Consider the following 72,089-nt stretch of genomic DNA (forward strand, 5'->3'; position numbering starts at 1 on the left):
CACTTACAATCAATTTAAAATCTCCAATGAATCTAATCCCATGTATTTGGACATATCTTTGAACTGGAGGGAGGGATATTTTCATGGGCTATATGAAATATGTGTCACTACAAAGTTTGACACATTTGGTAGAGAATTCAATTCACGTTAACCTCCTAAGACCCAAACTCTTCCACGGAATGCATTTTTAATTTCTCTTTGATATTTGGGCTGATTGGGACCTGATGAATGTAAAAACAAAGAATTACTAAAAAAAAATTTTTATCTAATTTTTGTGTCTGAGAAAAATGAGTGCCACTTATGAGGATATTCATTTAAAATTTCGATAGAACAGTAGCAGTATAATGTCCTCGTAAGTCGATATCAGGCCCTTGTAGAACAAAATTGAGTATTTTGATCTAAATAACCCAAAATGTGACGCCTGGTCTGAAAACATATTACATCTCAGAGGAAGTTCAATTCTTTATTTCAGGCTACTTCAACATTGGGTTCTCACAGTTCAGTCTGGGTCACTGAAGAGAAGCAATTTAGCTTTTTGCACAGTCCGTACTGACTTTTGGGTACCTGCATTCTTCCATACCTGACTTCCCGTTTCAAATAAAGGAGTCATACTGGATTCTTTGCGATACAGAATAGTGCAGAGCTTTTAACAAACTTACTCTCACACTTATCCTGTAAATCTGACTAAGGTTTAAAGTTGTATATCTCAACTTATGTCCATAACTACAAATGAGAGTAATTGAACTTTGAGCTTAGGTTAATGTTTGTAAAGTTTTTGTTGCTGTAATCAGTGTTAGCTAGATCAAAAGACATCATATGTATATTTTAATTACCTGACTTTGTATTTAGTAATGAGTCTACTGTTTGAAATGCACATGCTTTACAAAAAAAGAATACCACACTATAAATGTACTTTGTCTTGCAGTGAAGATATTTGGAATATTTGGTATTTAATTTCATCGGTAACCTGTCTGATAGGAAAATAAGGTAGTAACACAAAGTTGATGATGTCCTCTTAATTTGCTTCAGTTTGTAGATAGGCAGGTGAGTTGTGTCTGAGCCAGACTTAATGAAAATCTGACTCTATTACTTAAACTGCAGGTAACTATAGCAACAGTACCTCTACTTAAAATGAAACCATATGGTGTATAGGTTAAATTCGTAGCTGATCATTTGAATGTATCTTCTACATTTGCCCTTGTTAAACGGACACAGTAAGAGCTACAAACCACTCTGTGCTCTTATTCAGAACATGATCTCTTCACAGAAGCATTTCTTTAGTGGAAAAGTATTTGTGATAATGGAATACAAATGTTCTACATCTTTTTAAAAACGTCACATAATATCCCCTATTGCTATGCATGCTTTTCCTCATTCTACTATTAGTTATTTTTCAAATCTTTTGCTTTAAGCCTATGTTTGATGATGATTTTACGTTGTCTTCACGTTGATCCTTTACTTGCTTATTCACATTTGGTTAATTTATATAAATCTTTTTAAGCCTTCATCACTAAAGAGTGTGTCATATAAAATATAACAAATAAGTAAGAGTAATATGCAAGAAAACAACTACCACTAAGTTATCCATTAACTACTGTGAGGAGGCTATTCACTTCACTAAAGACAACAGCCATTAAGCCACAAAGAAGCATATTACATGTTAACAGATGTGTTCTTGTGAAGATTATCCTTTTTTGTATGTTTGACAGTGTGGGTGGAAGAGGGGTTGTGTTGAAGCTTCAAATAAAGCTAACAAATGACAAAACAAGCACAGGCAATCATGGTTCAGGCCCCTGATACAGTGCTGCACAGACATGTCCTCCAGCTACAGCCTTATGATGCATCTCCCTGGCTGTTTTCTGTTAACTCGGCTCTTTCAAGGCTATCCATTCTACCGTGCTCACTGATGTCACTGCAAAGTCTTCTGAGTGAGCCACCCCCGCCCCCACCTACCTTTACAATCTGTCAGCTGTGTACTGCAGGTATACTGTGTTCTTTGTGTTTGTATGTGTGAAGCTAGGGAAGAAGAGCTGTCTAATATGCATTCTAAAAAAAATCCACTTTTTGTTGTTGTTGGTATTTTTCACCTAAAAAAGACAATGCCTTCCATTGTCTCGCGTTCATGATTTTGTCTTGATTGCATGTGAGAAGTACATTGCAAATGCTGACCAACCACTATCCCTTTCACGGTGATTCCTTTTTATTGCCCATTCACTAACCTCTGGCAATGAAGACTGCACTATGGCAAGATGGTGTGTATCCTAGCCTATTCAGTGGCTGTCAGGTCACTTTATCATTGTGATACTACGGTCAGGAGTAGTCTGGTGGACACTAAAAGCTTTCGTTCTGACCATCAAGCCAAACTCTCAGATAAAAAGGCAGAGATTTTATAGACAAAAAAGAAAGCTATACCATACCAAATAGGGTACGGAGTAAGGATTTTTTACCCATATTATCGTCATCCATCACTGACAGCCTTTTTTCCTGCATTCAGCTTTAATCTAAACATTCACTGTTGTAACTAGTAGGATGTCTGTGTCCATGTATTTTTATATTTAGTCAATCAGCATAGACAGCACAAGGTTAAAGTTGTTCAGCAACTGAACTCCCTCTTGGCTGAAGTAGTGTTTTAATTAAGAGAAAAACATAATAGCTCACGAGACAATACCCCTGCAGATCTCAGATTACTGCACCGGAAAACTCATCCATAATCTTTTATTTCTTTTATGTCTCACGCAGGTCACATGGTGCCATAATCTCAGAGACACTTAAGGGAAAGTAAACAACTCTCTTGAGATGAAGAGGAAGTGGTTAAAAACTGTCAAAACCACGTATAATCCCATTATTTTCTTCAGTGTATTTTTTCTTCTGGATTGTTCCCTTCTGTTTTGGACATGTGTGTATTTGTGTCTGGTTCAGTTGTTAGTTCAATCATTAGTTCTGAAGCATTTCAAGTTTCAAAGAAAAGAGGTTTAAAAATACAGACATAATTAAAAAGAAAGTTTACTGTTTACATAAAGATTTTACATAATAAATCTGTTTATTCCTTACTAAGTCTTAAAATAATACACCCTTAGAAAAACAACCACGCCATTAATTATTTCATAAGTAAGCCAGAATACAAAAGCAGTGTGTGAAAAACTAAATATACCCTCTGACTCAGTAGCTTTTAGAACCACTTTTAGCAGCCATAACCTAAAGTAATCATTTTCTGAGAGTCTGTCTGTCTCTCACATCATTGTGGAGGAATTTTGGCTCATTCTTCTTTACAATCCTACTTCAGTTTTGATTCAGACTGTCAGAGAGAAGTTCTCACCTTTGACTCAGAAAATGGTAAACTCAATGACTGCAATGTGCACATGTCCTGTGGCTGCAAAACTGACATCATCTCTATAAGGAGACATTTGTACTGCTATATTGTTTTTGGTATTTGCCAAACAATGTGTTGAGCATTATGGCAAGACATCTGCACTTTGGTTTCGTCTATCCAAACACTGTTCCATTGTTGTGTGACATCCAGACATCTTGTGGTTGGTTCTAATACAATTTATGAAACCTAAACCACGATGCCACGCCTATTCTAGAAAGAACTGGCTTTCTACTGGTAACTTTTCCAAACAAGAGTGTCTAATTATATTTTGTGAATTTGAGCATTTAACATTGTAACTGAAATGCAGCTCTTTGGCTTTCAGCAGTTTCCCTGAACATTGCATGGTTTGACCTTAGGGTGAATTTGCTGGGATGTCTACTCCAGCAAAGACTGGCAAATATCTGAAATATATTATGAATATCTCCAAAAGTTGATTCTGCTCATCTGGACGTAGCGTTTTCAGTGGGAAAATTGTTTCATCACTCATCCAACTGAGTTCCTCAGCCTCAGCTGACTGCGGGTTTCCCCAATCTTATAAACAGCCCACTGAAGGAACAAAGGGCTGGGGGGTCAGTTCCTTAATCATAGTTATGCAAATTCTCATGACTATTGATCAACAACCACTGATCAAAGCCCACTGATCAATCGCCATGGTACCAGTGGCGTGTCTAGAAAATTTTTGTTGGGGGGGGGGGCAGGTAGGGGCACAGATTTGGAGAAGGGTGGCAGATGTAATTGGCAGATAATGTTAAAAACAATTCTACCAACCGTTAACCATAATTCAATAACCCTGTAAACCTAATAACCGAATGCGCTTTTAACTCTTATTAGAATGAGATTTTAACCACTACGGTGCAAAGTTTTTAGATACTGCGTTGATAAAGTACAAGAGATACAATCAGTCAGTGTTTATTCAGCAGTCAAGGACATTAATATTTGCATAGTACTTTTACTGACATGTAGTGTACATATGTTTTGGGCAAAAACATTTTTGAATATTAAAATATGAACATTTTTAACATACAATTGGCAAATTAGCCAATGCCAATGCAAAACCAATGCCTGTTAAAAAAGAAGATAATCTTCTCACAAACTGGTGTTTGATTTTGAAACAGGAAAAAAGTGGGGAAACAAATGAAAAGACTAACATTTGAATAAAACCTGAAAGCAAGTACAGCCCGTTCTCACTCCTGAGGCGTAACATGTCAACGTTTTGTCATGTCCCGCAGCGTTCCTGAGGAACGTGAAAGGAGACCTTCGGCGTTCTTATGGTACGCGACGGGTTATGGCTGGAATCCAGTGCAATGACGCTCCCGCGGTAATGGACGTTCCAGCCCTGTATTCCAGCCCTAAACCTAACCTTATCCCTAGCCCTAACCATAACCATCTTAACCAGGACTATAATGATGTTAAATAGCGTGTTTCTAAGCGATTTGAAGAAAAAGAGCGAACATGTGTAGATGGAGTCCAGACGGTTCTCATATTTCCTCTTTTTTCCGAGGTCGTCATTTAGGAACGTGGTGGGTAGCCAAAAACGTAATATGTTGACGATTTGTCACCTAGCGTAAAATGTTACGCTTTGGGAGTGAGAACGTGTTGGCAAGTAAATACTTTATATGCTGCCTTATGGTAAACTTTGGTAATATTGATGTATAAAGAACAACACTGGCTGATGATGAAATACAGTCAGCTGGCATGGTGAGATAACTTTTAAAAGCATCAGTATAGGCCTTGAGGCCCTGATGGTAAAAAAAAACTACATTTCCGCGAAAATGACATCACTTCCGGTTTCGGGCAGGTAATGGCGGACATGCAAAAGTTCGCGCTGACTTCTATTCCAACGTAGGAAGTGTTATGAACAGCTGATCGGATCGGCAAAGCGTGTTTCTGGAATATTATGTTTTTGTTGCTGCAAGTGCTTTTTATGCAGTTTTTGCAAAGCTATGTGTGGAAGGAAACTGTGACCTAGGACAAGCTGATGGCATAACATGTAAGTACAATTCCTCCGGTTTCATATGCAAAAAAAATGATTGCATTAGCTTACGTGGTTGCAGAGCTACCGGGATTTAAAAATAGTTACGCAAAACAGAGCGTGCCCGCTCCGATCGGCTCTAAAGGGTTAATGCCCTACCTGGCCCCCCGTTACAAAAAAAAAAAAGTCATCAGCCCACCATGCAAATGTACAATGGCTAGTCCAGCTATGTTAACTTGTTAATCTTTTGCAGAAAAAATGTTTTCTGCGGTTGGTGCTTGGCTCTCCTACCTTTGCTAACATGATGCTCATAGTGCAGAAGCTGGTGCTGCATTCACTTACCCTCGGATATCTGAGCTTCACTGTGAAACCATAATCGTACATTTGATATTTCATTAAATTATATTGTTTTAGCTTCGGGGTGGCACCTGGGGTGGCCAGTCTGGTTGGGCCACCCCGCTGGACACGCCACTGCATGGTACACATCAAAGCTGATGTATACCGTAAACCTTCGCATATGGATCAGTATTTAAGGTTTGACTCGCATCATCCACTGGAGCGTAAACTGGGTGTCATCAGGACGCTACGATACAGAGCGAACACCATCCCCACTGACACAGCGGCCAGGGAGGCAGAAGAACAGCACATCGAGAAGGCCCTGAGTAAATGTGGTTATCCCAGCTGGACTTTTGTCAAAGCTGGGAAGGCGCTAAAAGAAAGCTCCAGCCAATCCAGGAGAGAAGGACAACCGCTGACTAAGCGAAAACCTGTAGCGGTCCCGTATGTGTCAGGAGTATCGGAGCAGCTCAGACGCATTTTTTCTAAACACAGTGTCTCTGTGGCTTTTAAACTCCAAAACACGCTGCGCCAAAACAATTGGTCCACCCCAAGGATCGGGTCCCCTGGCACAAACAGAGTAACATAGTGTACGTACTTAACAGCATACACCGCTGTTAAGTGCCAGGAGGACTGCCAGGATTTATACATCGGAGAAACCAAACAACCTCTGGTGAAGCGGATGGCACAACACAGAAGAGCTACTTCGTCAGGCCAGGACTCAGCAGTCTATTTACGCCTACAGGCCAGTGGACACTCTTTCAATGATGAGGATGTACACATCCTGAACAGGGAGGAACACTGGCTGCAGTCTAAGGAGCTTCAAGGAGTCTTAAAGCAACTTAAAGAAGTCCAGACCCTTTTTTTCCCAAGCTCCTTAGACTACGATGACCTGGATGACTGAGAACCTTCACAGACAGCTGATTACAGGTTTCCCCAACCTTATAAACAGTACATTTGCACAATAACTGAAACCAGCCCACTGAAAGAACAATGGGCTGTGAGGTCGGTTCCTTGATCATTAATATGTAAATTGTCATACGTCTTTCCCATTGAAACCACTACATCCAGATGAATAGAATCAACCTTATTGTAATTATATGACCCTTCACAAACTGATAGTCAGCAAAACCTGAGTCTTGAAGATTTCCTTGGCATTTTGTTAAGACAAACCTATATGCTCCAGACCAGCAAACTGCCCAAACTTTGGATTTTATTGAGGTGATCATACTCGGTAATTATCATGTTTTTGTAGTTCAACTGGGGTTGTATTTACCTAAATTTAACACCAGCTAAGGACCAGATGATTTTTTAAAAGTATGCCCTGATATGCAAAATTCTAGCATTCATAGATAGATGCCTTATTTATTTTTTTTATTTTTTCAAAGACAACAGATATCCAGGATGCACTTAGATTTGTTCTTGTTCCACTATTTGCCTTTTCCAGTGATTTTTCTTCCTTCCACAGATAGAACTGTCACATTATACCTACAGCACTGGGATAAAATGTTAGTTAAGGTCATCTAATGAGTCGCTGGAGTCTCCCAGTGCATTTAAGATGGGAGCTATTGTAGCATTAATGAACAGATGGCAAATTGATTATTATGAAACTTTCGGAGTGCTTTGACCTACACTAAGGAGTCTTTTACTTACTGCATGGCAGGTTGTATTAAATTACCCTTTTCACTACAACGTGTTTTATTTACATAATTAATATTTAAGAAAAGCTGTTCATGTTTAGAAAAAAATGGAATACAGGCAGAACAATAATGATAAAATAATGTGGAACATGAACCTTTTTACATACAAAAAGAAAAAAGATTCACCTCACTGTATGCAGCTCTCATTATGCATTGTCCCAGCAGTTTGGAATTTATGTTCTAACATTGATAAAATTATGAGATTTCAGTTGTATTCCCTGAATGGAAGCAACAACTTGATCAAAGGAAAACACGATGCTAGGGGTGTGTGGCAAGTCCTGAGAGGGTACTGACATAAATTATTTGGCAGACATCTGACAAAGTAGTTTGAGTAAGTTTTAGGTTTGATTGTTGATTTAATTTATGGGTGTCATGGTGGTGCAGTGGTTAACAGTGGCCACCTCACAGCAAGATGGTACTGAGCTTGAATTTGCTGGTTAGCTTTGACCTTTCTGTTTGGAGTTTTCTTGTTTTCCTTGTGACTACATGAGTTTTGTCTCGCGGCACTCAGTTGAAAGCAATGCATTTTAGGTTAACTGATGATTCTAAGTTGGCTGTAGGTAGGTATGAATGTGAATGAATGGCTGTCTGTGTCTTTTTGGTGGCCCTGTGATTTAGTATAAACCTGCACTGAACAGGTTGCTAGTCCGTCCAAGCTATCCCAAGCTATCACTCTGTGATGACCGAAATAGGTTCCAGCAACCTTGCAATCCTAAATCAGATTAAAAAAATGAATGGATTTTATTTATTTACTTTCATGGAAAGTTTAACTTGGCCTCTACTCCCTCTTCACCCACGACTGCAGACCTGCCGATGGTTCTAACACCATCATTAAGTTTGCAGATGACACCACGGTGATTGGCCTCATCAGTGACAACGATGAGGCCGCCTATAGGGAGGAGGTAGATCGTCTGGCTGAGTAGTGCGACACAAACAACCCGCTGCTTAACACTGAGAAGACCAAGGAGCTCATCGTGGACTACAGGAGGAATGCTGACTCACACCAGCGCCTCTTCTTGAGGACATAGAGGGGGCGACACACTGTCTTCAAATCAAATCAAATCAAATCACTTTTTATTGTCACATCACATGTGCAGGCACACTGGCACAGCACATGCGAGTGAAATTCTTGTGTGCGAGCCCCACAAGCAACAGAGATGTGCAAACACAACAACACAAACGAGCAAAATACAAGAATGGCCAACCTGAAACTAATAAATATATGTACAATATATAATAGTGTATGCATTTCTGGATGTGTATACTAAATATTTTCCTACGTGTGTGTGTGTGTGTGTGTGTGTGTGTGTGTGTGTGTGTGTGTGTGTGTGTGTGTGTATACACATTTTTACAAATTAAATAGTAAAAAAATAAAATAAAATAATAATAATAATAATAATAATAATAATAATAATAAAATATATAAAATATACAGAGTTGAATATGTGCAAAACAAGTGGCATTTATATACAGTGTGGAGTGCATAATGTTCTTACAGACTACCTCAACTTTTGTGTGGACACGGTCGCCCCTGCTAAGACGGTACGGTGTTATCCTAATAACAAACCGTGGGTAACACAGGAAGTCAAAGCTGTCCTCAACATGAAGAAGAAGGCTTTCAGGAGCAAAGTGAAGGAGGAGATGAAAGCAGCACAGCGGGAGGTGAAACGCTGCCTGAGGGAAGCAAAGGACACCTACAGGAAGAAGGTGGAGCAGAAGTTGTAGAGGAACAATATGAGGGAGGTCTGGAATGGTGTGAAAACCATCACAGGCCACAACACCAAGAAAAGCACAGTGGGGGGGACTGTGGAGAAGGCAAACGAACTCAACAACTTCTTCAACAGGTTTGACCAGCCCACAACGCCCCCACCCTCACCCTCACCTTCACTACAGAGTCCAATCCCCACTCTCCTACCTCCCTCGCTTCCCCCCCTTCCTGACACCATGACACCCCCCTCCTCCAATCCCTCTCTCAGCAGCAAGACATCTCCCCCCCTCCCCTCCTCCCAAACATCTCCCAGTGTCACAGTGGATCAGGTCAGGAGACAACTGAGGAAGCTTCGCCCCAGAAAGGCAGCAGGCCCAGACAAGGTGTGTCTTAGGATGCTAAAGGCGTGTGCTGCTGAACTTGGGGAGCCGCTACAACGAGTCTTCAACCTCAGTCTGCGACTGGGGAGAGTGCCCGCCCTATGGAAGACATCCTGCATCGCCCCAAAAAGAACCGGCCCAATGAGCTGAATGACTTCCGACCGGTGGCACTGACGTCACATCTTATGAAGACTCTAGAGCGGCTCTTCCTCAACCTCCTCCGACCACAGGTACAACATGCCCAGGACCCACTACAGTTTGCATACAAGGCGGGTGTCGGAGTGGAGGATGCCATCCTGTACCTCCTACACAGAGCCCACTCACACCTGGATGGGGGAAAAGGCACGGTCAGGATCCTGTTTCTTGACTTTTCCAGTGCCTTTAATACCATCCGGCCCTGTATGCTTCAGGAAAAACTGAACAGGATGGAGGTGGACCCCTGCCTGGTCGCTTGGATCTCCGACTACCTCACCGACAGACCACAGTACGTCAGGCTGAAGGACATCACGTCTGACACAGTGGTCAGCAGCACAGGAGCACCACAGGGAACTGTGCTGTCCCCTCTTCTCTTCACCCTGTACACCTCTGACTTCTGCTACAACTCTGAATTATGCCACATTCAGAAGTTTGCAGACGACACAGCCATCATGGGGTGTATCTGGGATGATCAGGAAGAGGAGTACAGAAGTCTGGTGAGGAACTTTGTCGCATGGAGTCACACAAACCACCTGCAACTCAACACCTCAAAGACTAAGGAACTGGTTGTGGACTTCGGGAGGTCTAGAGCAGGTCCACTGCCGGTTCAGATAGAGGGGGAGGAGGTGGAGGTGGTCAACAAGTACAAGTACCTCGGGCTGTGGGTGGACAATAAACTGGACTGGTCATGCAACACAGAGCACCTGTATAAAAAAGCCCAAAGCCGACTGTACTTCCTCAGGAGGCTGAGGTCTTTTAACATCTGCAGGAAGCTCCTGAGGATGTTTTACCAGTCGGTGGTTGCTGGAGTACTTTTCTATGCTGTGGTGTGCTGGGGGAGCAGCACAGCAGAGAAGGACTGATGCAGGCTGGAGAAACTGATCAGGAAGGCTGGCTCTGTGGTCGGCATGAAGCTGGACACTCTGGTGACAGTGGCAGAGAAAAGGACACTAAAGAAACTGATGGACATTATGGACAATGCTGGGCATCCTCTGCACACGGCCATTAACAACCAGAAGAGTCTGTTCAGTGACAGGTTGCTTCTCCCAAAGACAAGAACTAACAGACTTAAAAACTCCTTTGTCCCACACGCCATCAGACTGTTTAACTCCTCTCTGGAGGGGAGAGGGAGGGGAAACAGGAGGACAAAGGAGGGGGGAACAACTAAGCTGTAGTGCCTCTTCACCTCACTGTGCAATACCTTTTGTGCAATACTTTTGTAAATAGTCAACAGTGCAATAGACCTCAATACTTGAAATGTGCAATTCACTTGTATTTTTATTTTTTATTCCTATTGATTCTATTTATCCCCTTCGTATATTTTATTTATATTGTCTCTGTATTTATATATATGTGTGTGTGTGTGTGTGTGTGTGTGTGTGTGTGTGTGTGTGTGTGTGTGTATATATATATATAATATTCTGTAACTCTGTAACTTCTGTCGGTGCTGTGCTTTTTTGGAAATCGAATTTCCCAGAGGAACCCACCCGAGGGATTAATAAAGTTCTATCTAATCTAATCTAATCTTCTTGAGGACTCTGAGGAAGAACCACCTGTCCTCAGACATCCTGGTGAACTTCTATCTCTGCACCATTGAGAGCATCCTGACCAACTGTATAACAGTCTGGTACGGGAACTGCTCTGCCTCGGACCGGAAGGCGTTGCAGAGGGTCGTGAAAACTACCCAGCGCATCGCCAGAGCACCACTTCCTGCCATAAAGGACATCTACAGGAAGCGGTGTCTGAAAAGGGCTGGGAAAATCATCAAAGACCCCAGTCACCCATCACATGGACTCTTCACCCTCCTGCCCTCTGGGAGGCGCTACAGGAGCCTCCGGACTAAGACCACCAGGTACCGGAACAGCTTCTTCCCCACACCTGTCAGACTCCTGAACTCTGCCTCCTGACATCTGACCCACGTTAACACATGAACTGGACACACACACACACACACACACACACACACACACACACACACACACACACACACACACACACACAATGGACAACTGTACCCTCATACACACAATAATAACATGGGCTGAACCACCACTCTCAACCACTAGCACTTTATATAGCCTCTTAACTGCACTACTGTATAGTTCTGTGTAAATAATCATTCTGTACAATACGATGATTTTCTACAACTGTTTACAACTTGCATAGTTCCCATTTCTGTATAGCTGTATATCTCATATTTCTGTATATATATTTTTTTCATATTTATATCCTGTTCATAGCCTGTACATAGCTTATACTCACTACAGCCTGTACATACTTATAGTTATAGCATATTCATAACATACTTCATCCCGTGTACATATTACATACCATAATAGACCCATTTCTGTAATATACTTACATATCTATATTATTGCTAATATATATTGTAATATATCTATATCATGGCTAAAGCACTTCTGGATGGATGCAAACTGCATTTTGTTGCCCTGTACCTGTGACATATGCAATGACAATAAAGTTGAATTCTATTCTATTCTATTCTATTCTATTCTATTCTATTCTATTATCTGTGTCCGAGTAAAACTTCCAGTTTCCAGAAAACTGTAACGTTTTTATTGCCAAAGGGGTATTCATTATCACTTTAAAGTGAATCCTCCCAACAAATAATATGCATAATACAGTATACATTACAGAATGAATTATGCCAGTCATTATGCAGTAAGCTATCTTCCGAGTCCATTCATCAAAGCTTCTGGAAAAAACCTCACAATACTTAAAAATGCATTGCAGACAATACATACAGTCCTGAATAGTAAAAAGGTGCAAATTATTACTCTGCAATAAACAGCAGGTGCAGCTGTTTTCAATTGTGCAGCTGACTCATTGAAGCTTTCATGCAAATTAAGTCAGCATTGTCTTTTCATCTAGTCTACCAGATGGGAGAATCAGGTTGAAAGGAAAATAAACTTTTGCAGGTGTATTAAAACCAGGCATACTTAATAAAATACACAATGTGACAGTAACACAAAAGCTTTCTTTTTTTATATTTTGGAATATTCCAAGTTACAGCAATGCTTTTTCTTTACTATTCATGTAAAAGAGAGATTCTGAGAGTTTATAGGCTTTAGTAGCAATGCCAAAAACTTTTATATAAATATACATGTAGGACTGTGACTCTTTTTTTGGCTTGTAAAATATTTTTTTTCTTTCGAAAAAAGAACATGCCCATTGCCCCTGCTGTGCAGAGTAAATGATTTACATCTTGTCTGAATTACATTTTAACATAGAAATATGTGATGCAGAATACAAAAAGCTGGTCAAACATACAGATTGAGAATCACATCTGCATAAAAACAAAAAGCAAAAACAAACAAACAAAAAAGACCCGGCAATGAAATCAAACTCAACAAAGAACAACAAGTATTTCCAATATTTATCTTAATTTCACTGCAAATATCTCTTAAAGCCATGGAAGAAATAAATGTCATTTATTGAGCCACTTCTGAAGCATAAATTGCTAATAATCAGAACAGTATTTTGCTCCAATCCTCATCCATCATGACACCCACATAGACCTGGCTGAGGGGAAATCCCTCCTTAGCGCAGCCACACATGGCTAGGGGTGCAGCCTGGCTGATCAACCAGCGAATGTTGCACCCTTAATGATGCTGGCAGCTTTTTTCTCATTAGAATGTGGCAATAATGCTGTGTGAAACCTATTATAGTCTTTATGAGAATAATTTAAACATGTGCCACAAGTGACTATTTCTATGCATTATTACTAAACCATAAAAATCCAAATAATGGACACATTTTGACAAAGGCTACTTTTACTCTACTGCAGCAGGCCTATGTACTTCATTTGACAGCTTCAACCTTTATAGAAAAGTCTATTTTTTTAACAAATATATGAAAACATTGTTTTTCATATTCAGAAACTTTAAGCACAAATACATATATATGTATACATAAAAATATTTATACATAAAAAATAGTGTTTATGCTACTAGGACCATATTAAACTGGACATGACATGTGCTGACATCTCCTCTCCATCATTAAGGCTTTCCTTGAATATAATCAATTATTCAAATGTTTCTTACATGCTAGCAAAGGTGGTTAGCTGATAAAACCTGTGTGTTTAGAGAATAAAGGACCTATTGTTTATTTACTTGCTAATGCTGCCTTTGATCTCACACATGTATATCATAACTGATCTCAGAGCAGTGGGAGCAGAGTCAACAGCAGCTTGTCTAACATGCCAACTACAGGTATGCTCACAATGTGCATGTACAAACAATGAGAAGAAGCTGCTGGCCTCAAGCTACTGTTAACATGCCCATGTCTATCAAATTGACAGGTGCTAAAGATTTTGGTGGATTTGGAGGCAAGTGGTTAGGGCTGCTTCCAAAGAAAATGGCCAACTGCAGCCACAAGATAGCAGTAATCTAAATAATCATGCAAACAGGCAATGAGAGAAGCTTTTGGGAAAGAATGTTAAGTTACAAGGAGAAAGACAGCTTTTAGTTTGGTCTTAATTGATGTTTATTTTTAAATTTGGAATACTACTGGTATATGTGGCCATATGGAGCTACTGAATCATTAGAACATGACCACTCTCCAGTAAACAGTGTTGTGATTTTAGCTCCTTCTTAGCTTGAGATCCTTGGGTGACAAGTAAAAAAAAAAAAAAGGACATAATTTAGGAGGATTAAGTGTAATAGGTCACTTCAACCTGTAACCTGTAAACTATACCATTAGAAATAAAGAAAAGAAGAAAAGAGCAGAAATATTTACCACTTTTACATTTAAATTAGGAGACTGCGGTTTTGGCCACAAAGGCTACTTTTACTCTACTGCAGCAGGCCTATGTACTTCATCCAATGAGGGAATCTCTCTCTTTCTCTGCAAGCTCCATCTGTCACTGAGGCACACCACTGTGTTTGTGACCCAGACCATGTGGGTGAGCTTTGGTGAGACTGTTTTGAGTTCTCAACCCCAAAGTCTGGGAGATAGAATGAGCTGAAGACCTTGGCACAAAAACCTTCATGGCTGAGAGAGAAGGAAGAGAAACAGATCCCTGGGAAATATCCGTGTCATCTTGAATATTCAGACCTCCGCTTCATGACCCTGAATCTACCAGCGTCATGAATGAGACACTGGTAGATTAGGATTAAACACTTTTTCGGGTGATAATACTAGACTGATTTAAACCTATTTTATGTGTCAGCTGCTGTCAGTTAGCTATACTGTGCTAATGAACACATTTTGCAAATGTTGTCTATATAATGAAATGAGAAGCCAGAGCTAAACTAGTCCCTTTCAGTAAATTCTGAATTTTATTATTGTACATATTTATTATATCACCAGACCTCTGTGTATTATGGAAACTTATTTTAGATTATTTTAGGTGTGTTGATATGAAAATGATATAGGATTACTATCTTAATTGCTATGTAACACCAATGCCTACATATACTGTATGCCTACAATGTAAAAAAAAAACACTCAATAATCCTAACTGTAGGTTACTACATAAAAGTTTAACACAATTCTATAAACAAGGAAAACACTAGGTTTGTACCAGCTCACCATTGTCTCTTGATCATGATCCACCATCATCAGTTTTTGACACATTTACAGATATTGGGAAAATGTATGAAGCACTAGACAAAGCATTGAATTAAGATTGAATGAAATTTGCCCATAATTTCCAATAAAAGTTTAAATTTCTTGCAAACAAAAAAAACCTCTGACTTGCTATTGCATATCAGCATTTATTACTGGAACAAGACAAAAGCTGCCTAGGAAGCAAATACCCTCTCCCCACAGTACAAAAGAAGCCTCCAATTGCAGATTTATATCATCACAAAACATTTCAAAAAAATTTCTTGTCATCTCTCATGCCTGCATTGTGTAAAGTACATCTCTGTTTAATTTTTGATCTGGTGCATTTGCTTTGCTTTCCACAATGTGCTGGAATTAGCTCTCCAAACCAAAATACATGCCAGACTGTCAAATCTGTGCACAAGTAACACCATATATGTACCTCTATTGGCATTTCCTCTGCAGTATGAGCAACCCACTAAATTTGCTTGTCAGGTTTGGCTGCCCATAGGAAAACTTTGATGAGCCTTTCCACACAGTAATGCTGAATCAACAGCAGAGAGAGTATAACTTCAGGCCTTGTGAACTGGTAATCATGAAGTTGTAACAAGACTGATCTTTTAGTGCATTATAGGAAAGCAAACCATCCCCTTGTGTGTTCAGTTCTATTAAACTACAGCTTTAGATTTTAGGTTTTAGCCTGGAGTGAACAAGAAAACACAGCAGGGGCTTAGACCATCATCTCCTTCTTCATTGATCTCCATTTCTCTATTAAGATTTCAGTATTTTGTGTGCAAAGCCTGTTGTATAACTAATACTCTATATATGGATAAAAATAATGATGTGAGAAGGTACAGTGAGGATAAAGTAAAATATATTTTATAACACTCTGATTTGCTCAGAGAAAGACAATGAAGTCACTTTTCACAAGTTTCTTATTAAGTAGGACCGTCTTTCACATTTCCAGGCATAATTAAAAAATTATTGTCTTATTTTTCATTTGACCTCTCCTATTTAAATAGAATAATAAATCTACCATTAAATGTTGGCTTTCATTCTTTATGCCCCCCCTCTCATTGTCCCACATGTCTGTTCAGACTAGTGCCCCGGCGACCTAGATAGGAAATAAAAAAAAGATTGTAGTGCATTTATGGCTGTATGTTTTTCCCCAACCTTCTTCTAGACAACTGGTTCAATCTTGATGAAAAAATAGTCAATACACTGCATATATTTACTTATTATTTTCTGTGTATTTGTTTGGAGAAACTATGTGATCACGGAAAATTCATGAACGTATGCTGTTCCTCCACACTTAAACGCAAATCATTTGCATGTACGTTTGAATGGTGACTGGAAGTTTTAACATTTCCAAGTTTTTAATGTAGCAAAAACAGTCCCAACATAGAAAGGAATGTTTGCATGCTACATCCAAACAACATGATTAACATAAAAGGCCAGAAGTGGTCTGTGTGAACGGTGGGTGTGACTGTTCATTCCCTTGTCTTGCCTATTCAGTCATTTCTATCTTGTAATATAAAGCCCCTATTATTAAAATTAATGTGAGGGTTAAAGTGGCTGACCTGTAGCATACCCTTTGCTTTCTTGGTAGATGTGTGACTCTGTAGTTTTAAACAGTGCTCAGCCATATTTAGTAGTTGTTTAGTAGTAACGAAACTAAGCTATTTAGTCTTGTGATTAATAGTCAGATCAATATTTATAAATAACAGATTTATATAACAATCAATGTAAAAAGCTGATGTTAATACTTAATTAATTATTAAGCTAAAACACTGTTTAAAAATAGAAATAGAACAGAATTAAAGGCCCTGAGATTGCATTCATAAACATTCATTTAGTGGTCAGCATATCCCTTACAGTACCATATCTCACAGGTCAGTGACTTTCCTTCAAGAAAATGCAAACTTTCTTTGTGATAATGTCCTGTGTGTGCCCTAAGGTGAAAAATTTAAATTACCAAGTGCATTTTTATTTCACTTTGAAAAACTGACTCCAGAGCTTTGAGTGTGTGAACAATCAATGAGAACATAACCCGTGTGAAGCAAGTTTTCAGGGTCGCATTGGAGGGCTACTGACATTGAGTGCAATGTTTACATTTACATATAAGAGATAAATGAAACACAATTTACAATGTAAATTAGTTATATTTGACACTTTGGGCTGTGAGAAAAACTGTGTATCATGAATCAATACGTAGGTTAAGAACTAATATAGTAGGCAGGTCAAAAGTTCACCTGAATGAAGTGGATATGTTCAAATAAGAACAGTATTAAAGAAAATAAAACTCCCTCCTTCATGTTTGAAATACTTCCAAACACTATTTGCTTTCTTTATTTTCTTCCACTGTAGTTTCATGTTATGTTTCTTCTTTGGAGAGTGTTTCTGTTCATTTCTTGTCCAGCTTCTGTGACTTGGGTGGGTCACACACGGGTAAAAGTCCTGTATTACACTGTTACCCAAACTTGTCGTAGTAGTAAGGTTTTGCCTATAGCCACCTTTCTTTAAATCAAGCCTTTACACAAATCTGCAGTAGTTTTATTAGTCATGTTGACTTCATTTGACCCCCTCATTGCCTACCACTTGTAAATAATTACTTAATGAAACCCAAGAGTCAAATAGTGCACCCTGCCATAATTTCAGCGTACCCAGGAAATGCTGTAAACCATGCTGTTGTAAAACACATCTTAATACCTTTCAAGTATGTTCTGACTGTGTAAAATGTCACTTGAACTAACAAAAACCCAAGTGCTCCCCATGATGTATTATTCAGCACAAAGAACAAATTATCTACAGGTACAAATAAAGTAACCTGAACTTGAACCTGAGGTCACACGCATTAACAAGGTCCAAAAATATAACACAACAAATATGCTAAGTAACTAAGGTATCAGTGTGAACTTCCTGGCTCTTTGATAAATACATGTATTTATCAAAGCAGGCTTACTTTGTCAAAACAGATATCAACACAGATGTTAACACGGACTAGTATTAAATCATCCTCATTTTCATCATAACAAACACTTAATCAGCTTTCCTCTCTGACAAACATTTTGAAATTGTGTATTAACCTCTCAGTTTACTTAAAATGCTAGCTAACTAAAAGAGAAATGTTGTTTCACCTGATTCTGAAAAAGCATCTTTTGAGGTTGACTATTTGATCATTGAGTTTAAAAATAATGTAAAAGCTCTCATAGTGACGAAAATCACACCAGAAGAGTTTAGAGCTTTTTGAGAGTGCATTATATCCACGGGAAGAGGCGCTGCTTAGACATGAAATTGACTCCTGCTGTTTGCAACTTCTTCCACTCAGCTGGGGTCCTTCAATCTAAAGAGCCCGGGGTTCCAAAGCCCTCTCTCTTTATACTGTTGGAAATGCACCCTAAACAAACAGCGGCATTGCCCTGAGTACAGTGATGCCAGTGAAAACGGAAAAAAAAGCAATTGCTTTTGAAGTAAAATCTACATGTTGATGTTTATGTTTTTCTTGTAAATAAATAAAAAGATGCAGCATTTTATGTTTAGCTGAAAATGCAAGGCTTGTTCATATCACAGTACCATCTATGTCCTGATTAGTGAACGTACACCACTCAATAAATATAGTAAAATAGGAAAAATCCTATAAGACCTAATAAGGGCCTACCTAGTTTGAAAGCTAGCATTGCTATTACAATTATCAACTATGAACAGATATTTTATTGGTCCTGTAATAAAATTAAATGCTAAAAGACAAGGATTTTTGTTGTTAGAACTTAAGCTTCCAGGCTGCAATTATTTATCAAAAGTCTATTTTTTTTTTTCCAGGAGATCAGCCCTTGGTATTTCTCAGGCTTCTCATATTTCTTCTTCCTGATGTTGCTATCACTTGGTCTAGCTACATCTATCCTCTACTTACTGTAGTTTGGTCATTCTCAACCACCCTGGGGTGCATATCCTTTTATGACCTCAGGACTTTCCAGCCATACTTGGCACAGATGCTGCTGTACATACTGGCTACTTGGGTATGACATCTATTGCGGTTGTGTGCAGAACTTGCTCCTGTGCTGCCATGATTAGTGGTTCTTTGCTATCTTTCAATCCAGCTTTGTCTGGCTGGTTTGGTAGGATTTCTCGATGCATCAGCAAGATGGCTAAAACTGATCGTGTGGTTAGTGAATACTTCAGGCAGCAGAAATACAAGAAAGTAGTTAAGCAAGAACAGGAACCACCATGGAAGATCAGGCACCTGCATGACATGCACCTCCGGCAGATAGAAGAAGTGGCTGACATTGAAAAATCCCACCAATGGGAAAGAGATAAGAAAAGAGAAACAGCAGAGAAGAGAAAAAGATACTTTTGTTTTTGCTTTGATCTTTACTGGTCCAGAAGTTAACAATGAGCATTATATTTATGTTAGATATTATTGCCTCTTTTGAAGCATGGGGCCCTTCTCATGTTAAAATGTATAAACAAGGTTCAGGTCTGCACTCGAGCAAAATTTAAGTGTAAACAATTGTCACTATGAGAATCTTAGATTATTCTGAATAATGGGTCTGGAAAGGACTGAATCTGAACACCTCTTGATAGATCCACATTTAAGTATACTTGAATGCTTGCAACAGACGCAATTTTAAGCCTACGAGACACTTCAAACGCAGTAATTAAGGTATTTAATCAAGCAAACAAGCCACTAGTGTGAAGACTTTGCAGTAAGAAATTCTCAAATACATATTGTAAGTTTTTGTCTTGCCATGAGGTCCTTTGGTTAAAGGCAGAGTTTCAGAAGTGTGTGGCTGAACTGCCTGGCTGCATCTTATTTTAGTTCCTCACAGAGGATCTTTTCTCTCTCTTTTCTTTCATGGTGTTATGCCGGTAATCCAAAACCCACCACACTTATGCACATCTAAGGCAAACTTTCATTTGTGAAGATGTGGGACTAGAAAGTTGTGAGTGTAAAAAACATAATAGATGGTATGATGTTGAACTAGGAACTCGTTAGCTGTCGTGAAAATTAAAGCTTAAAAATAAGAGATCAAAACTAAGTTTGCTTTGAGGAACAGAGTTCATAGACAGTCACGGTAACAGCTGCTATTTTATTTGATGTAACTGTTTGGACATATCCTGTGTCTTTTAATCTATTATTCATGATTAGTATTTCTCTTTTACATAAAAAGATGAAACTAACCATTTAGTACTCCACAGATCATATTCATATTCATATTCAGTATATCTTCTTGCAAGATCTTCATGCCTAGCTTTTACTTTAATCATTAAAGTGAAAGCGTGATTTGGAAACTATGTAGTTCATGGCATCAGACTTCCAGCACACATTTACTGAACGTGCTATATAAGAGAAGCAGCTGTGTTTTATAATGCAGTTTGCATTCTCTGTTGCCCATTAAATCCATTCCTCGGGTCAGACTTCAACTTCTGACCCCTCTATTAGCCCTTGTGCACAAGGCCTGGTGATTAGAGGAACATTAGGAAATTAAAGGCAAATTGTATTACCAGAGAAACAGATGGAGGTGCTGCTGAGGACCTAACATGCAGGACATGGAACCTGCTGATGCTTAGACTTTCCATCCCTTTATTGGCCAGTGTATGATGCTAAATGTCACCCTCAGGAAGTAGTTTCTCATGTGGCACATTCTGACAGAGCATAAAGCCTGTTAATTATGCCACTGTTTTAATCTTCAAGTTTCATTAGATGTATAGAATCAGTGCCATTTCAGCCCTGGGACTACAGAGAATATTCACCTCATATAAGTAGCTTTACAACACACAACCATGTTTACACACAGGGATTTTAAGGACTCATGTTCCCCAACACTCATTAGCCAAAACATTAAAAACCACCTGCATGATGTTGTGTACAATCCTCTTGAGCAGCTAAAGCAGCGATGTTGAGTCAGGGCATGGAAGCAGGATTTCTGAAGGTTGTTTTGCCCTCTTTATTGTGTTCCTCATGCTGTTCTTGAGCAGTTTTTGCAGCATGACGGGGCATTCTTATCAGGAAGGGCTGTTGCACTGGTATGTGTTTCTGTTTTTCAGCAGGTGATACAAACCATAATAACAGAACATTGTCTAAGGCATATACATTACAATATGTCATTTTCTGCGTGTAAATAAAGTGGATGAGACAACGCGCAGGCTGATTTGTAAATTATTTATCTGCTGATTTGTAAATTATTTATCTTCCTCTGCCTTGATCTGTTACCTACACTTCATCCTGGAGAAAATAAACTGTTCATCTATTATTCAATAGATGGAAACTTTTAAGATGCATTGAGTACATGATGTTTTGGACCTTATAATTTTACTTGAATGGTGGTATCACAAGAAAAATAGGTGTAATTAGCATCATAAAGAGAATTCAAGTAATTACATAGAATCTAAAATCTATAATATAATCTATTTGACAATAAATCCTTAAACCTTTTAACCACCGTGATTAATTAGAAAATAAAAGAACATACAGGGTTAGCCTGTATAATTTATTCCCAACTTCATCTTATATCTGCCCATTCCTATTTTGAGATTTTGAGCTTACAAAACATGTTTGTATTTTAAATGTTGCCAGAGTAAAGCTCAGGCTCATTGTTCATCTTTAAATGGCATAGGCATGGCAATGAAAGGTGGCTTTGCGCTTTGGAGATAAGAGTAGCTCATCCATCTTTATTTAAGTTGCTTTTTCAAAAATAATTTGACACAGGCATTCCCACTGCACAATTTAATTTAGTCAGATCAAATGTATTTACCTAGTATAGCATGTGTCCATTTATCCTGGAAGTTCTCATGGTGTCTAGTACCTAGCTTCCACAGACTCAAGTACAAAAAAAGTCATGTATAGTTAACTTTAAAAAACTATTTTCTTTGCCAAATATTGTCTTAACTATCTATTAACACAGGGGTCCCCAACTCCAGGCCTCGAGGGCCGGTGTCCTGCAGGTTTTAGATCTCACCCTGGGTCTACACACCTGAATCAAATGATTAGTTCATTACCGGGCCTCAGGAGAACTGCAAGACATGTTGAGGAGGTAATTTAGCCATTTGAATCAGCTGTGTTGGATCAAAGACATCTAAAAACTGCAGGACACCAGCCCTCGAGGCCTGGAGTTGGGGACCCCTGTATTAACAGATTCCAGCTGAGCCAAGATGTATTCACAAATACAGGCCCTAAATCAGTGCATCACCAATTTGTACACAAACACCAAGCCTTAATATAATTATGGCCTTCATTGTATTATCTCAGTGCATACCTGTGTATGTATATTTAAATGCAGTATATGCCAATGATAGTGAAAACTTTGTGGTGCCTTTAAAGATAATATTTGAAGCAAGATCTTTCCTATTACTGTATCTAAATGCACAAGGAAGTCACCTTCAAATTACAACACCAGACATTTCCCTCTTTAAGCCAGATTTCAAGTTTCTGTCAAAGTTTTGGAGTCATTGCCAATTTAGCAAAAACCTGACTTCTTTTAAGAGCTATACTTAAGATTTGATGTGAGTGTAGTACATGTCACAGTCTGTTAAGAAAAGGTTTAAAACTCAGCTGGGGTCAAGGACATTTAATGAGCAATCACTTTAGACCTTTAAACTGAGGTAAAGATGTTTTCAAAAATAGCTTGGTATAGAATTGTATCTTCCTTTTCTATTTCTCAGTTACCTCGACAGAGCGTATTAGACAGAATAAAAACTCTTAATTGTATTTTATGAGTCCATTTGCCTTCAATAAAACACTAATTTTCACTGTTGCATACCTATGAGTGCTCTTCTGCACTTTGCGCAGTGTTGGATGCACTGTCTGTGTAACATGCAATTCTGCAATAACAAAATTAATGACAGACTTAAAGCTATATGTTTTTAGTAGTGCTGTCAGAGTTAATCTTGTTAAAACTACGTTAACGCCATAACTGCGTGCAATGGTTACACAGCATCAGTGCGTTAATGAGCAGCCATCGCAAGGGGCGATCTGCGTTAACTCGCTAACAGAGATTTGCCATGTTAATGCGGTTATGGCATTAGCGTCATTTTAGCGAGATTAATGCTGACAGCACTAGTTTATAGTTTATATATATAACAGTCATGGTCTCAGTTAGCTAAAATGTCAATTACATATTTTGACCACAACAAGGTCATGATATAGCATCTCATCACCATTTCAGAAAAGAGCAAACACTTTATACATATCCAGATAACATCAACTTTAGTCTTCATTTGGAGTTATTTTATATATTCATACCCAGAAAAACCTTGAAAATCTATGAAGAAAGACCTGAAACTAATAGTAGCATGTTTGTACTTGTCAGCAAAGGAAGTCCAGGGAGCAAACTAAAAATAGTAAGTCTTGAAAACAATTCAAAAATGCACAATGAGATGGCCTTGAAAATTCTTTTGATTGCTCTTTATATTTTGGGAAGTTGAATACCTACTTGAATGACATTTTTAAGTAATTTTCTCAGCAGCTACTTATGAATTGTCCCTCTCAGGTTTTTTTTCCACAAAATTGCAATTCAATTCAAAATTGCAACATAGTTGCTATGAAAATAGATGTCAGGAATAAGTTACTTTGTTAAAATACATACACATAAATGAAAATAAATGCTTATATGAATGTAACAATGTCATTTTGTCACAGTCTATATGTTACTAAATAATAATTTTGCTTTGATGCAACTGAAAGAAGGGATTTATAGCCATTTTTGTACCTTTGCTAAGGTATATTAAGATTCTCTATATTAGTTTTAATAGTCTTCATCTTCATTCATCAACTTTTCCTTTTATAATTCCTGATGAGCCAAGAAAGACAGGCTTTGATGAACAATGATTGACCCAGTATGTGGGTTTCAAGCAGCCAAGTTCTCAGAGATAATTCTTCGTCTTTTTCTTTGTTCATGATTAGGTAGTTGGCACGTGGCAACTACAACAGTGCCCAGAAATTTGATTGTGTTAACACGATTGGTGTGAGGTTGGGGACTGCAAAGACCCATGGTAATCACCACACAAGGATAAGTGATGGCTTCAAAGTAAATCAAACTCAAAAGACACGGCTCTACTTAACATGTCCCTATAGTGTTTTGAAGCTTTTTTATGGGTTTTAAGACACATCACAGAACGGTTGTTTACTGGTCTGTGTTTCCTTCTCCCAGTTCTTTATTCCGTGTGTGTATGTGTGTGTTTATGCATGAATCTTCTTGGTCAGGAATTTTGATACTTGGGCATTTATATTTTCAGCATTTTCTCAGCACATATTCACAGAGCATGGGCCCACTGTATTAAAGTATTACACCTCTATCTGTCCCAGAGAACCATCTAATAGCCAATTTCATGCAAGAATGATGAAGACAAAAGTGGAGGGTTATTAGCGGAAAAGAGAATAGTTTGGTGTCACACATCAAGGATCTTTGATAAGAAGTGAACAGGGATAACTATGGACAGTTGTAGAGCTGTAAGACTGTGGCAGGGGCTGCTTGTAATGTAGTGATAAAATAAACAAACTCATAACAAGGCAGAGGCATGTCTCACAGTTTAATAAATGCACACAAAGAAAGAGGATTGACAGTCTTATTTGTGCTGGAGCTTACTCACAAAAAGCTATGGACTCGGTTGACATTTCAAATGTTTACATCAAAGCATAAAGCATTGTGCCTGCTTGGATGACTGGTACACCCATTAGCCTCTTAACACATGTCAACATTTTCTGGAAGAGCACACAGAACAAAGAAAAATACTGTTGAGTGTACTTAAAAAGGAGGTTCTTCTTCAAAATAGACAAATTAAAGGAGAAGGAGAATAAGCATTTAACATTTTGGGATTTCCTTAACTGAATGATTGAACATGCACACTTTGGATCAGATTCTCACTTAGCAAATATAAAATATAAAACAAACCAACAAACATGTTTGGCTGCATTTGGACTCATGAAAAAAGTAGGACTCCTGTTCCAATTATTATGAGTGTGCTTACACGAATACGGATACAGAAAATAAGCCTATGTCATTTTTAATGTGTTGTATAATTTGGAGTTCAGCTTGGGATGCTCAATGATGTGAAAGAAAAGAATTAGCTATAAACTTAAAGTCAGTTTGTGTCTGCCTATCTTCTGTTCACGTTCCAAACAAACTAAATTTAAGAAGACAAAGAGAATACATTAGGGGTCTTTAGGGTCAGCCTGTCATGATTCGTTGTGTGGCAGGCAGGAGAAGGACCCAAGATGCAGACTCACAGACACGGGGATAAACTTAAAGATCACAGTTTTAATGCTGGCTTAAAGGTGAAACACAAAACAGTACTGAACTAAACTGGAAAAACTAAACATGAGATGTACCAGGAACCACGGGGAGAGTAACACACAACATGAGGGAGAACACGACGCCGAACAGAGGAAGACGCAGACAGAAATACACAGAGGGTTAACGAGGAAAGTGGGAACACACGGGGAACACAGCTGACACAGATAACCATAACGAGACAGGGCGGGGTGAACATAACACTGACGGGAGACGGGCAGAGTCAAACAGGAAGTACACAGAGGTTCAGACAGGAGGAGAGAGCACGGGGAGAACACAGACATAACAGGCTGGGGAAAACATGGAATAAAACACGAAAGGGGACAAGGGCTCATGAATACATAGAGGGGCACACAGGGGGTGAGAGTCACAAAGGGAAAGCACACAGGGAACAACACAACAGGGCAACTCAGGAAACAGAACCTAAACAGGGAACTGAATACAAAAATACAAGAGAACTAAGAATACTGGGCCAACACGGCCCAGGACCATGACATCACCCCCCCCCCAAGGGCTGGCTCCAGACAGCCCAAACACAGGAAAACAAAAACCAAACAGAAAACGACCCAGGGCGGGCTGCGGGGGTCCAGGACGGAGGGCTCGGAACAAAAAACAAAAACGAACAACAGAAAACACAGGAGCACAAGACCATAGTTCAAATAAAGTTCAGGGGGCCGACCCAGAGCCCACCGGCACAAAAGTTCACGGGTCACATGGTCGGGGGGCCGACCGGGCGGGTGGCACAGGTGACAGAGCTGGTCCGGAGGCCGGCCGCGCGGAAGGCAACGGCGGCGACGAAGGAGACGACGGAGCAGTTCAGGGGGCCGGCCGCGCGGAAGGCAGCGGCGGCGGCGAAGGAGACGACTGAGCAGTTCAGGGGGCCGGCCGCGCGTAAGGCAGCGGCGGCTCTCCAGTGTCAGGCGTACTGGCCGAGGCCCGGTGGGCACAGGACCAGTCGAGGCGGGAGACTCTGAGGCTGGGCCAGACGAGGACGAAGACTCTGAGGCTGCTGAGGCTGAGGCTGGGCCAGACGAGGACGAAGACTCTGAGGCTGCTGAGGCTGAGGCTGGACCAGGCGGAGCTGCAGAGGCTGAGGCTGGACCAGGCGGAGCTGCAGAGGCTGATGGAGCTGATGGAGCTGATGGAGCCTCGGACCCTCCAGCGGAGACAGGAGGCTGAACGGGCCCCTCGGACCCTCCAGCGGAGACAGGAGGCTGAACGGGCCCCTCGGACCCTCCAGCGGAGACAGGAGGCTGAACGGGCCCCTCGGACCCTCCAGCTGACGTGACGCGAAGCGGTGGCGTCGCCGCAGGGTGCCGGATAGGCACACCTGGGAGTCCAACAGCAGACGCAGGACAAACAGTTATGAAGGCCCCTGGCTGGACTAGGAGCTGAGGAAACACAGGCTGCTGAGGCACAAACCCAGAGAGAGAGAGAGCAGGTAAAAAACAGTCTATATGGCTTAACATCTTAACACAAGAAACCATGAAGTGGACAGTGGTAGGGACCACCAGTTCTGAGCCAGCAATCATTAGGTTCCCAAAGTCCGCACCAGTCCAAAGTGGCTCAGAGGTTACTAGCCCAGTCGGTGTAGTCCTAGGAGAGGTCAACATAAGCTGGTTGGACTCAACCGGTGGTAGTGTGCGGCTCAGAGGAGCTGGTTCGACCATACGGAAAACAAGAACCACCACTCGATCCACAAAAACAAAGCTTAGATCATTAGGAGCTGACTCCTGGAAAAACAGTAAATACACAGATATGGACCTAACCAATGGCACCGTGGTAGCATGACTGTGGTGTGTTGGATGGATGTGTTTGTTGGAACCCGTACCCGCAGTGATCTGTGGCTTCAGAGTGCTAACCCTATTGAGTGGAGAGACAGATACAGGTGAAACGGTACGTGAACCATTAACTGAAGCAGGTGACACTTCAGGCTGAGAGAGGGTGGTTACGACATTGTCCGGGGCCAAAACCCTATCTAGTGACGAGTTCATAGAGGCAGGAGAAAATGGTGTCACATAAAGCCTGACCCCAGCTTCCATCTCCTGAGTGGTGGTTATGGTGCTGGAGCAAAACAGTTCAGAACCACCTGGTTTATTACCTATGGGGAGACAGGAGACGTGTTGTGACATTACAGTGTCCTGGTCACCATGATCTGCTGTTATGTGTGCATCTTGGTAACATGCTAGGGGTTCATGACCAGTGTTCACAGTCTCTGGTTCGTGAAAAGCAAGTGTAGCTGGGCACACCGGAGCACTAGCTATGCTTTCGTTGCCTTCATTCAGTGACCGATGGAGGAGCAGGGCCGGCTCAGGAGGGAAGAGAGAAACCACAGGCAACTCAGATTTAGTTGGAACTGCAGACACGGAAAGAGACACCAAAGGAAACACCTCCCTACCATTATTAAAACCAAAGGCAGTGGGAAACCTTGTCAGTCTGTGAATCAAGTCTGTGGTCCCTGCCGGGTTGAGTGAAGCGGGAGCGGAACTGTCTCTGGCCTGCGGCTCGGTGAATGGCTCATTGCTAGCCACCTCACCGGCTAAGTCCGTAGCCTCCTCACATGCCTTCCGCTCAGAGGTAACTTGGAGCGACTGGACAGTTTCACTCACCTCCGAGCGTCGGGCGATGCGGTGGCGACGCGAACGCCGTTTTCTTTTGGCCGTGGGCCCTGTAGACGTGGGAGATGGAGGCTCCTGAGGCGTCGCAGCGGCTGAGGAGGCGGTAGTAAGCGGAGTGGCAGGCGGGAGTCCCAGGCAACTCCGGGGGCCCCCAAGGGCTAGCCGTGTCCCGCGGAAAACCTCATCGTAGGGGGGAGCGAGCCATGGCTCCTCTCGTAGCTCTTCCTCCAGTTGCGCGCATACGGCGCGCTGCCGCTCCTCGAGGTCGGAATCCGCGCCCCCCACAGCCACCTCGTGTTGCTCAGTGGAGGGCAGAGCGGGCCGTGGCGGTGCGCGACAGTGGCGGGAACGCCGTTTCCTCTTAGGGGCAGCCGTGGGCTCAGCCTGGCCTTCCGTGGCGACCGGCTCCTCGCCCTCAGACCACATCCGTGCCAGGCAGGAAGCAGGAGACGAGTAGCCCGATCGCGGCGACGAGGGTGGGTGGTCGGTCTGTGGTGGGACAGCTGACGAGAGCTCCTCCTCGGTGATAAGCCAGGGCTTCCAACGGAGCTCGTCCTCCCGATACGCCCGTAACACCTGCTGCCGCTCCTCTTCACCGAAGTCGCTGGCCTCTGGCATCTCCGTGCGCCACGTAGTGTAGACAGGCGGTGGCGAAGATGTAGAAGCCGATGAGAAGCGAACAGGCGGCGTAACGGTGGTGAGCCCCATGGTCCCGATCCTGACCGTTTCCGGTTCTTTCTGGGACAGCTGCCCCGGGCGGATGCCCACGGCGGACACAAGAAAGTCCCGGATGTGGGGGCGCAGCGCGCCGAATAGCCACGGGAGCCCGGACACCATCCGCTGAAGACGGACGGCTACGGTCTCCCGGTATTCGCCTCTAGGCAGCGTCGCCCATTCCTCACAGTGGTATTCCACCGTGTAGACCAAGTCTTCCTGGAGGTCCGCGGAGGGGTTGTGAGCTGCTGGGTCCAGTTCGGGGTCGCGTTCTTCTGTCATGATTCGTTGTGTGGCAGGCAGGAGAAGGACCCAAGATGCAGACTCACAGACACGGGGATAAACTTAAAGATCACAGTTTTAATGCTGGCTTAAAGGTGAAACACAAAACAGTACTGAACTAAACTGGAAAAACTAAACATGAGATGTACCAGGAACCACGGGGAGAGTAACACACAACATGAGGGAGAACGCGACGCCGAACAGAGGAAGACGCAGACAGAAATACACAGAGGGTTAACGAGGAAAGTGGGAACACACGGGGAACACAGCTGACACAGATAACCATAACGAGAGAGGGCGGGGTGAACATAACACTGACGGGAGACGGGCAGAGTCAAACAGGAAGTACACAGAGGTTCAGACAGGAGGAGAGAGCACGGGGAGAACACAGACATAACAGGCTGGGGAAAACATGGAATAAAACACGAAAGGGGACAAGGGCTCATGAATACATAGAGGGGCACACAGGGGGTGAGAGTCACAAAGGGAAAGCACACAGGGAACAACATAACAGGGCAACTCAGGAAACAGAACCTAAACGGGGAACTGAATACAAAAATACAAGAGAACTAAGAATACTGGGCCAACACGGCCCAGGACCATGACACAGCCGAACTTTATGAACCCACGTAATAAGGATGATTGACCAGGAGACTTTAACATTACATTTAAAAGTACTGGGTCCCGTTAAGTACCATTTTGTTCTGTGCAGGGTTAATGCTGTTAATGCTGCATGTATTTCAACAAACCAACATCAAATTAATCCTAACAAAATAGGTTTGGTACCTAAAGCTAACCAAGTCATAGAAAAAACTAGCAGCAAAAGAAAGCAAAAGAAAAGTAAGATTAGGTCATTGATGTCTGTCTTCTCTGTGATATGAAGCTATTCTCTCTGTCTTTTCAGAAGCCATTAGCCATCAATGCAACAATGCAGTGATTTAACAGTCTGATATATGGTAATATCTCTCTGTTGCACCATCTCTGTGTTGAGATCCATGATTTTGTGTGTCTCAGTGCATGAGGACGTTGTATAGTCATAAATTACAGTTTCTAGTGTTATTCAATCAGAAGGTAAGAGAACATAATGCAAAAAAAAAAAAAAAAAAAGATAATGAAAGGCACCGGATTAACACTGTGGTGCTCAGTATTATGCCACAGTTTGTTTTAACCAAACCTTTTTATAATTTCAATGTTTCTGCATGCAGAAAGGTATATCATAAGACATAACGGTTTGGTGAAAATGGTAGCCCCCTTAAGTGTTTTAAAAGCAAAATTAATGAGCGGTAGAGGGTGTTTATTTTTTACTGTAATTTCATTCATGCAACGCTAATCAATGCATGGAAACAATCTTATTCCTTATTGCTACAAAGAAGAATCCCACACCTACTGGTGGGGCGGGGCAGGATGGACGAATGATGCCTGCCGCCAGTACTTTTTCATAGCCTCCCTCTCAGGCCATGATAGGTTGTAAAGGCGGCAAGATGGCACAGTTGTAGGAGTCTAAGTGGAGAATGCAGCACAGGGAGACAAAACATTAACATTTAGAAAAACAGACTGAAGTTCACACATGAAGGCTGATTTACCACCAAGAGTAGCATATGATCTGGCAAAGAGTAGAAATCCGTGCTGGCCTTAAATGCAAGACCTCTGATGGGTACTGATGGCTTGCAGATGACGCTGAGCTGGCGCCTGAGGCAGACTCCACCCAAAATGGGCGAGGCCAAGGCGCAGGGGCTGTGTGGAAAATAGAATAGAACACTCACACCGAAATTGTGGGTGTTCCAGACCAACTGTGCTGGAATAAATTATAAGCAGTAGACAGCAGGAATAAATAGTAAAGAAGAAAAATATATACAATCAAGAAAGAGATATACAAAACAAGAAAAATATATATAAAAAATAAGAAAAAGGCACACATTAGAGAAAAAATTGCAAAGTGCTTGGAAGAAGTGCAAAGAAAAGACTTCTAAAAAGAATCTGTGTGTGAATGGAATGAGTGACAGGGGTTATTCAGACCATGGCTCAGATTGGTGAGATCGGTGGGCAGGGGAGGGGTGTGGCAGGATAATGTTTGTTGACAATACAAATTGCCCAGGGGAAGAAGCTGTTTGTGAGTCTAGAAGTGTGGGACCTGATTGACCTGAGGCACCGACCAGAGGGCAGAAGCTCAAACAGGTGGTGGGCAGGGTGTAAGGGGTCACCTGTGATGGCCCTGGATTTCCAGAGACAGGAGGACCTGGTGATGGCCTCCAGGGCTGGCAGTCAATGATTTTTTTAGGGTGGTGTTAATCATCCTCTGCGCAGCCATCCTGTTCTGGCCCCTGCGTACCAAACACCCGGCAGTAGGAGAACGTGCTATCCAATGAGGAGTGGTAGAAGGCCAGCAGCAGCTTCTGGTCTATGTTATTCTTCTTCAGGACATGGAAGAGGTGTGAGCGAGAAGGAGTCTGTTCCCAGCAGGCTATCTTGGTGTGCTAGCCGTTGTCGTTGACAATTCACATTGAACCAGTCACACATGAACTGGCGGCTTTGATTGTGAGTTGGGCATGTTCCAGGTTGAGGCAACATGAGCAGCCCTGGTGTGCGTCCTTTCTTGAGATTTTGTTGCTACAAATGCAGCGTCAAGTCCCGGAGTCTCTGCTTCCTCTGGTGTGAAGAAACAATGGCATCTTCGCTAGCTGGGATGCTAACGACAAGGCACATGAGTAAGCTGCTTTGCTTTGCTAGCATTGGCCGAAGGTATCAGCTGGTGTGCTAAACCATGCAGATAAGACTGCCTTAAGGGAGTGTAAGGCAAGGCAAGGCAAGTTTATTTGTATAGCACAATTCAACAACAAGGTGATTCAAAGTGCTTTACAGAGACATTAGAAACAAAAACAAATAAAAAGTATGATTTAAAATTGATTAAAACAAGCAAACTAACTAACTAACTAACTAACAAACAAACAAACAACAAACAAAACAGTATATAAAATCAAAAATCAAAACAGATAAAATCGGCAGTTAAAATGTAAGTTTTGAAATTTAAGCTTAAGTGCGGATTTGGTGCTTTATTTAAATGCAGCTGAGAACAGGTGAGTCTTCAACTTGGAGTGTTTCAGCTGATCTCAGGCTTTCTGGGAGTTTGTTCCAGATATAAGGAGGATAAAAGCTGAATGTAGCTTCTCCGTGTGTGGTTCTGACTCTGGGAAGTGATAAAAGACCGGATCCAGATGACCTGAGGGATCTGGAAGGTTCATATTGGGTCAGGAGGTCACTGATGTATTTTGGTCCTAAACCATTCAGAGCTTTATAGACCAGCATCAGAACTTTAAAGTCTATCCTCTGACGGACAGGCAGCCAGTGTAAAGACCTCAGAGCTGGACTGATGTGGTCCACTTTTCTGGTCTTAGTGAGGACTCGAGCAGCAGAGTTCTGAATGAGCTGTAGTTGTCTGTCTGATTTTTTTAGGTAGACCTGTAAAGATGCTGTTACAGTAATCAAGCCTGTAGTTGTTCATTTGTGTCTTGTCAAGATTGTCCTTTTTCAGTATAGGTTTTATTACAGCAGTTTTTAGTGGTTCTGGAAACACGCCTGATATTAAAGAAAAGTTGACGATCTGTAACAGGTCTGACTCTAAAGTCTTTGAGACCTTTTTGAAAGAACTTGTTGGCAGAACATCTAAACAGCAAGAGGAGGAGTTCAGTTGACCTAAGATGTCCTCCAGGTCTTTTCTCTTAATAGGGTGAAACTGTTTGATTGTGTTTAAACAGTTTTTCGGTGGACACAGTACATACAGTATTCTGGATCTGCTGTTGATGTACCAATTGCTTGTCTAATCTTTTGGATTTTTTCTGTGAAGAATTTGGCAAAGTCATTGCAGGCCATGGTCGAATGAAGTTCAGCTGCCACTGACACAGGAGGGTTTGTAGCCTGTCAACTGTAGAAAATAAGACCCGAGCATTATGACTGTTTTTAGTGATGATGTCAGAGAAGTAGGACCTCCTTGCACTCCTCAGTTGTAAATTATAATTGTGAAGTTTCTCTTTATAGATGTCATAATGAACCTGGAGGTTTGTTTGTGGGTAAATAGCATGAGGTGGCCAATTATCCCTGTCTGTCTAACAACACAGAATAAATATCAGAAAAACATTATTCCTTCTTCATGTGGGAGTTTGATTAGCGTCCCTGCAATTGAATTTATATTTATACATTATAAGTAGGTAGGTGTGCTATGAGTGCAAATCAGTCATACCTGTTGTTCATCCATTGTAACTAACATTTTCGTGGACTTAAAAATCCTGTAAACTTAGTGATTATAAACAAAAAAACAAATACACAATTCCAGACAAAAACAGAAGTAGTCATAAATTGCTAGTCTAAAAAAAATGTTTAACCAAATGTCTTATTCTGGTTTTATATTCAAAGTCCACCATTACCTCCAATGCCTTTATCAAAAATGGCACACCTAAAGCCATTTACAAGCAATAATTACGAAATAGTCCATAGCTATAATTTCTCTTTGAAATGCTGCATGCAGGTAGAAACTAAATTACCCTAGCCATAACGGGAAAATAAGATACTTTAAAGCAAATTATACACAGTGTCTATATTGGACAGGAAGCATTTAGTTTAATGTGTAATTGTTGAATTGCTCAAGGATCTAATTTGGAACATTTTTATTCTTTCTTTATTTTTTCTTTAGTGTTAATGTTGTATGGTTTATAGAGTAAACGGTCATACACGCTCGTCAATTATAATTTGGACAAATTATTATTGGTCAAGATAAAAAGCTCAAAATTCAGAATATCTTTCTAATCTGGGTACATGTTTGCAAATACTATTACTTGTTGTTGTCAGTGAATGTCATCATTTTTTAAGGATAGTCAGGACACAAGATATTCCTCTGAATGTTGAGCTTTTATATGTGTACTAAATTGGTGGGTGAGTACAAAGCCAATAGCACCACTGGTGTGCCAGAAAAGTTAAATGAGAGTGAAGCAGTGGTCATGCCAGCACTAAATCAAAGAGAATCAAAGCAAAAGTGGAATTTGTAAAGCTTACTTGATAAAAGGGCAGAAATGAAGCACAAATATATAGAGATATGTTTTCAGTATTACAAATTAAAAAAAAAACTTTAAACTTATTTAAAAGAAAGCTGAATTATGAATATATATTTTAATACCATACCATGTATATACCAACTACCATTACCCTGAATTAAATAATTATAATTTCTGGCTCTTTAATAAGAGATTTAAAAAAATATGGGATACATAAAATTTCTTATGTTATAAGAAAAACCTGAAATCAGAAGCCTATGGCTTATCATTGTTATGTTCTATAGAAACTGAGTGGGCAACTAAGTTATACAAACAATTATATGAAATGCAGAAGTTGTCTATTAGTGATGGGAATTCCGGCTCTTTTTAGAGAACCGGCTCTTTTGGCTCCCAACCGGCTCTTCAGGTTGTTTTGTTGCTTTAATTAATTTATTATCAACAACAATATAAAATTATGCAAAAAAGGAATTACTAATGTAAAAAAGACGTGGTTTTATTTATATATGTTTATATATTCATATATTTATATATAAATATATGCGGTGGTCCCTAGAGACAAAGCAGAGGGAGAAAGAGAGCCAGGGACAACAACAAGAGACAACATCGTCACATTAGAAAGGTATAGTAATCATCCACAATATTTTCAGTTGCGAGTGATAAAGGATTCAGAAAGTTTATCTGTGCAGTGAATCCTATGTATGCAATTCCAAGCAGGAAATCATCCCAGACTTATATCACAGAGAACGTGCAGCTTCCTTTTATTTTGCATATTTTAATTTATATTTTAGTGTGTTGTGGTTTGCAGTGTTTTGTGTTGTTTCAGTTTAAATTTGTTTAAAAGGAAAAAGCTGAAAATTTTTAATAGTTAAAAGTTGAAATTTGAGTAGTTGGTTTTTGTATTTATAATTTATTCATTACATTTTATGTGGAGTGAATAAATAAAAGTATATTTACAGTGGCCCCTAGAGACAAACACGTAGAAACTACAAAACAAGTACAAACTCCAAAACATGTACAAACTCCGAAACAACACAAAACACTGCAAACCACAACACAATAAAATTTAAATGAAAATATGCAAAACAAAAAGAAGATGTCATATAGACCTGGGATGATTTTTTGGGAGAGTGTTTTCCTGCTTGGAATTGCATACATAGGATTCACTGCATGAATAAACTTTCTTAATCCTTTATCATCCGCAACTGAAAATAATTGTAGATGACTTCTATACCTTTCTAACGATGATGATGGTGATAGTGACGATATTGTTCCTTGTTGTTGTCCCTGGCTCTATTTCCCTCCGCTCTGTTCCTGTGCTACTGCGAGTGTAACTACTGCCCCTCCCCCCTCTGCTCAGCGCAAGCACAAGGCTCACATGCGGAGTGAAGCGAAAAAAAGTGCGAGAGAGAGGGTGAGAGAAAGGGGGGAAAAAAAAAAAAACAACAGCTCGCGTCGTTCACTTCAAAGATTCGGCTCTAAGAGCCATATCGTTCGCGACCGACACATCACTATTGTCTATCTGTGTGAGATATGAAAGGGTTTCAGTACATGAAAAATAGAAATAATTGGAAGTATCCACTGTAGTGCATGGAAGTATCTTTGTTTATCTGGAAGTATCTGAGGCATAATGGATGTCTACTGTCTACCTCTGACTACTGTGCAAAAACAATTTCCACAATCAATGTGTAATTACGCCCAATTTTTATTTAAATGTGTATAAACAACAAGGGCAGTGGTGCAGTGGTTAGCAATGTTGCATCACTGCAAGAAGGGTCCTGAGCTCAACTCCACCATTATGGCCAGGGCCTTTCTGTGCGGAGTTTGCAGGTTCTCACCTTCTTTGCATGGGTTCTCCCCAAGCCCTCCGGGTTCCTCCCACAGTTCAAAGACATGCAATTAGTGGGGTCAAGTTAAGTGGTGATTCTAAATTGCCCATATTGGTGAATGTGAGTGCTAATGGTTATCTGTCTGTACTGTGTGTCAGATCGGCAACCTGTTCAGGGTGTACCATGCCGCTTACCCTATGGAAGCTGGGATAGACCCCAGCCCCCCTGCGAGATAAGATACGCGGAAAGAAATGGATGCAGGTATAAGCAAGTATACTGAACCATGTGTCCAATCATGTTTTTAATGTATACAGTAATCAGAGATGTTGTCAAGTTGTCTTTGTGCTGTAATAAATCTGTGTTGTCTTCTGTTTCTGTGAGTGAGTGAGTGTTCCTGGGTGTGGCCACTTTCTCCCTCTGGAGGTCTTGCAACGTCTACGTTATCCACTCACCACCCTCAGCTGTTTATCAACCCTGGGCTCCCTCTCAGCCTTCCACCAAATTAGTTCCAAGGTTAGTTCTTTGCTCTCTTCCTTCTTTCAATGTTATCTATCACCGCACTTCAGATTCATCTTCATCTGACTGCCTGCCTGCTCAATTGTCATTTCATCATCTGCCTGCCACGTTCTGAGTTGTGCTTCTGACCAAGTCATTTAGCCGCAGTGTTCATCTTTCCGCCATACTCACTGCACTCTTTGTCTGCTCAGACTACATCTTTTCAGCCAACAATCCAGTCTGTAATTTTGTTCTACCCACAAAATATTGCTCACTGCCCATCTTCAGTCTCCAGAAGTACATCTCTTAGTCCTACCAGTAATATTACACATTTGGTTTTCTGTTTTGAAATAAATTCTTAAAAACATCTCTCTCATCTACACGAAAAACACTGACTCTACTTAAAAAGCGATCTTTCCTTATGGTAGCCTCTTGGGAAAACTTAATGAGATACTCCTTAGCCTTCAGGGAACCCAACAGCTTGCGTGAGGGAAGGTGATATAAAATGTCAAGACTGTAGAGTCAACAACACTCTCTTCAGACCTCTTTGTCCACACCTTTTTCTGAATCTTTTTGGATCATGGGGTATCCACTGATACTATATTAGCTCTTGGACAAAAAACTGGTTGATCTGATGCTAATTATTTGAAATTTGGTGGCAGATTTTATTTCAGTATTTGCAATAAACCTTTGAGGTTTGTTTAACCTCCTGGGTTACTCCAGATACTCTGGTTTCCTCCCACAGTTCAAATACATGCAAGTTACAGCAGATTAATCGGTATTTCTAAACTTGCTGTCACCCCTGTGTTGGAGTAAGGGTTGGATGCAATAAACCTTTGAAAGCATCTTTCTAGTATTTGTGTCACATCTGGGTCCAAGTTGTTGGTAAAGCTTTACAGAAGCAGCGCCACTTTTAATAAAGCTCTAGAACACAACTCCAAAAATATAGTTGTTAAGCAAAGTCCTTTGAATCCTTAAAAATTCAAGATGTACAACACATGGCTTAAGCAGGTTTGCTGTATGCTTAACCTCTGAAGCTCAAAGATTACAGTAAAGTTCAGCATTGACTGTTTGGCCTGGATGAATTCATGATGCACGGTCCTGTAAATGTCGAAGAAAGTGACATGCATGTTTGTTTTTTGGTGATCATAACTAGGTTTCAAGGATACAGCTAGGTTCAGGTATTTGTACAACATTAAAATGTAATAATTGTGCCTCTGCGCAACACCACAAGTGATTTTATATGAATATGTAATTGAAGTGCAGACTCTCAGCTTTAATTCAAAGGGTTTAACAGCAAGTGTTGCCTTAAAGGTCTAAGAATTAAAACCACATTTTTTTAGAGGCTCTAAATTAATTGTATAAAGTAATATCATTTAGAATATAAGCATTGCTTGCATTATTTGAATAAAACTCATTTGCTCACTGCTCACATTTGACTGCCTTAAGTCTACAAAGCATGGATGTCACCAAATGCTGTATTTCCTCCCTCTCAATCACACCACCACACAGTATTGACCCACACTTTTAGTTCTTACACACACACACTGGACATTCTGGACATTGTTTTCACTTCATCACTTAAACCACTTTAAGCATATTTGCACTGCACAAGACATAATGTGGATTGCACAACACTGGTCACTATATTCTTCATTTCCAGTTAATATTTGTACAGCTGCTGTTATTGTGTGTATATATATATTTATTTATTTATATTTCTTCATACATTCTTATATAGTTCTATACTGTGTATTGTGTATTTTGTTGTACAGTTATTTTATTTTCAACTTTAATTTATATATTTTATCTTATCCCAGTTAAATTTACACTTTTTAATTTTTCATATTTATTTCCTATCTTATTCATAGCCTTTTCCTTTTTTTTTTCTTTAGGTCATGAGCAGTTGTCTAAGCATTTCAATGCATATCGTACTGTGTATGACTGTGTACGTGACAAATAAAATTTGAATTTGAATTTTGAATTTGAATTTGAGATCCTCTGAGAAGCCTTTATTCCGGTCCTCTTCAGTTGTTGTTTGTTTGTTTTGTCTTCAGCAACTGATGAGCATGCTCTGCTGGATTGAGATCAGGTGAATTATTTCTCCATTGAACAATATATTTGTTGTGAGAAAGTCTTGTGCCACCTTTTACGGGATATTTTGAGTCATTAACCATTTGCACTGTGAAGCACTGTTTAATCAGTTTTACAGCATTTGGCTGAGTCAACCCATGTACATTGCAGAGTTCAGCTGGTCTGGTCTGCTAAGCATGTTGGTGTTGCTGAGCTGGCCATTGCATTTCTGCTTTTCTGCAATGTTTATTTTGGCTTTTTGGCCTAATGACGGCCTCCTTCGGTTGTATGAACATCTCTTTGGACCTCACATTGAGAATTCAAGTGAATAGCTACCAAGTTCAACATTTAGAATCAACTCCAATTTTAACTGCTTCTTAATCAAATGTACAATTACTTTTGAGCCTCTGAAAATGGGGAATTATTCATGTGGGGTTTTAATTCCTAAACAGTTAATCTAATACTTTTTCTTAAGCTCCTAGATTTAAAGTTGAAAAGCTGCTCTTCAGTCACACCTTGATAGATTAATTTATCATCCACTTTGGTGGTGTACATAGGCAGAAATACAAAAAGTATCAAAAAACTTATAGACCTAAATCTATCAGTTTGTATCATATGAGCCAGAGAAACAACTATAATTACCACTGATGGTCCTTGACACGAGAGTGTTTGTTCTCTGTGTGAGTTCTAGTTCTTCTTCTTCTTCTTCTTCTTCTTCTTCTTCTTCTCATTATTATTATTATTATTATTATTATTATTATTAAGCCGCCATGTGAAATATGTTTCAAGTCCAAATTAAAAAATAACTCTTAAGGTGATAAATGAATTCAACAAATTGTATCATGCTCAAAATAATGAACAATTACAAAACAAAATAGTGAGCAAACTTGTCTTTGATTCCAGATGGTTTTATGTCTCTGTCTGATTGGGATAGATAGATCGCTTAGAATGTTAATATAATTTTAATATAATTTGCAATATCATCTTCTCATACTTCTCTGTCTCCAAGGTTCATCCATAATTTCATATATTTCGCATATTAAACCGGGACAGCGATAAGGCAGGACACAAGACTAGTTGGGCAGATGATGTGAAAACTTTGCTCTACATTTCACACTAGACGTTGTATGAGACAGGAATCTTACAGTCAATTATTTTCATGAATTTTTCATCTCTCACATAAGCACCACACTTCAAAAAGCAAAAAAAGCTTCACTAGAACTATGCAGCCCACAGGCAACCATCAACCGTGAAACAACTTTCTAACTCTGTGGATCTCTCTTAAAGCAGTAAATATACATCATTCAAGAAGAATTTCAGGGTCACTTCAAAGATGGGGGAATATGTAGGAATATAGATATTCTAATGCTGTTAATTACAAACCTCATGCCTTTTAATTATGCAGATTTGTTCTATAGTAACTCAATACAACTCCCAACAGCTTAAACTTTGAATAAATTAGGTGGAAAAAATCACCCTTCAGTTGAGTCATTAGCTGTTGGGGTATTTGTTGAAAATGAGATGATCTTATCTTTTACTGACAGATGCTACTAGTCATTCTTATCAATGTTCTGGGTATTTTGTATCCCTTGTCTTTGGCTGACATGCGATTTCCCTTAAACATCAAGACATTAGAGAGGCACAATGGCTTTAGGTAAAAAACAAACAAGAAAAAATATATTCAATTTGCAGTTGGAAAGGGTCAAGCTAGCCTCCCAGGGTTTCTTTCCACGGGTTGCTTTAACAGATGAAGTCAACCATATACTTTTCCTCACTGTCAGAATTCAACAGAAACCCCTAAAGGAAAGAACAGGTGAAAGGAGTCCCAGGGGAATAGCCTCACTGGCCAAAAAGAATGATCAATTTGACCACTTCATTAGCATGTGTATCTATCCATTTGAGAAAATGTAGTTTTTATGTTCCCAATATTCAGTACAAGCACAGTGTAACATGTGAGTAAACGTGCAGCAATTCTTCATCTCCTGTGCTACAGCTAAACTATTTTAACATGAACAAAAAATTGCATATATCATCAGAAAACATTTCATATGATTCAGTCTAAAATTTGACTTTTTGTAAATCTGTTGATTAAAAGATGAAGAAAATAATTTGAGACTGGAGCTCTAGCTTTAGTAAAATTTTCAACATAGATAAGAATTTTTTAGGGTCTTTGAGATTTCAGTCTTGGAAAAATCTAATAAAGTCCAAAAGGCCTACTTACACCATGGATACAAAGGCCCAGGGAACACATTTTAAAGAGGATGAATATATTTGTCAAACAAACTGACATAAGAATGCTAGCAAAGAGGAACAATAATGTCCACAATTTTCCAGAATGCCACAAACCTAAATTGTATTTGTGACCTTTTAATTGCCTCACCACCTTTACGGGTACACCTTCTATTCTGTTGGCTCAGCAATCATACTATTACTAAGAGACTCACTGCAGCTTTATATTGCTTATAAAGGGAAAATTGCAAGCACTGTGACAGTTTTGTACTCTTCTCCTTGGATTTACATTATCGTTGTCAAGTTCTCAAAAAATAAGTGAGTTTACCTGATGTCTGTTTGTATCACTAAGGCTCCGACTGACTAGTGAGTTAAAGTGGAAATCTTGTCATGTTAATGCGTGTTTTGCTTTTTTTTAATTAATAGTGTTTTCTAAATAATTATAAGAGATATAATATAAGCAGTGTTGGGTAAGTTACTTTAAATTAGTAACTTAGTTATGTGAGTGCGTGTGTAAAAGCAGCAGGATTTATATTTCAGTTCTGCTGAGCCAAATAAGACAGGTCAGGGTGAAGAAGTGACAGCCAAAGAAAAGCTTACCGCAAAACGGAAAAGTTATGACAAATCAGACTATAAGGCAAAAAGAAAGTGCAGCTTTATGGTTTCATGGACAAAATAATTTCTGTGGCTGCGATATGATGAGCTAAATAACCAGGGGTGCACATAAGTGGTCCGCAGGTGCGCATTCGCTGTCAAAATAAAAAACACGCACAAGGGTTAGGGTTAAATTTAAAAACTGTACTTTTGAGTTAAAATATATATTTATAATTTTAATAAATGACAAATTAAAAAGGCATGAACATTTTATTTTGTATCGAAAAAATATCAAACCGTGACACCAAAGTATCGAACCGAACCGAACCATGAATTTTGTGTATCGTTGCACCCCTAATATATACATATATGTTCGTGTGTGTGTGTGTGTGTGTGAGCTTGCTGGCCCCAAAAGATATCCGATGCAGAATGCAAAGTTAACAAGACAAGTTAACAGGACTTCTAAGTATTAATGTAGTGAAGTCAGAGGTTAAAAAAAACTGTGTGCTTAGACTGTGGGGAGCAGATTGCTGTGATTACCGATTACAATTTGAATCACCATTAGGAGACTGAACATGCAGGGAAATACAAGAACTTGACTGATGCAGAACAGGAATAGACATCTGAACCTTTGCTAGCAGAACTGCAAAAACAACAAAGGCACGCTTTACATATCCAGGAATGCACAAGAAGTTTTATGATTTCCCACAAAATCACTAAACACAGTAAGCCATTCTCTGATGCAGAATTCATCAAAGACTGTTTGGTGGTCTCTGCCAAAATAGGCATTAAAAAAGAAGTAGCAAATGAAAATGTGACCATTTCCAGGCAAAATTTTAAGAAGATGGATCGAGGACATTGCAGGAAATCTGAAGTCTACAGTTGGGGTACAGAGTCTTTTTGTCTGTAGCACTAAGTCTACGTGGAGTCTTTTAAAAAACAGTTAAAAACATTAATCATTGATCAGGATTTCTGTTGACATTTTATTGTTATTTATGTTTTATTTATTTATTTTTTTGTTTTAAAATGGTTCTCTATTAACATTGTGTTTTAATTGTTGTAACTGCTATGTAAATACATTTTACTCAGTTACTTTATTTAGTAAATGTGAAGCCTCACTTGAAAAACGTTTTAGACAACTTTAACTTTCTGTCCTTTGCTCTCTGCAATAGCTGTGATGTTTGTGACACAAGTAATTACATGCTTACATAGGTTGGGGTTTAAATGGGATAAATTGGCATGTATTATAACCAATGCCTGTCCAAATTGGTAGTTTTGCATTGTATCTATAGTTTCAGTCACTTGACTGACTTGCTACACTGCTGTTCAAAACATTATTCCATCATGACGGCCAACAGTGGACAGTTGGTAGTACTGCAGAACAAAAGGGGTGTTTTTTTTCTATGAGTGTGGCCCTAATACTGCTTCATAGTCTTGAGTCAAAACTACTTTGATCATCTGTCCATGGAGGAAAACTGAAGATATGAAGAGAAACTACAAATTTTGGGGACTTGTGATCCATATTCCACCCCAGCTGATTTATTTAAATCCCTTAAAGTGGTCACATCTGTCGAAAAGCTCCAGTTCAGTGACATTTCTGTATATCTTGTAGAGCTTATACTGCTTATGCTGACCTTCCACTGTTGCCAGGATAAAAGCTTTCAAAGCGAGTACATTTACAGTGTAGAGTATATGTAAAAATGTCTGACAGTGTTGATTTGTCACATTAATGTTGTATCATAAAAGTAAAGTTCACTGAGTATTTTTCCAGTGTCAGGTAAATCATTCCTAACTGAATGAGCTGCTACTGACAGCCTGGGTTGCTGTGGAGAAGCAGAGATTGGTGCGATCAGAGGCGTAATTTCCAGGGGGTTAGGGGGGTTATGACACCCCCCCCCCCCCCCCCCCCCCCCCCAATAATCAGACCCAACCAATATAACCACCCAATAAAATTATGAATTATTTTGCATAAATAGGCTATCGATTTTCTTTACTCATTTAAGGTATTACCAGCAAAATGGTTGCATGTTTAATCATCGGGGAATTTAGCCAGATTTATTTATTTATTTAGACAGAGATGTTGACCCCTCACATATTGGTGCCATACTCTACCCTCTTCTGGCACCTGTAAATAAATGTAGATTGGTGCATCCAATAGCACAGCAGCTATACAACATTCGCATAGTTGCTTTTAAACTCAAAGACGTTCAAAGGATGGCTGGAGGGCAAAGGACCGGAGTACTGTTTTCCTCTCCAGGTGGGCATGTCCCAGTAGCTATGGATTAAACACCAGGATGTGTAAGTCAACCCTGTGTTGTTGATGTTGTAACTAAAGTGATAAATTTCATTGGGCCAAGAGTAAAAAATGACAGTTGTTTGTTTTTTTTTGCACAGTTGATTTACTACTGGCAGAGGATTTTAAGTCAGTTTCACATCAGACAGTAAGCCTGGCTTTAATGCAATTGTTCAAGCCCAAAACAGAATGGATTTCTCTGACTGGACAAGAAAAACCCCAGAAACACTGTAGACAAAGTCATTAATCTACAAGCAAAAATGGCAATAGCACTTTGTATGAAGTTAAAAGTCTTTGAAATATTACAGTTATTTTCAGGAATTTCGATTAACTAGTGACAAAATGTTAGCATTTTTACTATATGTATTTCACATAGCCTAAGACTGACTTTTACCAGCGCAGTTGATGAAGAGGTCAAATTAATTCAGAGCAGAATTTAGTTCAGTTTATTGTCACAACCCTCTGCACAACAGTACGGATTTCTCATGTGAAGTGTAGAACTGCAGGCTTATGTAAAATAATTTCTATGATCAAGTGTTAAAATGTTTTTTATAGTCCCTGAAAGCTTATTCTGAAAATACTTCACTTTGCTTTAAAAACTGTTTGAATCATTTTTAGTATTTAATATTAAAATGGAAGGCAGAATGAAACGTAATTAAAAAAGAAAATGGGATGCTAATGGGATAATTTAATTAGATCGTAACACTGGTGCAATAGTACATTGTGGTCTTTATGTAAAATTTCACTATTTTTTAAGCTGACAGTTGACCAGAAACTGTACTGAGACACAATATAAAACACTCTCGAGCCTATAATTTGGCAACATAAAGGAAAACAAGAAAATAAAACAAAATATTGAGGCCAAGTTAAGCTATCTCCTTCTCACAACCTGTAGAAGACAGCTCTGAATGACTAATTCCCTAATTTGACATTTTTTAATGCATGTTTTTATTAAACTGTGTGTACAAGATAAGTGTATATACACTATTACAGACATATCTCTGTGTGTTGCAACTTAAACATTCAAACCATGTCTTTCCTCCTCACTGTGAAAAATGTGGGTCTGGAATATGAAAAATAGCTGATGTTCAGGCTGGAACTTGAATGAAGAAAATATGTTTTTGATCCATATTATGCTTTCCACATGGGTGGATGGGTAGGCGCATGGGACTTTTGGTCATCCTTTTATTTGGTTTTGTGATTTGTTTGGACAACATAGGTTTGCTCATGCCATGATGCATCGGTTATATGTATCTCTTTACGAGAGCAGGCCGTGTTAGAGTGCAGGCTGTAATGTGGCCCAGGCATTGTATAATTGTCTATTTATTTTTGATGCAGAATATTTCCAAGGATATCTCCCTCTCTGTATCACAGGAACCTTGAGCATAAAAAAATATTAAGTGTAAAAAAAAAAAACAGGTCAAAAGAAGCCAACACTGGACAGCAAAACATGTTAACAGAGAAATAAAGATGTTGCTTATTTACGGTATTTGCAGGACTTCTTTCCTGATACAATAAAAAAGCTGATTAAAAAAGCACTTCATTGTCAATAAGTTTATCATGTTTTGAAAGATACAAATGTCTTATTAGGAGGACAAAAGCTGCCTCTGGTTTTCCCCAACTTTGCTCTCTTGTTTATATATTATATACACAAATAGGTAATTTGTTCACATATTGGGTAAAATATTTTCTTCCATATTTGTCCAGTGTTATGTTCTGTAACATATTTCATATTAAAGTCAGCATCAACAAAAGCAGCTGTCTCACTGACTTCAATAATATAGATGATTTTTAATATGGGTTAAACTGTACCTGTATTATCCACTTTCTATTCTCTCTAAGTTTACCATGTGTTTGGTGAGATTCAAATTCAAACCTTATGATACAAAGCTTTTGTTCTTTTCTTCAACACATACATATAAAATACATATATAATACAGTATGGGTGAGCTAATCACACTTAAGCCATTATCACACATCCACTGCAGCAGTGAACTTTTCAAGGCATTACCCGCCAGAGAACACAAATGTCAAACACAGAAATATCTGACTTTACTCTGCCAAAAATAGTGCGAAGCCCTCGTGATGTTTGATTCTTCCTGTGTGAGAATAGCACAGGTAATTGTCTGGTCAATTCACAGTCCACAAGTGATTGTCCAGCATTCTGCCTCATAGCTTTACCTGGCCAGACCTCTCAGCTCAACAAAATGGAATATAAGAGAAATCTGAAGTAGGCTATATCCTCTAGTGTTCAATGGGAAAGAAAGAAACACTTTGGATTTTCACAACATTTTCTGAAATTCATGTGTGAAAATAGCCTTTGAATACAACCTTCCAGTTGTGATCTGTCTATAACCTGCACCATGGTGAGTGACTTATACTGAACACAAAGTTGTGGTTCTCAATTCATTCTGTGGATTATCCCTTCTTTCTAATGTCCATAGAATTACAGAGGTATTTCTGGATTTTAATCTCCATCCTCAGAGTTTTTCAGCCAAATGAATAGATTAAGTAATTAATAAATAAAACAGCATCAAACCTCTATTGATTGCTCAATGTTTTAAATTCTGATAAAGACACCAGCACATAAATCGCACAGGTAGTTATCTATTGCAGTTATCTATCTGTTCTTCTTCTTGTTTTATTTTTGTTTCCTCATTAAGCCACTGGCTAATTTGTGTTGTGGGTTAGCAACACTATAAACCCCAAAATAACTTGAAATCGAATGCTTTTCTTAGTTATATCACAGATTTATGAGTAATATATTTGACATATCTGCAGTCTAACTTTAAAACATACTGTAATTCAATCTGCTGAGGTTTGGTTTAGTCATCTAACATCTGAAAGTCACAGTATGACCATGCTTAGTCATAAGCATCTTTGAAAAAAAATGTTTAAAGCCATGCTTTTAATTACTGGTGTATTTTACTGTGTGGCCTGTCATTAAACAGTCAGCTCATAAGAATATAAATCAACTCTTTCTAGTGTATCAGCAAACAAATATAACCCACCTGTTATATAAAGACTGCTTTTGTGATGGAATACTGAATGAGAACTACGTCTCAGCTTGACTGCAGGGTCTCCTGACCAGATTTGCTGACTGGTAAGCCCTGGAGAGAAACACTGGTTAATTAGCCTTGTGGTTAGCTCTGAGGTCAATTGTAGGCCATTTCTTCAGGTCATCAGAGAAACCAGTGCTGAACACAGACCTGTGGTTATACTCCCCAGGGTGCAGTGGTTTCCATCACACTACTTCAGAGATTAGTGGACTTTAGCTAATGGTAGAAATTCACCCTTTATAAGGGAATCATAATCCACAAGTTAACTGGTACAAAAGAAAATCTACAGTAATTTCATTTGTCCCTATTTCCTTAAATTACCTTATGTTCTTTTCTTCTCTTTTTAAAAAACAAAAAAACAAACATAACATCCCACTGAAACTGGAATTATTAGTCCTACAACCATTGAGGCTTTCAATATATCAGCTTTAAAATGTAGTTCTTTGCTATTTCCCAGCAATTGAACCATTTTCATGCTATTTTCCCAGCTTCCACTATTCTGTAGTATTCCTTTATGAATGTCTGAAAGTCATTGTATGTAAATGTGTTCATACAGATAGAGAGCTATCTAATATCCCTTGTAGTGTGTATCTAAACAGTTAGACAGATACAGCATTTATTTGAGGACAACAATACCCTTAAACAGCAATGATAGAAGCCATCTACATCAAGTGGGAGCAACATTTAAACAGAGGAGGTGGTCTACAAAACCAATTGCCTCCCACTTGCAAACCAGTCCTGACATTCCCTCCAGACAAACACCCTACTGCACCTGTGACCCTAACGATTCACATCATGGGTGGGTGGGTCAATGACTCACATGTGACCTCAGCAATTCTTGGGAGCTAATGACCTTACAGACATGTATTATCTAGCTTTCCCCTTGCAGCAGGGCAAAACTAAAGATTTCTTCTTCATGTGAGCTGATGTCCACTAGTGTTCATTTTAATACAGAGATATACAGCGAAGTACAAGAACTGGAATCCATGCAGACATGTTTAGTGAAATAATCTTCATCTAAAGGAGGAATTATTGTAAAAGGTGAGATTTAAAAAAAACAAACATTTTTAAATGTTGTCATCCCATTAAAAACTTGGTATCATAAAAATATTATGAGACTATTCACATAGAAGTAATCTTTCTGGAGATGCCAAAATAAATTGATTGTGCAAATACCTGGTATGCAGAAGAAAACGAAAGATAAGCATATATGGTCATCCAGACTGTCTTTTCTCACGGAATATTAATATAATTCAGTAGTTTCAGAAAAGGTGATTTCTATTTCTTCATCTCCAACTTGTCTGATTGACCTTCAGGCATCTAACAGCATTAAACAATGCCAGAAAAGAAACTCCAGATCAGAGGTCTTAAGACTGTGATAACTGCCATTTAAAGGGTTTAAAATGACAAACAAGTTAAAATGTTGTACCTCAAGGCTGGTTTGACATTGGCTGAAAGCTTTAAATCACTGAAATTTGAATGACTGGTCAAAACTGTTTTCCCACATTTCTGTCCGTTTCCTTTTTTTGTGTTACCCGTTTTCTCTTTTCCTTGTTTGTTTGTGGTTGTATTTGTCTCTGGCATAGACATATCAAAGATGGATGTAACAACCATTTTACCCACTGGTTTGGTGACCTAGAGCTCAACCTTTTGACCTTCAAAGTATTATTTTTAAGAAACAACATGTGTTGAAAGAGAGGGGATCTGTTGAAGAAACCAAGGACACTACAAGGTAAGGCTGTGCGATATGACCAAAATCTCATATCCCGATATTAAGACATCTATCGTCTAAAGTCTCAATAGGATGTTGAGCTTTATTGTGAAAAGTTTATGTGGAACAAGCGGTTTTACCATCGTTGTTGCTAACGACAACGCATAAAAACAAACGCTTGTCTGTCTGTAGTGTGGTTATATTAAATGTAAGAGAAAGAGAGAACTTTAAGAAATTAATATAGCCACTACAGTGACCATCAAAATAATGAAAAAAATATTGCCGTAAGGAGTTTATTTTGCGACACCATGAAACAAACGATAGCGTAAAATGAAACGATAGACGTTTTTATATCGTCATCCGATATATATCGTTATATCGTTATATCGAACGGCCCTACTACAAGGCCATAAATTAGGTGAGTACCATCGTCATTTAGACTTCTACACAATCATTATTCTTCTTCAACCATAAGCGTTTCCCCCTGCTGGCTATTAAAATGAATGAAAAGTTTATACAATCACACACTGGCTCAAGTTTTCACGTCCAAAGGCTACATCCATCTACATACCACCCGTGTCCAACTTGTATAGAGAATTTATCATGACTCACTGCACAAATCCTCCAGATTGCATCAGCCTGGCTGTCATCATCACATCACCATGTAACCTTTAATCCCTCAAACCTTTAATCCATCAATCATTCTACCAGTTTGGTACTAGCCACATTGGTAGACTGGCCCTCCAGTGTTTAGTTCTCAGTTCTTGGTTTCCTCGGGCTTTTTTACTTTTTAGAAACAATCCCCTTTGCTGCTTTTTCAACTCAAATTTTACCTTTATACCTCTCTGCTATTCAGCTTCAGCAGCGATGTCAGACTCACTGCAGATTCTGAGTCACCTTTGCATGATGAGGATTTCTTATCGGATGTGTTTCCTCCATGGTCCATCTGCTAGGGCTCACAGAGTGCTTTAACAAGTATAATAATGATATACCTAGTCACAGAAGATTCATATCTGGTGAGAACTGCACAAAAAGTATAAGAACAAGGATTAGGAACCATGTACACTATTAACATTTGTTATAATCAGTAACATTATTTTTTGACAAAGCCTTTAAAAAGTTGAGGTTATGATATTAATAATGCAAATCTGGTGTTTTCATTATTTTCAGCTTAAACGACCACTGAATTCAGAAAAAAACCCACATTGTTTTCATGGTTTATATTATATTAACATTTTTGTTGAAGATGGAACAAATGTTTGATGAAAGAGAAAATGATAATTACAAGGATACGCTTAATATTACTGCAGATCCACAGATGACAAAATTATGCATTTTTCCTGCAGAAGTGAAACCAAAAATGTCAAAACAAAAACCTAAATTCACTTTCATTTTAGGCTGATATGTCATCAAGAGTTTATTGGTATTACTGATGTCAAATCCTGTAATTAAATGTCAAACTGACCTTTTTGGTTTGCCCCTTCATAGTTTTATCAAACATGTTTAGACATGCTCTAAAGCATAGCCTGCATATTACTCTGTAAATGGGAAAGTAATTAAAACTTAGCATCACCCTGTATTAAATAACATCTGAAGAAAACTAAGGATGTGAGAACACAAACTCATTAGAATAAAAGTAGTTGTTGAAGTGTTGGGGAGAATTTGTATCATGAAGTCATGTTTCCAACTAGACTGCTTTTTCCTGCTTAAAGACTTATAAAAATTATACAAAATTATACCAGTGTGAAGAAGAATTGGAACATTTAGAAAAAGTGTTTTCTGCAGCGTCACTGCTTGGATCCCCAAATGGATAAACCTTTAGTTAAATCTACTTTCAACTGACTTTTAACAGTCATAGAGAGAGATTAAACCAAAATACAATGTTTGCTCCTGAGAATTTAAAACTGAAAATTTTTTTTTCATTTCTCAGAGAAGCGCTGCTGTGGCAAGATATGTGCCTTATCATTCCAGAGTGAGGTATTGGTAATAAAATCTCCCTGTCATTGTCTTTGTTCTTCTTGTTTCGGCTTCATAATGTAGCCACTCAGTTCCACTATTTAATCGCTTCACTGCTGCAATTAAAATTCTCCTTTTTTAAAAAACTGGTGTGAACTACAAGTTTTTGACAAGACAAATAGAGCATTTTATACACTAAAATATTTAAAAAAATAAATGAATATTTTAAGGCTCCTAATATGATACAAAAGTATGCTGTGATTACTGATGCAATGTGATAGTTAACAGAGCCAAGGGAGGGAACACATACGAGCCTTTGGGAGCCTCGTTAATATTTGCAAGACAAAACAGTCTAATTCCATAAGCCAGTAAGAAACCATAATATTTTAATGGTGAAGGATGATTTTGGCATGCTTATAGACTATAACATTTAAATGAAAAACAAGAGATGAAGGAAAAAATGTAGGAAGAAAGCAGATATTGCAAAGAGCCCTTGCACTTCAAAATGGCGTGGGTTATCAGAAGTGCTACTTAAAACCAATTTAGCACAGTTTGGAACTTAAGTGGAGTTTTATTGAAAACTCCACTAAAGCCTTTAATTCCACTTGAAAACCAGGATGCGTGTTGTGAAGTGTCACTATCCTGTTGATTTGTGATACAATTAGTGCAGTAAGAGTTTAGGGTATAAGCTCTTCCACATACAGTTCAGTTTTCTATTTTATTTATACAGCGCCAAATTACAACAACAATAGCCTCAAGGAGACTTTATGTCAACATAATGACATAAGATATTGGGACACCTCTTACCTCCATTATATCATGTAATATATAGATATTATATTATCTATTCACACATTACCTGTATGTGTATAAAAAAAAGTAAGGATTTAAATTAAAGTAAAACAACTGGGAAATCAATAAATAGCATAAAATATGTTGTCCTTCCACTGCCTTATTAACCCCACTGTACAGTAAAAATGTGGAGTGATTACACATAGGCTTGTAATGAATTTGATTTAGCCCTTTTGACAAATAGCAATGAAAACCTTAAGAACACACACCCAAATTGACTCACTATTTGCACTATTGTAAATACCAGCTCCAGGTAAAGAGTATATGGAAGTTTCTTGCATTTAGATCCTGAACACAAAACATGAGTTGCTATTTGTCAGAAATTCAAAAGTGGTTAAATAATTTCAACTGGGATTAATAAAATATTCAGATTTTGATTCTAGTATTATGTTGTATCAACAGTGTTGAACATTTTTCAGCTTTCCAGAATCAAATATGAAATTTGAATTAAATCTACTCTGATCTACATGAAATCTGAGTTCTGCAGCTGAACTCTCACAGGATTTGCAACGTCACTGTTACAGAAGGAAAATGAATCTTGCCATGGTCTTCTGGGCCAAAACACAGTGGGTTTCAACCAATCAATGTCCTATGGGACACTATACTGGCCAGATCACAGCTACAGGCAGGTTTGCTTTGTGACAGGGAGAAGATGTTCATCCAATATAGTGCCAAACATCTTGTAAAAATAAGCAAATTTTCCTTACAATGATCAGAACTAGAATCACTGACTGCTTGCTATATTTAAAGTTCTTTAAACTATGGCTTGTTTCTCTTCTTTGGAGGTCTCTCTTTCCTATGCTTCACTGGTCTGACTGGTGAAAGGTGATGGACAGATGGTTCATCAAATCACCTTCCAAGTAGTTTTTGAAAGTGGAAGTCCTTTTCCAAATAGTTTACAAGGACGACTTCCCAGATGGTTCTGTGTAACAAACCATCTGGTGTGTCAGGTTCATTTAAACTGCATGTGAATAGTTTGCATCTTGGCCATAAAATTAATTTTAAGAGCTTAATTATATGTTGAATATATATCAAAACATTATATACTGAATCCCTTTAGCTTATAGATTTATTTATTCTTTCTTTTTCTATTGGACATTCACCAATGAATAAGTAAATGAAAACACACTATTTATGAGCTATCCTAATGTAAAGTACATACATATTGTTGTTCAGGACATTAAAAAATGCATCATTGACTGACATATAATAAAATAAGTCTGCTAAATGTAATTCTGGAGCTTTGTACAAGGTTGTTTTTACATTAAATTCTCAGTTAATTTGCACAAAAACCACTCTAGACAATGCATAGTAACACATATAGGGGTCCCTATTTCAGCTGCTCACTTCAGTATATTGTTGCAAAACAACACCACTAACACGTCCTCCTTCTTTTAAATCCTTTTGCTACTTTGCTGTAATGTACAGAAATGAGGTGTTAGGAAAAAGTATGCTTAAAGAGCCTGTGTGCTCTTCGTTTGAAGTTTTGCCAAGCACCCATTTCTCCCATAAAACATTTAGTCATCTTTTCAGGTTTAAAAGCAGAGGGTACTTTAATAGTTGGCAGTAAACCTGATAACCCACTGAGCTTTGTAGTCAAAAAGAATTCAATCTTTTAGCCACATGTTTGCAGTGGTACATGAATAAATGGTACGATTATATAAAAAAATAAATAAATAAGACATATTCCACGGTGAATTAAACTTCTATCAGAAGCCTCAGTCCGCAGCTTTTTATTGAAGCACACATTATGGTCATCATATCTCTGGGATTACAGCCATTATTTATTTATTTACGTTCATAAAAAGTAGTCATCAATCCTCTGTGGCAAACATACAGTGTAGTCAGCTCCCCTAAGGCTCCATGTCTAATGAAATATACCATATACCTGTACTCAGCTGCTTTTTCCATAGCTCTGACAGCCACTGGCCATTTGCAAATGCTTTGGGTATAGCAGAATCATTTAAAAATATACTTGAGCCATTTAGTAATGTTTTCATGGGCCAAGTTTTTTCTCTCCTCTGTGTGTATGACTCAAAACGCTAGCATATTTACTGTCAGGCTTGAGATTAATCAGCTTTAGTGGTTTATAAATGCCAACATCCTGTTATCACTGTGCAGCTGATGGAAAACCATAGAGTGACAGTTGCTGTGTGGGCAGTTCAAATGTTAACTTACCTTGTAATACAATACTCAGTCAGTGAATCAAGACTTACTGGTGATTCATATTTAGGTCAAAAGGAACAAATCCTCATGTTTAATGGAAACACTTAAAATCCTGCTGAGACAATATTGCTACCGTGGAGTGTGATGCAGACTGCTGAAGTGCCTCACTTCCTTACAGGATGCAGCTTCTGACTATTACATGCTCCTTTTCAGATCCCAAAGCCAGAAAGAGTCTGAGATCCAGATGGCCTGTTAGTACAGTGTCCTCTAACATTTTAAAATAAGCTATTTTCCAATATTATACAAGTAAAAATACATTTAAATATGACAATTTGGCTTGAAGACTTTCATAGATATTTATATTTTCAAGATTCAGGGAACTACTGAAACTATTAAAAGTTATAATCTGTAGGTGAATCTGCACTTTAGTCAGTTATAATATTATTACTATACAAGATTTTATATGGTCTGTGCATAATAACTAATTATTCTATAGACAGACTGTGCTTCAGGTTATTGGTATACCATTAATTGTTTCTTTATATGTTCCGGTAAAAGAAATGGGGGCAGAAAATGCTGCATATGGCATTACTGTAGAACAAAACAGTGCCAAAAATAACTAAAATTGTACAATGACACTCAAATAACTTTATGCAACCACCTTTTAAAAATATTTCTCAGAAGCACTTTACAGTGACAGACAATGCAATGCATGAATGGAACAGAGATTGGTGCATAGTTATAAGTAGTATATGACTAAATAGTACAAACTGAGATGCCTTTAGGAAAAGATTGACAGTTTGGACAGTGTAGGACTGCCTGCAGGTATTTTTGGGTTATGTGTCATGAATATGAGATGGTCTTCAAAGATCAGCCAAAACAATACCTGGGATTGCTTATGTTTTCTGATAGCAGACGTCTCTGGAGTCACTTCACTGTGAATTTTCCTTATTTTGCTCACTAATACTCTGCAGGCTCGCTGTTATTTTTAGCAATATAGTTCTGCAGCCTATCAAGAAAATATACAGGACATGATGTAAATCCTGTCAAAACATATTTCTCTTTGCAAAGCAGGCTTACTTTTAACTTAGATACTCTATAGTGCAAATGCAGGTTTTAATTGTTCGGCTGTTAGCCTGTCATAATTCTGCAGATATCAGTTCTTCATATAAAGTTAAATGCTGGGTAAATTAACCCTTCATGCAAAGAAAACACAGGCCTAACCTATATATAGGTTATCACACACATACACACAAAATCAGTTAATTTGCATTTGTTCAAAAACACAAGATATTATACATTTTGTTTCTTAACAAGGATTTACGTAATGCCAGTTAATCTTCTTAGGTATACCCACACACCAAACAATATTTTGTTCATTTTACTGTTTCAGTATTTAAGTCAGGCAAATCATGTTTAGAATGACTGATTAATTAAAGCAAGACTACAGTTAGAGTTTCATGTCTACAAAGTTATCACTACATAAAAAAATGTTTAAAAAATCAAGGTGATAAATAAATGTTTGTAATACAAGGCATTGTGCAAATTTTCACATTAGCAGGTCAAAAACGAGCAGACCTAATGAGGGTGTCTGGTATACTAACCAAAATAACACACTGTAAGTACTGGTGTTACAGAGTTTCTCTGTGGAAACAGCAAAGTGGTTCAGATCAATGAAAGCCAACTGAAAGAGACTCAATGCTTACTTCATGTAAAGGTAATTTCTTACACGAGTTAGAAATTACTAAGGCTTTGGATTTATCCAGAGAGGTGCTTAATGCAAGTATTCCACTGTCAACCTTAAATCTGTGTGTAACAGCTGACATGGACAATGTGTAGAAGAGCACAAGACACTGTTTACTGTCAGAGCCTGACCTACCTGTGTGTTAATGAAGTTACAGTTACTGGGCCATGTACACAAATCAGTGTATAGCTCTCTCTCATTCATATATATATATATATATATATATATATATATATATATATATATATATATATTAGTGCTGTCAATAGATTAAAAAAAATTAACTAACTAATCTCACAATTTTCTGTTATTAATTGCGATTAATCTCAATTACTTTATTAATAGCCTGGCTCCAATTACATTTTTTTATTCTTTATATTTTAAGTAATTATCGTTGTTCACCGAAGTCCAGTGGTCTCCGGTGAGAGCGACATTCCTTACTTGCACAAGCTTGCTGGACTGCTGAGCCCTCTGGTCCCCATACAAAGTGTGCAGTCTCGACACAATGGTTCCTCTCGAGGGCAGATTGTAACACTCATCTCCTGATGCAGCACGAATGACTTCTCTCAGTCCATCATCTTCTACTATGCTAACTGGTCGGCAGTTTTTAGCTATCCAAACAACCAAGGAATTGGTTACCTTTTCTCTCACATTTTTTGTTATTCGTCCACAAGCACCATACTCCTGAAGCGTAGACTGGCGAGGTCCCGTAGAGGTGGATTCAGTTGGGTGTTTTGCTCTCAGGTGATACGCCAGTGATGAACTGCTTCTGTGGTACTTGAATTCAGCGTTGCAAATTGTGCATCTTACTCTCGTTTTGTCCAACAAGCCATCAGGCAACTTCTTAAAGAGAAACTTTCCACCCAAAAGTCCGCCCTCGTCCATGCTTGCGTGTGTTAGCTAGTGTTAGCTAGATAGTAGCATGGTGTCACTTCTTCTTCTTCTTCTAATCATTTCTGTCAGGCCAAACGCCAGCATAGCACACTGTTGCCCCCCTCCTCCAGAGGTGCTCATGAATTTAAAGGTCTTAGATTACAGGAAATTAATAAAAAAACAAAATCAGCGTTAAATTTTTTTAATGCATTAAACATTTCGCGTTGATCTTAACAATTAACGCGATAATTTTGACAGCACTAATATATATATATATATATATATATATATATATATATACATATATAGGTCAGTGTACAGGAACATCTGTGCCGAGTATAACCTAGAAGTCCCGAGGTCAAAATGGGAGATGCCCCCAAGGGTGGTGGAGAATGACCGAGCTAAGATCCTGTGGGACTTCCAGATACAGACGGACAAAATGGTGGTGGCTAACCAACCGGACATAGTGGTGGTAGACAAACAGAAGAAGACGGCCGTAGTGATCGATGTAGCGGTTCCGAATGACAGCAATATCAGGAAGAAGGAACACGAGAAGCTGGAGAAATACCAAGGGCTCAGAGAAGAGCTCGAGAGGATGTGGAGGGTGAAGGTAACGGTGGTCCCCGTGGTAATCGGAGCACTAGGTGCGGTGACTCCCAAGCTAGGCGAGTGGCTCCAGCAGATCCCGGGAACAACATCGGAGATCTCTGTCCAGAAGAGCGCAGTCCTGGGAACAGCTAAGATACTGCGCAGGACCCTCAAGCTCCCAGGCCTCTGGTAGAGGACCCGAGCTTGAAGGATAAACCGCCCGCAGGGGCGTGCTGGGTGTTATATATATATAAGATGGCCCCAACTGACCGAGTGCTCAGTGAATACCTCAGGCAGCAGAAACCCAAGAAAGAGGAGGGAGACGAGGAACCATCATGGAAGGACAGGCCCCTGCACGGTATGTACCACCAGCAGATAGAGGAGGTGGCTGGACAAAGCTGGACTGAAAGACAGCACAGAGGCACTAATCATGGCAGCACAAGAACAAGCTCTGAGTACAAGATCCATAGAGGCTGGGGTCTATCACACCAGGCAAGACCCCAGGTGCAATCCAGCACATAACAGCAGGGTGCAAGATGCTAGCAGGCAAGGCATACATGGAACGCCATAACCAAGTGGCTGGCATAGTGTACAGGAACATCTGTGCCGAGTATAACCTGGAAGTCCCGAGGTCAAAATGGGAAATGCCCCCAAGGGTGGTGGAGAATGACCGAGCTAAGATCCTGTGGGACTTCCAGATACAGACGGACAAAATGGTGGTGGCTAACCAACCGGACATAGTGGTGGTAGACAAACAGAAGAAGACGATTCCGAATGACAGCAATATCAGGAAGAAGGAACACGAGAAGCTGGAGAAATACCAAGGGCTCAGAGAAGAGCTCGAGAGGATGTGGAGGGTGAAGGTAACGGTGGTCCCCATGGTAATCAGAGCACTAGGTGCGGTGACTTCCAAGCTAGGCGAGTGGCTCCAGCAGATCCCGGGAACAACATCGGAGATCTCTGTCCAGAAGAGCGCAGTCCTGGGAACAGCTAAGATATTGCGCAGTACCCTCAAGCTCCCAGGCCTCTGGTAGAGGACCCGAGCTTGAAGGATAAACCGCCTGCAGCGGCGTGCTGGGTATTTTATATATATATACAGGGAGTGCAGAATTATTAGGCAAGTTGTATTTTTGAGGAATAATTTTATTATTGAACAACAGTGTTGGGACTAACGCATTATTAAGTAACGCGTTACAGTAACTACGTTATTATTGTGGTAACGAGCACGGTAACTAGTTATTATGCCAAAACCGGGAACGCGTTACTCGTTACTGGGATTTAAATAGGCTCGTTATTCGTTACTTCATGTGGTGGCTATTGCGGAGCTTCCACAGATTCAGTAACATTAGCAAGTGGTGGATGCCAGCAGGTGGATGAAGGAAAAGGGGGGCAAGAGGAGAGACCCGAAGCGGCCGCTGGTCCGAGTGTCAGGTGAACTGAACTTCAGGTAAGAAGTTATGACCTGCAGTCCATCTGGGTCAGATATGAACCAAGTTTAGGTGCAGTTTATTTTCGTTATGCTGACTTTTTTGTACTGCGTGCTAGCTAGCATGACGGAGTTTCTATACAGCTGGGTGGGTGCTATGTTACTGATGTTGAACTTTATTTTGTTCATAAGGTTAATTATTTGAGTTGCCAACCGTCCCGTAAAAAACGGAATCGTCTCGTATTCAGAGAAAATATTACGCGTTTCGTATTGAGGTGAAAAGGAACACAGTTTGTCCCAGATTTCAGGTAGAATGGAAAAAGACACAAAGCTGGAGTTTTTCTGCATCTTTACGCTGTCAGCTGCCTCTTCTCCTCTCATTCTCTCACCCTCCCTCTCCTGTTTCTACTTCAATCATGAAACTGATCAGTGATCAGCTGATTGGCTTTTCTCTCTCGTTTATTTATCGCCCACTTTGTGCCAGAAAGAGGAAACCAGCGGATGTCGCGCTAAACAACAGCAGCACTTTTAAGCTTGATCAGCTGTTGTTAGAATTTATTTAATATTACTTTCTACTATCAGCTGATGTTGGCTGGAGCCACAGCTGTAAACCTGCTGGTCCAACAGCTGGTCATGATGTCGGTTTGGTTATGTGGTGAGAGGGAAACATGAAGATGAAACCAGGAGATGTCCTTACTGAATCATCAGAGCTGTGATGGAGAAACAGGTTTACCTTTTAGGTGACATGAATGAGTTGAAGGTAAGTTATGAACTGTTTCTGAGAGACAGATAACACCAGGATCCTTTTCTAAGTAGCTGACAGCTGGTAACTGTGCAGGGGCGGATCTAGCAAAGTGTTGCCAGGGGTCCATGTAGGGCATTAAAAGGGAGAGGGGGGCACAAGGAAATACTTTCTTATTCTCATTTAAAATGTCTCACTTTTAAAAAAATAATTATCTGAGTCTTACAACAAACAATTGATAGATTGATGCATATATACCATCAGAACAGTGTACATCACTGTCACAACAGCGTTTGTTTTCATTCAAAGGCTTTATGATTTTTCCTATAATGGTGGGCCGGTCTCTAGTCAAAATGCCCGGGACGATTTTTTGGTCCCAGTCCAGCTCTGTATGCAGCTCATCTGCAGTCTGGTGTTACCTACATCTTCCTATTCAGAAGGCAGAATTTCCGAGTTCTGAGTACAATCGAAAGCACCACGACTGCAGTTTTTGTGTTTGATGTAAAAAGCAGGCTAGGATAGAATCAGGCGTGGGATTTCTCTCGTGGAAATGTGCACATTATTTTTTCCTTTCTATAGGTGGCACAATGCACTTGTGGCAAGTAAGCAAGCTAGAAGACTGGCAATCTTGCTGGGTATCCAGTTACGGAAGCAACACATTAACAAGAGAATTCTGAGTAAAACCAAAGTTACTTTCCAAAGTAACTAGTTACTCTGAAAGTAACGAGTAACTTGAAGTAACTGAGTTACTTTTGATAGAAGTAGTAATGTAACTAAGTTACTAATTTAAAGTAACTTACCCAACACTGTTGAACAACAACCATGTTCTCAATGAACCCAAAACACTCATTAATATCAAAGCTGAATGTTTTTGGAAGTAGTTTTTAGTTTGTTTTTAGTTTTAGCTATTTTAGGGGAATATCTGTGTGTGAACGTGACTATTACTGTGCATAATTATTAGGCAACTTAACAAAAAACAAATATATACCCATTTCAATTATTTATTTTTACCAGTGAAAATAAATTAACATCTCCACATTCACAAATATACATATACATTATATATATATATATATATATATATATATATATATATATATATATATATATATATATATGTATATATATTTATTTATTTATTTATTTATTAGGGTCAGAAAAGGATGGGCAAGAACACCAGAGGCGCAAAACAACAGCTACTGGCAGACCAAGCAGTCAGCCGAGACTGCAGGACCAGACTGACCAACCTGTGCACTACCTGGATTGATTACAAGAAGGCCTACGACTCAATGCCCCACACCTATATAAGATCAACAGGACCCTGAGAGCCTTCATCAGGAACTCAATGGGGATGTGGCGGACAACACTGGAGGCCAACCTCAAGCCCATAGCACAAGTCACCATCAAGTGCGGGATCTACCAAGGAGACAGCAACATCAGGAAGAAGGAACACGAGAAGCTCGAGAAATACCAAGGGCTCAGAGAAGAGCTCGAGAAGATGTGGAGGGTAAAGGTGACGGTGGTCCCAGTGGTAATCGGAGCACTAGGTGCAGTGACTCCCAAGCTAGGCGAGTGGCTCCAGCAGATCCTGGGAACAACAGTGGAGATCTCTGTCCAGAAGAGCGCAGTCCTGGGAACAGCTAAGATACTGCGCAAGACCTTCAAGCTCCCAGGCCTCTGGTAGAGGACCCGAGCTTGAAGGATTGACCACCCACAGGGGCGAGTAGGGAATTTCTTTTTTTTTTATATATATATAGGGAGAGAGAGAGAGAGATTCAGATATTAAACTTACACACTTCAGCTCTTGCTAAATCTCCTTAATTGCTGCGTTTTGGCAGTTTTGTTTTCTATCAGATTAAATACAGTGTGTGTGCACTGCAATAACACATGAAATATTTTCAATGTACGATAAAGTATACCATCTATTCCTGTAGAGATGGATCATGGCTGCATGTAAAACAGTAACATGCAGGAACTATCACAAGTACACTGAGTAAAATAACACATTTTTGACACTATATTGAAGGAAAGTTGCAGCAACTGTTGTGCTGCAAATATGAGTAAACCATGTGTATATGGTTAATTTAAATACACTGCTGTTGCCCTGTGAACACGAAATCCCTACAACTATGAATGCAATAAGGCCTGCCTCAAAATTACCTCTGTCTTGCAATAATATAACTAACACTGCACCATTTTAGTAAATAGTACTGAAATACTTCTATACTGTTAGTATTACTAAGGCTAGCAATCTGGCCATGTGTATCTATAGCAATCCTCCTTGCTTTCTTTGTTCTGAATCACAGTTCAAGAAACTGTGATGCACAGCAATCTTGTTTGATTTATGTAACAACTTGATGCAAACATTAATACAAAGCACTTTTAGTAGATCAAGCAGGGCATTTTTGGCATCTTATAAGATGTGGAGTGTTTTTATGTGTTGAATATTCATACATACCTTACCCAGCTAACTTTTCTCGGGTCAGTGTTGAAGGTTTTTGGCCCCATTCATGATCAAAGCGACAGCTGCCATAACTTCAATTCATTTGTGGGATTCAGGGAGCCGGGCACAGTAATTGAGTTTGAGGAATGAGGGCTATAACCATTCCCCATGTTCCCTTGTCCACCTCATCACCTGCCATCTATGTAACTGTCCATCTATCGTCCTCATGGGAATCCATTCCATCATTGCTGTTAATGGCTCTCATGTTGTCCAGATAATGGGCATGAGTTTCGGTTTGAACTTCCTGGCAAGTGAGGATGAAAAATAGGTCTTAAATTATGTGTACATCAATTTGTTTTCTTTGTATAGATGATTTAATTGTAGTAAGCTAAAAGCCAATACGTCATTTCATTTTCATAGTTTTGTTTTTAAATGTGAAGTTTGATTTAAAAAAATATCAAAATTTGTGAGCCAACCATTCATGACAAGACAAATGTGGAGTTTTGATTTGAAGACTGAAAAAAACAGCCTCAGTCTTGGTTAAACTTGGCTAAACAAATCAATAGAGCAACCACATAATAGGATAGGACAGATCATGAATAGACTGGCAGCATCAACTAAGGGCTTCTTTCTTTCTTTCGTTTTAGCTTTCTTATTAGTTCAGCTACAATTGATGTGTGTTTGCAATCACGAAAAAAAAAATCATTTACAAAGCACTTAACCAGAAAAACAAAACAAAACAAAACAAAAAAAAGTCAGACCAGTTAATGATATTAGCTACTATGTTGGTCGTCTATTTAAAACATCATTTGTGTAAGAGACACACAGGCATGTGCCCTCTGATATCAAAGACACTATATCCACTATATGCTGAAGGACAGGACTCACATCAAATGGCATAAAACCCAATTAACGTTTCCTGCATGCCTGTGATTTAATTTTCCTAAAAGGGTCCAGACAGGGTGTATATAGTGCACTAGCTTTGTTGACGCAGGACACAAGAAACGGAGGCAAGAGAAAAATATTATATATACAAGTTTCTAGTTATCAAATTCGCTTCCTCGTCCATAACAGTATGTGGTCAGTATTAAAGTGTCTTTTCCCTCATGTAAGAGAATGAAACTAATGTAAAAGTTTCATTCTGCTATACTGAGCGACAAAGAGCCTTTTACTTTAAAGTTGTAGGAAAAATGGTGCTGTGGTACACTACAAATGCCAGACACAGAAGCCAGAAAGGTGGAGAAAATGTGATTAAGCACACTTGCATTGGGTTAAAGGATTACAGTTTCTTTTTCTTTAATTGAATCTTGTAGAACTTATGTTGCTAGAGTAAAAAATAATGAGTCTACAGAAGAAAAAACCCCCAAAGCAAACCAAGAACAATAAAAACAAACAAACATAGAATCAGTGTGAGTGGATGTTTCTAGAATATTTGTAACAATTTATTATTGTCTACCAGAATTGTTTTTATTTAACAACCAGATATAGATGCTAAGTTCAAAGTACTAGAAAGGGCTCATTAGGCAGTACAATTTGCAAAAACAGCTATATTTATTTTACTGTGCCATCATTTTATCATTTTGCAGAGTTTCACACATAAAACTCTAACGCTATCAAGCTAAAAAAAAAAAAAAAGGCTTTTTACATTGTAAAACATGTTACAGTGGTTTTGATTCCAGGATGTCAAGTTCCACTCCATCACAAGGTGATAACACCGGTGCACATTTTACAAACACTTATTCTCACTCCAGCTAGAGTTTTCTAAAACTTTCAAATGCAATTATAGGTCACAAATGGTAAATGGTAAATGGCCTGTATTTGCATAGCGCTTTTACTAGTCCCCCCCTAGGGACCCCAAAGCGCTTTATACACCCAGTCATCCACCCATTCACACACACATTCACACACTGGTGGAGGCAAGCTACAGTTGTAGCCACAGCTGCCCTGGGGCAGACTGACAGAAGCGAGGCTGCCATATCGCGCCATCGGCCCTTCTGGCCAACACCAGTAGGCGGTGGGTGAAGTGTCTTGCCCAAGGACACAACGACCGAGACTGTCCGAGCCGGGGCTCGAACCGGCAACCTTCCGATTACAAGGCGAACTCCCAACTCTTGAATATTAGGTTGTTTACATATTGTACCATATCACTTATCGTATAATGATTTGGCACGTCCAGTAAAAAGCTATATTTTTAGCTAATGTGAGACTAAAAAGGTCAGTTTTGATGTATTAAAACAACTTCAGGTGTCTGTCTTGTATTGATATTTGTCTGGTGACTGTCATGTCAGTGAAGACAATGGGCATATTTACAATTACAATTTATAATTATAACAATAGTTATACTAATTCTTTTAAGCTGGTTTTATATGTGCAGTAGCAGTTATAAGAGATGGTGCAGGGAGATGCTTTTGTCTTCTAGTGACAGCAGTTTATCGCTTCATTTGCAGTGGTTACTGTCAGGACTGGAAAGACTAAATCCACAATTATGTCCAAAAATAAGCAGGTAATAGGCTTAATATTTACAGAACAGAGATGTCCTGCTGTAATCTTTGTGGATATTTATACTGTCTACTCACATATTCCTGGATTCAAGCTTGAACATGTGCCAGAGGATTTTAACATTTTCATTTCCAATCAATAACAAGAAATTGTGTTTTTTACTGGTTCACAGTCCCTTTTTTGAACCTGTGCTGGCAAGATAAGAAGGCAGTGCCCATAAGCACAAGGTTCTGTTTGAGGATGCCAAATAGAGGGTAGGAACATAGGGTATTAGGGAAAGGCACGGTGAAGTGACAAGAGCTAAAATTACTTGCTTTGGACAGTTGATAACTTCAGGGGCACATCAAGGTCCGGTTGAAGCTAAATAATCTTTTCAGGTGCTCCCTTATTCATAAGTTGTATGTTTTATTTAGCAGATATTTTCTTTTCCTTTCATTTTTGAAGATTAGATTCCATTCCTCACACAACCCCAAAGGGATTTGTGTCCTGGGAAAAAAAAACATGGATCTTTCACTTGTTTCCACGAAATGATGGAGCCACAGGTTCATCTTAAGATAAAGAAGAATATTTTTTTAACTGTATGTCAAAAGCGCTTGCAATAGTTCAAGAAAAACATGCCAAAATATGATAAAATGACCTTATGATTTTCCCTTTAAGGTATTAAACCTTTTTCATAGAGATAATATCAGTAAAATAATAATTATCGCTAAATTAATAAATCAATAAAACACATCACAAAGTCATTAGCTGTGTTGGGTATAATAACCACAATTCAGAAAACCTGCCTCAATTAAGATTAACAGAGCAACACACAATACAATGTTTTTTTTACCTTTTAAAAAGAATAGTTTTTAAATACAGTACTAAAGTAATGCCAGACCAAAGATCAAAGCCTTTGGTACCATTAAGGAATATCCCTATGTATTTTCCAAAAGGGAAAAAAAATACTGTATGGCTTGGGAGAAAAGGCTCAGTACTATATTAAAAAAATAGAAACTGCACTTTTTTTCTCAGTTATATAACATATTAGTTTAAAACTTTAAACCAACCACAGTGCAACAATTTTTGGTCACTTGATCGTTGATCAAGACAGCTGAACCGGTATTGACGGTTACGATTATTCATGACATCCTATTGAGGTTTTACACTGTTTTGAATCACTTTCTGATCACTCGGCTGACTACTGCCATCAGCTTGCACAATGAGCACACCAGAAAATGTAGCATAAATCAGCTTAGAATAACTGCATGGTGTGGTTGTAGCAATGAGAACTGGATTTAGAATTAACTTTCAGAGGAAATAATAGAGACTGCATCTGCCTCTTTTGTGTATCAGCAGTGTGTATGTGTGTGTGTTTGTGGGGAAGAGGAAATAGACACAAGTAGCATAAAGCGATAAGGAGCAGCTTAAACTAAGAGATAGGGCAACTATAGTGGACCAAGAAAAGGGGGTTTTGTACTGCAGGGGAATTGGTGTGGAGCAAAATGATTTGATAAGAAAGATGACAGAATGAGGATAGAGAAACGTGAAGCAGATACAGTGCAACAACATCAAGTCATTGGGAAGAATCGTCTTATTTTCTCACTGTTAAGTAGGGGTGTGTGTGTCTGTACAGATTGGAAGCCTGATTGGATGCGGGGAAATTGTATAAAAATAAGACTTCAGGACTGCCCTCACATTTGAATCTCTTCTTCCACTTAGATTCAGCCTGCATGGTGAGGCCGCTGCGAATGGCGTAAAATACTTTCATTTATTTCCCTCTTCCTGTCTGTCCCACTTATGGCTAAAGATTAATAGGTTGTTACATAGTGTTACTTTTGTGCGAGAGCTTATATGCTACATAGAAGATTATAGGGAATGTGTATAAGTAGCAGATTTATGATAATATATGGGAGGATGATGTTTATTTTATGTGCCCCTTCCATTCTTTTAACCTTTGTGGGAGTGTGAATGCCAAATATAACGGAATCTTCAATTTTGAGCAGAACCCATAGATGATGTGCAAAACACATTATTTCACAGTAAAAAGGAAACAAAGAATGTAGTGCTGTGTTTTCCTCATCCAGAAGAGGGCAATGAGGTTATACAAGCTATAGTTTTTGATGTTTGGTAAACAGAAAAGTTACATTTTGTCTGGCAGAGATGTATTGTATTGATCAGTTTTTGTAGTGTCTTTTATTAGATGCTGTCAAATTCATAGCATGTATTACACAAGCATACTGAGTGTGTGAGGAAGTATGCGCTGTAGAGGAACAATTCTGTCTTTTACCTTTGTCCTCGAGTCTACAGCAACATAGGAAAAATACATTTTAGGGGATCTTTCTTAAACCAGGAATGCAAAACTGGATATTTACTGCATAAACAAAATGACCTACTCCACCTCATGTTTACTACAATCTAATCATGCATCCAAACATAATTAGTTGGGATTAGAGGAAGCCCTTTTCTCATTATCTCCTGTGAGTGTCTCAGGTTCACAGAGGTTTTAATTGTGCTTCACTGGCAGGACCTTAACGCCCCTCATAAACATTTGATCTTCAAAGAGTTCCTCTTATGTCACACCATGAAAAGCTCTCCATAAGCTTCACTTACCTTTCTGTATTGGGGCTTAGTTACACACATCCATGTATCTAGTTGTGCTAGCTTCAAGGTTACACAAGATCATTATGCTCAGAAACCATACTGTACACAATACTTGTGGGTACCGACACAGAGCACGACAGTCAACCAAATTGTACCGAACTGTTCTGTGTGGGTAGGTATTGGTTCAAAAACACTGTGTAGAAAGCATTGTTCTTAGACCACCAGGAAAATGATGATCAAATCTGATGTATCCTCCAGTAGAAGCTCACATGAGCATTAAACAGCATCAGAACCAAAAACCTTAGACAAATATCTGACAAAATGGTATTAGACAAACCAAGCAGAGATAAAACAGCATCAGGACAACTGGCCTCAGACCAAACAGCCTCAGGCAGAACCCAATGAATGTCCCAGCTTCCCAGCGTAAGTGAAGCAACACTTTTGCTTTCTTATTTGGAATTTGTCCGTTAAAAACACGTTATAGCATAGTAATAACAGTTTTTTCTTCTTTTGTAAATGCCCTGCAAAAGTAATCTAATGTGTTGTAGATTTTAAATAATTGTTAGTAACAATTATTGGCTCTGCATCTTCTACTCAATAAGTTAGCCTATACATTTTAGTCAGTCATTTAGTCTTTTAGCCATTAGTCATAATTATAAGAATACCAAAGCCACTTTATCTATGGAAGACATATTCTATATTCAACACAATACAACACACACATCAAATAGAACAGAGATGGCTTAGTAGAGGATTCTACTTAGAGGTATTTACTGACCATCAACAACTAACTTATTGTTAAATCCACCAACTATTTCCCATATAACACATCCTCCAACACTAACCAAAACTAGGCAGCTCCCTCATCACACACATACACCAAGGGCACATGTCTCACTAACAAAGAGACTGAACTGGAATCCTAGTTGACACAATATGGAATTAATAATATAGAATAAATATTGACTAAATACAGAATGATGAGGACTCTGCTTACCTGACACTTTTTTTTCCAGTACTGCTTTTTCAGAGGGTATTTAGCCTGATGTTCAGTGGTATAGTATTTTACAGTTTCACAGAGAATTTTAACCTGTGGCCAGAAGGGTTCTGACATGAAGATTAATGCTGTTTTACAGTTGGTCATCTACAATTAATGGTGGTGGATGGTCTATAATATCTGCACTTAGCATTTCTGTTTAGTTTGTGTACATTTATAATTATTGAAGGGGGAATTTTTTCCTCTCATACGTCTGTTATTTGATTCTTTGCTACCCCCATCCACTTCAGTATGTTGGCATCTTTGTTTTTTTTTTTTTTTTAATTGCCATTTTGCTGGGCATTCCCTGTCTCAAAATAATGTACAAGCACGAGTGACAGCTTAATTGTGAACAAGAGAATGAACTGTGCAAGGAAATTTCAGTGCCAGACCTCCAGGTTCTCATGTGGAGTGGTGTGACATCTCTCCCGTGAAAAGAGACTTTGTCTTTGCATTATTGCGGCTTTGCAGTACAATCCACACGCATACACAAGAGAGTAGTGAGCAAAGTTCAAGTCTGGGATGTTTCTATAATCATAATTAAACAGAAAAATCCTATTCATAGTTCAGGGTGTCATTTTTCCTTTTTTATGCTTAGTGGTCTGCTACATTGTATAACATTGTGTAAGAAATAGCTTTAACCTTGGGTGGTTAAAAAGACTGCATTTTGCTCTCTTCTCTCCTTTATCACTTTCCATCGCCATGGGTTCTACAAGGATGGTGCTGAACTGAATAAATCATTTTGCATATCCATCCTCAGTGAACTGTATAGTGTTGACATAAAAAAAAAGATCTTGGAATATTACACCGTTCTCGCGTGTGGCGCACCAAGAAAATTGCCTAAGGTGGAGATAGAATCGTTAGAAAGAAGCAAACAATTTGCTTGGACAGGGCTGTGCAGAATTCATGATTTCAGGGAAGAATCATGCATAATGTTGAAATATATTATTGATCGGCTTACATTGTCGTATTAGGTTGAGGGACAATGTCAAGCACATATTTGCTATAGGCATTGTAACCTTCAAGTTAAGGGGCAATATTTTTAAACTGGTTTACACACACACACTGGCCCTAAACAATTCCAAATTGGCCCTAGGTGTGAATATGAGAATGAATGGTTAGCCCTACTACAGACTGGCGACCAGTCCAGGGTGTACACCACCTCTTGTCCTTTGACAACTGGGCTTCAGCTTGCTCCAGCCCCACTACAACTGAACTGGATGAAGCAGAAGAAAATGGATGGTTTAATTGTCTGTGCAGTATATCCAAATATATGCTGTATACTGTAGCTTGTGTGTCTGCTGATTTATTAGTGAGTTGCCAATGAGTCATTGACTCATTTGAGTCATTCAAGCAGACCTCAAGCCAGATTCTCTGGGCACTCTCACACGATGGGAATCTAGTACATCTCTTCTAGAAACACTGTAAACCAGTAAAGAAAAATGTTGCAGATTCACCAGGAAAACTTTAAAGAAATACAATAGTAAGCATCTGCTGTTGACCATTAGTCTTACATAGAGACATATGGATTAAATGAGTGAAAATAATGGACAGCGGAGAGAGTTGATTTGTTTCATACAAGCATTACTGTCTTAAAAGATCACAGCTAAATACACTGCTCGCTTCTTGGAACTAACTGGCCAAATCCTGTTTCACAAATTAAGTGGCTTTTTTGTTTCCAGTACATCAGTGAGTTATGCAAATAAAAATGGGCCAAAAAAGAAGAGCAAAAACAACATAGAGCCAGACTCTTAATGACTCTGAGCTATATTTTTATTTTGGTGTATGCTATATGAAATGATATTGTAAATATAACTTGCAGATGGTTAAAGAGAGCACATTTGATGGCAAGTAAATTTTCTGGGATTAAGTGATCCAAAAAGCAACATACTTTGTAGAGCAACAGGACAAATCTGGATCTGCTACTACTTTATAGACTCGTCTTATTTTCATTTGAATTCACTCAGTTCTGATTTTAGTCATTTGGACTGGACAACATACTGACCACAGAGCAGGATATTGATCACAACGGCAACTGTCAGCAGTGTGTTTGATATCAATACACTGATGGCACCGTGGATCAGTAAATTATACTTGTATGAGCCAAAATAAAATAATAAAATATCAATAAAAGGTTTTTGAGGAAAAATATGCTTTTCTTACATCAAACAAAATGTTTGTTCTGAAATGATTATGGGAAAATTAACAGGTTGAGTTTTACCTTCTAGTCATTGGATTGCATTGAATTATATGGATTCTAGTGCTTTGGGCGCTCTTTAACCCACATTATTTATTGATCACTACAAAGTAGCTTGTCATCTCTCAGTGCACTGCCATGCATTACAACCTATCCTGGGTTCTATATGTTGTATATATGAATATGATTAATACTTACATTTGAATGCTCTATTTTTGTGAAACAGGAAATAGCTGACCACAGATTCTACAGTTTATCTGAGTTAGTATTTGCTTATCCAGTGCCTAATTAAAACAGGAAGTACTTCCCTTGCGACTTGTGCACTTGAAAAACAACCTAGGAGTAGCTGGTTGCTGGGAGCCATAGCAATGCATCACCAAATGTTTGTAAGCCAATACTTCCATTAATTCTCACAGCAACATTAACATCTCCCTTGCTGACTTAGGCAGAAATGTGTTAGTCTGTGCCACGATGAATTCTCTGTGACTCCGTGTATCTTTTTCTCACCGTTCACTGCGAACGGCTAGGTGTATATTTACATATTAAGTGCTTGTGATTATGTGAGTAATGTGAACTTTAGTGTTTGCACCCTAGAGAGTAGCCTGTCCCACACAATAACAAAAAGGACCACAGAAATCACAGGGAAAGCACGAGGTAGAGCTGGTCTTGACTTACAATAAGTGAAATGACAATACTTTAGTGATACCTTGGTGGCTGGGGTTACAAACATGGAGAGGGTGTTATGCAAAGGCAATAGAGCATAGCCCTGTATTACAGGTCGGATTAGATAAGTGTTGCGCTTCAGTTTGACTGGCAGATTCAATTTGTTCAGCTGTAATGCAGACGAGGCCTGTCACCAGAAAAAGGGTGTAGAGGAGGTGAGTAGTGACTACATTTGCAGCAACATTGAGGTAACACCTATTTTGCATTACTATACTACTAGTCAAAGAGAGATTACAGGTCACAAAACCATAAGCAAAGACATCAATTTCACTGATCAGAAATACTGACATTTCGTGGGGTTTTATACTCTAATACTTTAAAATGTGAAGCTCACTACTCGCTAGCATGACGCCAGTTAACATGGTGACATTTGAAAAGCTGAATTTAAAGCTCTTGCTCAGGAGGGAAATGTTAATATTGGAAAAATCAGCATGCGGTCTGATTTCAGACACCATTCTTGTGTTGTGTGTGCACTCTGATTTTGCAGTCCCTCAGTGAAATGCAGTGGAACAGCTTTACATGGAAGCACATGTACATGCACACTCTTAAAGATGAAACAAGTAATCAAATGATTACACAGTCTGTCTTGACTCCCTGAGTGCTATCAAGAGAAAACTTGAGAATGTCCTTTCAAGAGATTGACAGTGAAGGAAAACATTCCCCCCATGGCCAAAATACTTAGCTGTTTTATGAATATGAAGCAGGAGAATGAACAACAGATTCAGTGACAGCAGTCTAAGTCATACATAGCATATTCTGAAGAAATGGGTCAACAGTTATCTTGCTAAAACCAGTTATGTATATTATGTAAATTACTACAACATATATTTATATTGCATTTTTGCAGAGTGTATTCACAAACAATTGTGCTGGTTCATTTATGTCATTGCCAAAAAAGATTTGCCAAATTAACAGCTTTGCTCACAGGATGATGATAGGTCACTATAGTGCATTTTGTCTGACTGCAAGAAAATGCAATGCTCTGAATTTTTTATACAGATGGGTATGTGAGTGTGTACAGATTTGCTTTTTATTGGATGATTTATATTTATTACTCCACAAAACAATCCGGTTCTGCTGTGTGAGCTTTGCAATGAGTGCAACAGGCTTTTTGTTATTGTACCAGAGAACATCAGCATAAAACTGAGCATTTCTCAAATTTCCCTGTAATGTCAGTGTGTTCCTTTGCAGTTTCTATAGCTCAGCATGCAGCACCAAACTGAAATATGGGGTCCCATTCACAATGAATAAGAGCTGTCCTAGATATTGTCTGTGTATGTCCCAAAGTGTCTTACAATGTGTTCTGCTATGAGACACCATTGGAACATTGCATAAAAAGGGCCTTTATTTTCTTTCCTGAAGCAGCAAACACAGTGCACACTCTTGGATAACTGTTATACTGATGCTTGATCCTACTGAGACACTTTATGGCTGTCTTCAATAACTTAACTATAGTTACAACTTCACATTTACTTCACAGTACCTGTAGTTACATGCCAATATTGTTACTTCTCACATGTGCATGTTACATTCTCCACTGATCGCTACTCTGTGGGTATTGAGGGATCCATTTCACACATAGGTTACCAACAAGGCCACCTTCCTAAGGATGAAAGCTCAGATCTTTGTTAACATAAATCTTATGTTTTGATACTTTGTAAAAATGCTTAAGTGAACAAAGCATGCAAACATAATTTCGATGGCTTCCTATTTCTAAGCACTTTTATCTTAGAACTACAGCATCTGCAGCAAAGTCTAGTTTCTGTAGGAGCTCTGTGCAGTGTAAATAATTATCTATTCTAGACCA

At 39.0% G+C, this 72,089-nt stretch overlaps 1 protein-coding gene across 1 annotated transcript; it reads right to left on the bottom strand.

Moving 5' to 3' along the window:
• Nucleotides 1-24,909: 24,909 nt before the first annotated feature.
• Nucleotides 24,910-56,160, bottom strand: LOC309711600 (uncharacterized protein; the record flags this gene model as incomplete). Its single annotated transcript, XM_082542006.1, has 4 exons — nt 55,614-56,160; nt 27,003-30,632; nt 26,791-26,848; nt 24,910-24,929 (listed from the first exon to the last, which is right to left on the bottom strand). Exons 2-4 carry the CDS (start codon nt 29,130-29,132, stop codon nt 24,910-24,912), a joined length of 2,208 nt encoding a protein of 735 aa, XP_082398132.1. The 5' UTR covers nt 29,133-30,632; nt 55,614-56,160.
• Between the last annotated feature and the right edge of the window lie 15,929 nt (nt 56,161-72,089).

Source organism: Aulonocara stuartgranti, assembly GCF_965226115.1.
Source record: "Aulonocara stuartgranti genome assembly, chromosome: 7".
NCBI lineage: Eukaryota > Metazoa > Chordata > Actinopteri > Cichliformes > Cichlidae > Aulonocara > Aulonocara stuartgranti.